The 72,089-nt window shown below is 38.2% G+C and overlaps 2 pseudogenes; both read right to left on the reverse strand.

Annotated features, from left to right (window-relative positions):
- Positions 1-9,343: 9,343 nt before the first annotated feature.
- On the reverse strand, positions 9,344-10,675 carry LOC139012865 (striatin-interacting protein 1 pseudogene; annotated as a pseudogene).
- A 20,359-nt stretch (positions 10,676-31,034) lies between these two features.
- LOC139013144 (large ribosomal subunit protein uL23 pseudogene) lies at positions 31,035-31,452 on the reverse strand (annotated as a pseudogene).
- Between the last annotated feature and the right edge of the window lie 40,637 nt (positions 31,453-72,089).

Here is a 72,089-nt window from a genome sequence, read left to right on the forward strand (position 1 = left end):
CTTTTCTGATTGCTTTTTATTTTCTTGGTAAAATAAGCAAAGTCATCACCTGAAAATTAAGAGAGCATATAAACTGTTGGAGTTTGAGACAAAGGAAGTTATAAAATGAATTGAACAAATTGTAAATATATGTATTATGTACCAGACATTATTTTAATTTCCGTGGATGCAATGGTAAGCAAAACAGACAGATCTCCTGCCCTTGTAGGATTCAAAACACTAAAATAGTGCATTAAGCTATACAAGGAAAAAGGAAAAAGGATGATTAAAATAAAAAGAAATAGAATTTCAGCCAACCCTAGAGGCCCACTTGGGGATAGTGGTTATGAATTAAAATTGAGAGCAGTCAGCAAAGTTTTGTGTCTATTCCTCCAGCTTTATTCAGCTGCTCATATGCCATTGCAGACTGCAGAAAGTCATGCATGGTCAGAGATTTGACTTAACTGGGTTAGGATTTTCACCAAGAGAGTATGGTGGAGGGAGAATGTGGCCAGGGGATGGGGAATATATATGGGGGACTTATTATAATAAACGATCTTGGAATCTTAACCAGGTAAGGAGAAATGGAGAATCTGGAAGAAGTAAAAAAATAAAAGGTTAGCCTAATGGATTAGAAATTACAGTGCATCAAAGGATTGTTGAGGTGGGAGCAAGGAATGAGATGGAAAGTTAGAAGGTGGTGGTCTAGAATGAGATCCTAGAAATTGAGATTATGGATGGTGAGAGAGTTCCAGTTGTTGGAGTGACAGGGAATAATGAATCATTTGCTGAGCTAGCATAGAGGAAAGAATCAATGAGGGTGAGATGGACAAGGAAGTAAGAGGTCAACATTTGGGAAGAGTCAGGAAGATAGTTCAGTGTCCATGGATATATAAATCATAAAAATAATTCTAAGTATAGTGTCAGCAAAATATTTAACCAGGTCTCCTGTTTTCTAGGAATTAGGTGAGAGAATCAGGACTCCTGAACATCGGTAGATGCATCCATGTGGGGTGTATTAGTTTCCAATTGCTGCTGTAAATAATTACAACTTGCAGTTCTGAAATCAAAATTCCCAAATCACTTTTTCTGGGCTAATGTCAAGGTATCAACAGGCTAGTTCCTTCTGAAGGCTCTGAATGAAGGATCAATTTCTCTATCTTTTTCAGCTTTTAGTGGCTTCCTGTATTCCTTGTCTTATGTTCCCTTTCATTTTCAAAGCATATAATTAAATTTCTGCTCTTATTGTCTTGTCATACCACCTTCTCATCTTTTTTTTTTTAAATCAAAGCTCCCTCTGCCTTTCTCTTAAAAGGCCATTTGTTATTACATTTAAGATATGTCTGACCTGCAAAATCCAGGATACTGTCCCCATATCAAGATCCTTAATCATGTCTGCAAAGTCTTTGTCATGTAAGATAACAGGACCTGGATATTTTGGGGGGCCGAATTCAGCCCATTACATGATGGTACCAGTGGTCGGCAAACTGCAGCTCGCAAGCCACATGTGGCTCTTTGGCCCCTTGAGTGTGGCTCTTCCACAAAATACCAACTTCTGCGCATGGGCCACGAAGTTTCAATCGCACTGTACATGCGCGCCTGCACGTGATATTTTGTGGAAGAGCCACACTCAAGGGGCCAAAGAGCCGCATGTGGCTCACGGGCCGCAGTTTGTCGACCACTGGTATAGACTGATGGAAGGAGATACAAAGAAGCCTGGAGGTTTAAGTAGGAGAGACATATAATGATCTGGAAGCAGCAATGAAGAGTAAGGAAGATACCCCCTCCATCATAAATGGCAAGAAGGGAAAACAGGCTCCACTTAAGAGGGATTGAGGAGCAGTGCCATTAGGGTATCATCAGATTTCCACTGGATCAAGAAGGTGGAGGGTATTTTCAGAAAAGAGGCTAAGCACAGAGATTTTTGTGAATATCATACTTTGATTTCTGGGCATAAGGGTAGTGTTTGGGGGAGAAGAAAGGGTGTAATGTTGGGTCAGATTTGGAAATATGATCCATTTTCTATGGTTATTAAAAACTTGAAAAATCCGAGGCCAATCTAACATATTTTTCCCCTCATTGGTGGCTTAGTGTTTTAATATAAATATCCCTCCCCTCCATATTGTTAAAGTCCAATAGTAGCTTTTCTAGATCTGAGTTGGTGTTAACTCCCCTGGGTCATATTTTCCAAGTGTTCAGTGTGTGTATTCAATATATAGATATTAAGGTGTCTTTTTTTTTGAAAAATTATATTGTACTTTAAAATTTTGTTCAGTTCAGTTGTTTTGTTTTCCTTTTGTAGGCATTTCAATGACATCAACCTGAGCGCTCGTATATGTCTTCTATATCTTTCACTTTCTTGAAAACCCTTTGTATCTTTATTTCTATATCCTTATAGTCACTTTTTCTCTTCTTCTATTTTCCTATTTTGCTTTATATTTATATATTTGTGTGTTTCTTCAAATTTAGTCTTCATTTCTGGTTGTTTTAATTTTTTTCTAATTTATTCATGAGTTCTGTTAGGTTTTTAAAAATTATATCCTTCTGTTGTCTAGTCATTTAATCTGAGATGTTCTAATTGTTTCTTTTCTGCTTTGGTTGTTTTTTGTCTTTTATTTCATAGATTTTCTTAAAATGTCTGGTCATTCTTGGTTGACAACTCATATTTATAATCAGAATAAAAAGTTAATTTGATGCTCTGCGTATATGGATGGGGTTTTTCATTTTGAGCTTTATTGTGAGATATTTCTTTGGGAATGCTTGATGTCTGTATCTTAGATTCTTTCTCCTGAGCTGTCCAGTGTGAGTGCCCAAATATTCTTTCCATTCACTTGCCTGAAAAGTATGTAGGTGCCAGAGTTTTGGAAGCAAAGTGAGAGAGTACAATGAAGCTTTCCACATTCAATATACAAATTTTTACTTAATTCCTTTGTATGTGTGCAATCTCCCAGGGCAGGAGACTTTTAATAATATCTCAAAGAAATATATCCTCTAAAATTTACATTTAAAAAACGCAATGAGAGACTACTTCATAGCCATGAGAATGGCTAAATGAAAAAGTTTTTTGAGAATGGGAAGTTGGAAATGTCATGCATTGCTAGTGGGGTTGTAAAATGGTGCAGCCACTTTTTAAAACAACCTGTTAATTCCTTTAAAAAATAAATATAGAATTACTACATGTCACAGAAATTCCACTCTTATGTCTATACCAAGGGAAATGAAAACATATGTCTGCACAAAAACTTGTACACAAATGTTTATAGAAGTTTTATGTGTAATATGTAAAAAGTGAAAACAACCCAATGTTTGTCAGTGGAAAAATGGGTAAGTAAAATGTGGTATATACAGGCACTGGAATACTATTAGGCAATAAAGGAATGAAGTACTGCTACATGCTACAATATGAATGAACCTTAAAAACATTCTATGTGAAGTAAGCTTCATAAAAGGGCATACAGTAGATTAATCAATTTCTATTAGGACAGAATTTTTTTATTAATCTTAGTTAATTAAATTTTAATTAATTTAAAATGTAATGAATTGTAATTCATTTAATTAATTGATTTCTTAGAGTTGAGAGAAATGGGATTGGAACATGATAGTTAATGGATATGCAGTTTCTAAAATTGATTGTGATGACAGTTGCACAACTCTCTAAATATACTATAAACCATTGAATTACTATAGTTATACACAGATTTGTGACAGTGCGAGAGGTGGGTACTCCCAACCCCTGCGTTGTTCAAGGGTTAACTATATACACTTCAAATGAGTAAATTGTGTGATATATGAATTATATCTCAGTAAAGCTGTCAAAAAATATACTTGTAGTTCTCAGCCAGTGAGTATAGGAGAGAAACAGTAACCTAGAGACTTTAGAATAGAGAAGATCTGGTCTCAGTGCTTTCTAAGCAAGTTTTTAACCAATTTGTAGGCTTATAGCGCTAATTTAACCCTTCTTCAAATATCTTACTCTGCCAGTTCTCAGGCTTTTAGGGATCTCTGTTTAAGTGAGATTGCATCTTGAACTTTTAATATAGGTTTAAGATTCAGCTTTCTCACTGTGCTAACCTAGTTACAGTTGCCATGTTTCCATTTTGCTTCCAGCTTCTAAAAGAGCTGCTCTGACTTTTTTTTCCTCTCTCATTCTGTTTGTTTTAAGGCATTTATCTCTTAGAATAATTTTCATTGAAGTTGTAATCAAGTTTTAGAAGGAAGTAAAGATAATGCATGTGTTTCTTCAGCACATGATAAAAATAGAGATCAGCACAGCAACCTTTATCTGGAAGTCAATAAGCTATATTTGTTTGCTTTTTATTATTATTACTAGAGTTCTGGTGCATGAAATTTGTGCACGGGGGTGAGGGTGGGGGTCCTTCAGCCCGGCCTGCACCCTCTCCAATCTGGGACTCCTGGGGGGATGTCCAACTGCTGATTTAGGACATTCCTCTCTCAATCTGGGACCGCTGGCTCCTAATCGCTAGCCTGCCTGCCTGCTTGATTGCCCCTAACTGCCTCTGCTTGCCGACCTGATCGCCCCTAACCCCTCTGCCTGCCTGGTTGCCCCTAACTGCTCCCCTGCTGGCCTGATCACCCCTAACTGCTCCACTGCCTGCCTGTCACCTCTAACCACCTCTGCCTCAGCCTCCACCACCATAGCTTTGTCTGGAAGGATGTCCAGAAGGTCGTTCGGTCTAATTAGCATATTATACTTTTATTAGTATAGATTATCTTTAAAATGTTTTTATTGATTTCAGAGAGGAAGGGAAAGGGAGAGAGAGATAGAAATACCAATGATGGGAGAGTCATTGATCAGCTGCCTCCTGAACACCCCACACTGGGGATTGAATCCAGGCATGTGTCGTGACCGGGAATCGAACTGTGATCTCCTGGTTCATAGGTTGATGCTCAACCACTGAGCCAGGCTTGTTTGCTTTTTAAAATTTATATTAGAAGGATGTTTGAATTCTTAAGATCCATCTGCTCTTATATCTGTAAATATTCTGATATATATTTGATTTTCATGAGTGGCATTGATAACTTACAAGAAAAGCAGTTAGGCATGATGGCTTAGTGGTATTTTTTAAGTTCCTTTCTCCCTTTTTCCTGAGACATGGCTCAAAAATTATACCAGAACTGAATTCTAATTGGATATATTTCAATAAGATGTTGTTGGGAAGTGACATAAAAATATATAAATTATTAGCTAATTAAAGCAAAAACATTTAAAATGGCTTTTTAAATTAACTTGAAAGTTTTTAGCTAGCTACATTACTACACATATTAATAAAGTCAGATGCTGAGTAATTAGCTTTTGATTTTAAGAAGTGTTCTTTTCCTCTGGTCAGCACTAAAATTCCTCTCTCTTATCTGTCTGTGTTATAATTTCTATTCTGACATACACTGTATTATATTTATATTTAAAAGACTGTAGATGCAGTTTTTAGTTTTTTGGGTTTTTTTTACTTGCTCAGGTTTAGGAGTTTTCCTGGATTCAATTTGTAAGATGCACACTGGAATGAAGAACTAAGATAAGTATCCACATTATGTTTCTATATTTTGTGCCTCTATTTAATGACTATTTTATCTCAGAATGCTTTTCCTCTGATTTATGTATACAGTCTTCTCCTTTCTTAGTATTTTTAAACATCTATTTATTGCTATCTATGTATTTTCTATCAATTCATAATTTATTTCATTTTTGGAATTACCTCATTTTATACTAAAAGATTCAACAGACCCTTTTGTAACACCTAAAATTCTAAATTTTCTTCCTCAAAATCTATTAGATAATGAGAAAAAAAAAATGTAAATAGTTAAATAAAAAATGAATTTGAGGGAAGCATAAGGTAGAAAAACTCATGCAAGCTTTGGTAGTTACTTTTCAGAAAGAATCAGAGTAGTTTTATTAAGTTTAGGAAAGATTATTATTGACATGTCTTTAAGATAAAATGATAAAGTTAAGGATATGTGATTATTTGTAGAGAAAGGTCATGGAGAGACCACAGGATTAGCCTACTAAATGGAGGGCAATGGGAGAAAGTTATCAGGTAATAGGGCAGTTGGGTCATAAGTTCAGTGAATTTAAGAAAATAAAGAGAAATAAAAACTCTTTAGAAAAACAAAGGGCATTTCTGAAAAGAGGTGAAGGGATACCATCCAGAATACTGAGATAATGGCTGTGGGTAAGAATAAGAGGAAGGAAAGTTGAGAAAACTAGGCTAGAATGTGATGAGAAAACTCAGTGAGTTACAAATGGTAAGATGTTGGTGCTCATAGGAGAAAAAATGGGAGGATAGGAGCATTAGGTAAGAAAGAATGATGATCAGATGATAGGAGATGATTATTTGTGGACTAGGACCACAATAATTGAGGGCAGAGAGGCCAGTTTCCTGAGAGACAGTGTAAAGTTTCTGTGTAGGTGCATGAGAAGTAAGATGCTTTTGGGTCCTTGGCCACACACTGGCAGTCTGTGATATCCAGGGGATAGGTGTGCTATTGAAATGGAAATAGCTTCTAAAAAACTTCTAGAAAACTTTCTCTTCACTTATGCCTGTGAAATTATGCTTAAGAATTTAATCTAATTTGCAACATAATTTTTCTCCATGAGTAAGCTCTCATGTTATGATTTTATGATTGAAAAATATGGTGTAAACTATCTTTTAAAATATATGCCTTGCCCAGCTGGCATGGCTCAGTGGTTGAATGTCAACCTATGAACCAGGAGGTCATGGTTCAATTCTTGGTCAGGGCACATGCCTGGGTTGAGGGTCAATCCCCAGTGTGGGGCATGCAGGATGCAGCCAATCAATGATTCTCTCTCATCATTGATGTTTCTATCTCCCTCTCCCTCTCCATTCTTCCCTGAAATCAATAAAAATATAATAATAATTATATATATATGCCTTATTGATTCATTCATTATAATTTGTTGCTGAAACTGAAATTCCTAAGCAGTAGCTGTGACTCTAGCCCCAACTGTAAGTTGAACCCTTTGGATGGAAATAAATAATTACTTTATTTTATTTTTTTACAGTAAAGATTTACTATGTTTGCTCATAAGAGTAGCAATTCAGGTGCAGGAGTATGGTCTACTATGATGCAGTTCTACACTCATATTAAATCTAGGTACCCCTGAAAGTGTTACGAGGTATCCTTGTCAAAAGCAGAAAGTGCATACATTTACAGCTCTGACTGTTAACATTTCACCAGAGTGCACATGTAAATGCCCCTACCTCCCCTGTCTTATATAAGTTACCTCTGCTTAGATCCATAAGTATAGTAGCTCATAATCATTAGTAACTTCATTCCCAAATCATATGTAATCTCCAAGACTATAAAACCATACAATAAAATAAACAAATGACCCCAAATTCATTTCCATTCCTCCTCCAAACTCAACAAGCCTATAGATCTAAAAGCAAAAAGAGAAAAATATGATATATGATAAAATTATAACTATATTAATGCAATTCAGTGCCTAGTAAATGTCTTTAGTAATGACATTTGCTAAGTGTCAATACTAAATGAGAAAATGTAAGAACGTTTTATGAATAGTTTAGAAAATATGGTAGTGGCCCAGTGCCCAATGAATCTATGAGAAATTATTCAGTTGCTAAGGTGAGCATTCTTATATTTATTTATCATTTTCCATGCTTTAGCAACTCTGCCAGAAAGTGATGCATATTTTGTTTTATGAGATGTTTCTACTATAAATTACTATATCAATCTTTATCTGTTCGTTAAAATAGCTAAATGTCTGTTTTAAGTCCCCAGATTTATTGCTAAATTATGACTCTATCCATGTACCTCTTACAGTTTAAAACACATTAGGTTTCTGCATATTATTTCTCTATCAATCTACCATAGAAGGCTAATTATTGTATGAAATTTTAGGATGATTATTATACCTGATTTTATAGATCCCTAGCCCCATTATTCATCACCTAGACAGGTATTTTGCCCTATGTCAATCAATAAATTCATTACACAAGTTCAACTGCTTGATAGATTTTGACTGTGAATCACATACAGAGTCTTTTATATGAATTTAGCTACGTTAATAGAATAGTTCCCACAAAGATTTTGAAGTCCAGCTCTGATTTTGTAGTAAGATAATAGGATAGAGTCGAGTCTACTAACCTGTTATGGTCTGAATTTTTGTCCTATTGCCTCCCCCATGCATATGTTGGAGGCCTAATCCCTAGAGTGATTGTATGTGGAGACAGGGCCTTTGGGAAATAATTAAGGTTAAATGGGGTTATATGTATGGCACAAGAGTGAGTCAGTCAGTTAAATGGAGTTAAGACCAAGGTAAATTTGAGATAAGATGTGTTTTTAAGAAATCAACTTCATTCTTATTCAGTTAAATGCTAAATTCCCAGTCTCACTTTATAGGCTGCATTTGTTATCTCTTAATTTTCAGGATTTTCTTTTTTGTATTACTTCTCTGCCTTTGGAATAGACTAGATGCTTTTCTAGAATTGACTTTTTAATTTAGTTAATTGTAGAGCTTTTACACAATAATGTGATTTTTTGTTTGGAGAAATTTAGCAGTTCTACAGCTCGATAACCTGCACTACTCAGGTTTGTTAGTCCTGTTGCTTAGGGGAAAGTGAGAACTGGGAGGGCCCATGGAAACTATCCTGTGGAAAGGCCACGCCTCCCTGTGCACTGATTTTATTTTTACTGGTTTTGCTTCCTTTTAATGTAAACAGAATACACAAACACATTAAGAACTCCAACATGACACAAGAGAATCCACACAGATTTATATATTTGTAGACCTCCCAAATGGTGCCTCTAGCTTCTCTTCCTACCGCAGCTCTGTCCAAACCCATCTGCTGAGGCAGTTGCCTGAGCCTCTGCAATTGCTTCTGGATGAAATTTAGCATGAGGCTGGGGCAGCATAAGAAACCTCCCAAAGCAAAACCAGGATTCTCACTTTCCGGCCCTGGCCCTAATCCTAAACCCTCTTCCTTGGCAAGCTGACCAGCCAAGGATTTTCCCGCCTCAAGAACAGTCTGTGTGACCCCTGAATTTAAGATGCAATGAGTTCCCGTCCCATCCCAGCTTTTCTGAGCCTTGGGTTGAAAGAGAAATGAGCTGCATCAGGGTCCAAGAGAGGAGAGAGGGGACGGGTGAAGGAAGGGAGGACCCCAAGCTTAGAGATGACTGCTCCCAGGAGGGAGGCTGGGATCAACCAGAGGCTAAATCCTTGCTATCAGTCCCTTGCTGGGCTGGGAGGGCACAGTGGGACTGTGCTGCCACCTGGAGGGGGCGGGGACCACTGCAGCAATGAACCAGGGTAGGCCCTGAGGCACCTTGTTGTGAACTTTCTTCCTCAGTGTCTTGCTCAGGAGCATCACTGCAGCAGCTCTTTCCAGGAAATGGGCTTGGAAAAGACCTCCCTTTCTAACCAGAGGTTGTAGTTCATCTGGACTCCCTCAGGGAGGTCTACCCACTGGCCCAGGACACTCTGCTGGCTGTTGACCAGAGGCAGGAAGTCAGGGTTGCTGTGGGCCCGGTTGTAGCATTAGATGTTGACACAGAGGGCACACTCTTCTGGCTGGAAGTCCTAAGGCTGGGCTTCGGGATTGTTGTGGTAGACCCCGTGGTCATTCAGCCAATGGCACACCTATCTGGTAGATGGCAGGTATCATCTTCATGTTGCTCGTTGGCTACTGCTGCCCAAGGTACTTGCTCTGCACCCTGAGCAGCGTCAGCACATAGAGCCGCGTCATGGCCTCCTTCACCTCCAAGGCCTGCTTCAGGATGGGGCAGACACCACCTGCATCACCGTCCTTGAATGCTTCCATTTAGTCAGTTTGTTCAAGACCCAAAGCCGATGAATACAAGAAAAGAGGTTCCTTCAGGTCATTGTCACCAGCTTCCAGATTCGCAACAGTCAGCTCTGGCAGCTTGCATACCTCGCAGTGAGGGTAATCCAGGGCAGAAAAGCTGTTCTTGGCAGTGATGTAGGACATGATATTTGACTGAAGAACTTTAGGATCAAAGAGATGCAGCTGGCAATTGCCTAGTACTGGGCTATATATTCAATCTGGTCGACATGGTTCAACATAATGTGCTTGAGCAGCAACTGTAGGACAGCAGAAATGGCCTTAACAATGACCTCTTTGTGGAGGTCCACCTCCACCCCAGCTTCGCGTGCTCTGCAACACTGTGGTGGGCATCTCCTCAGGCAGGACGTCTGCTTGGAGGTTTATTGAGTCTGTTTTGGCTTTGGGAGCTGTGACCAGCAGGATCTTCAGCAGCACCATCATGTACTGAGGCAGGCGGGGACTTGCTCAACTTCCGCTCCCGTCCCCACCCCACCCCTCCTAGAGGAGAGTGTGGTACACCTCCTTCATCTGTGCCTGGGCCCCTGCAAACAATCATTGTGTGCTTGCGCTGTTTCAGAGTGTTAATGCTTCCATAGACTGGCCTGGGCAGCCCCCACCACTGTGCTGGTGTCCCTGCCTAGAGTGTAACCTATGAGTTTGCTGCACTTAGGCTTGGGGAACATCTCGAGCCTCTCTCTGTGATCTTGGGCATCCATGGGAGCCCCTTTGGGCACTAAGCCTGTCCATCTGGGGTACTGTTTTGGGGGAGGCATCGCCTCATCCCCCTCCAGACTGTTGGCCTCATCATTTTCCTCTTCCTCTTCTCTAGAGTCATCAGCTTTGTAGGGATCCATTGCTGATTTTATATTTTTAGCGTCCAGTTTCACAAAAGTAGAATGATTATTGTGATTGTTTTCTTTCCCAAAAGAGACTTTCTCTTTCTTGCTAAGTTATACTGTTTGTCCTTTAAATTAACATACAGATTCCTTTAAAAATGCAGCATATGGGCCTTGGTTCTGGTGTTTCACTGCATGCTAGACTGGGAAATAGTGTAGCACTTTAGATAAATTTGTTACTTTCTGTGAGCTGAGAGGTCTTATTTGTAAGATGGAGTTCATAGTATCAAGGAGCTAGGGTTTCTGTAAGAGTTAAATGAGTTAATGACATATAGTAAGGGTCCTTTACATCACAGGTATTTTACAGAGATGATATAAACCATGCTACCTTCCATCCTCATCCACCATCACTTTTAACATGATATGACAGTGACAGAAAGCAGATGGCCAAGGAGTTACACATTGCACAAGCTCATAGCTCACTAAAGTTTCAAAGTAAAACCATTGATTTTTTTCCTTAGGTTAGGTGAAACCTTTTGATCCCTCCCTGCTCCCTTAGCTTTGACCAGAAGATCCCCAAATGATGAGTGTGACAGACCACAGCATGAAGAAATCCTTATTGGAATTCAATCTTTTTCCATGAGTACTTAGCACAGACCATTATTTAAGTGTTCTAGGCATTCATAATGGAATACTCTATTCTTAAAATAATTTACAGTTTAGTTCTGGGTTATTTGAAATTGCGTTACTCTGGTGGGAGTGACGATTCGGTGGGAGTTGAGGTGGAACCCTGCTCTGTCACAATTGTAAAGCCACAGTGTGAGTAGAATCAGCAGTGCTTGACTCAGATCCAGTTACTCTGATGTATTATGAGTGACTCAATTTAATTGAAAATCACCACCAGACATTGTTACTAGATAAAGCTGTAAAATGCTTTGCTGCTGCAGCAGTGACTTATAGGTCTTGTGTGCAACATAAAATGTTAATGAAATGGGCATTTAAAGATTACCATTACAGTATATCCTCTAGTCTATGATTAAAACATTTAATGGTTTTTACATAATAAACTAAGATAAATGCAAGGTCTGGGATTTTAAAATGGCAACCAAAGAAAGAAATGAATTTGAATTTTACTAACAACATATTGTAACATAAAATAAACAGATATGTCTTATAATGACTATGTATTGTGCACCACTGAAAAACTAAATTTTTGGCAAAAAAAAGCAAAAAATAAGGTAGATATTTGGAAATAGGGCATGATTATTTTCTACCATAGACTCTGAGATGCTTAAGATTTTGATATCTACAAAAGACCTCAAGAATATGTTTTGAGGCATATGAGCCAATGTGGTAGACTCCTCAACTTCCATTCCACTCCATCTGGTTAGTCTTGAACCATTGTCATCTCATTCATCTGGTTTGTTTAGTTTTGGGCACAACTTGGCTTCACTAGAATGTAAAGTACATGAGGGCTAGATTTTTTTATTGTTTTGTGCACTGATGTTTTCCTATGACTTAGAATGGTGACAGACCTATGATAGATACTTGATAAATAATTGTTCAAGAAAGAATGAGAGAGAAAAAGAAAGAAGGGGAAGAAGGACAGAAGGAAGGAAAAAAGGAAGAAAGGAAGAGAGGGAGGAGGGAGGGAGGAAGGGAGGGAGGGAGGGAAGAAGGAAGGATGAAAGAAAAGGAGGAAAGAAAAGAAAGAAGGACCAAGAGTGACATAAAAGGAGAGGATTGCTTAGGATTCCTGGAATCAGTTAGCGATCACTCTCTATCACTCTCTCCCTACCTGACTTGAGCAAGGACAACTTTGCCCTGTTGGAACTGACATCTATTTTAAGACCACAAAGACAACCAGCCATAGGATGGAACTTATCTCATTATTTTAAAGAGATGGAAAGAACCTGAGCTCTTGATGACAAAGCTGAGTATTTTAATTAATCATTCCTATCTCTGAACGTAATTATGGTGCAGCAAAATACAGTTTATCTTATTTAATCTGAGTTAAGCAGAAGTTTTCTTTTTTGCAGCTGAACACTTTCTAACAGACAAAATCTAGATTCCAGAGTTTGGGAACAGGATACTGTAGTTGAGAATCAGTCATTTTACCAATCAGAACCCAGTATGGCACCTGTAATGAAATTCTCTGTAATCTATACTAATAATAGGGTAATATGCTAATTAGACTGGATAGACTGGACGTCTCCCAGACGTTCTTCTGGACAAAGCCATGGTGGCAGGGCCGAGGCAGAGGTGGTTAGGGGCAATCAGGCTAGCAGGGGAGAGCAGTTAGAGGCTATCAGGCTGGCAGGCAGAGGCATTTAGGGGCAATCAGGCTGGCTGGGGAGAGCAGTTAGGGGTGATCAGGCTGGCAGGGGAGTGGTTAGGGGCATCAGGCAGGCAGGCAGAGGTGATCAGACAGGCAGGCAGGTGAGCGGTTAGGAGCCAGTGGTCTTGGATTGTGAGAGGGATGTCCGACTGCCGGTTTAGGGGTCCTGGATTGGAGAGGGTGCAGGCTGGGCTGAGGGACCTCACCCCCATCCCATGCACGAATTTTATGCACCGGGCCTCTAGTCAGTAATAATAGCAATTGTCTCATTCCCTGACATTATGTGTCAAGCCCTATGTAATATTTTGCATACGTTAGATCCCTTTACTAACCTTACTAGGTAAGAATTACCATTGCAGTTTGCATATGTGGAAATTAAAGCTTTAGGAAGTTAAGGTACATATTGATCAGGGGATTGATGTAAGATATTAATACATATGTTTTAGACTGTAGAGCTCAAGCCCAATACTGCACTCACACAGGCCTGACTTCTAGAGGGCTCCCTTTTTAAATTCTCATGGTCTTTCTAAAACAAAATAAAAAAATTAAGGCTCACCTTCTCCACATAATCCTTAATTTTTAAGTTTTCTTAGCAATGCAAGTATATGCTTAATTACTCAGAATTCCTACTTTTGCCATTCCCTATGAGTATTTGAATTGAACAAAATGTTGCTTCAACGTAACATAATTGATTTGGAAAATTCGGTACAGAGAAAAATTCCAGAATGATGTCAGATCCATAGGTGAAGAAAAATTTCAAACCAAACTGAATGATATGGTGATGACCTAGAAGATAATTTTTTTAAGGTACCCAATTTCTATCTGCTATTTAGAAAGTGAAAAGAATACAGAGGTTTGAAATAGTCTTCCTAAGCAAAATATGTCCACTTAGTTTTTTTTTCTTAAAATTGAATAAATTATTTTTGAATAGGGAATAGCAGTAAACGAAAAATCAGTGTTTGTGTTAACTGCTATTAGCACTTTCTCGATATTTTTATCTTGCTTTCCAATCTTTTGAGTCTCATTCCCCAGTTTACACAGATGAGAAATGTGTTACTACATGCTAATATTAATGAAGAATCTCTTCCAGGTACCTATGCTGCGAAAGTCCCCTTGAAACAATTTCTTATTCCAAAAAAGATACCGTAGATAGCTCTTGGTAAATCTTTGGGAAAAAGCTAAACTCATTCTGATGATAATCTATGGAATTTTTACATTTTCACCATTATCTTACCTGTCCTTTTATTATTTTTTTCCTACCACATCATTGATTTTATTTTTTCTTATTTTTATAGTTTAAATGTTTTTCATATTTGCTCATGTAACTATTCTTTTTTTTTACATTTCTTTATTGGTTAAGGTATTACAAATGTGCCCTCATTTCCCATTAACCCTTACCTGTCCTTTTAATACTACTACTCAATTTTCCCAGACCCTGAACTCCCTGAATTTTTAATAGCTCTAATATTTTTCTAGCTTTACTTGATAGTTTTATCAAGAATGTAGGTGGTTTTTACAGAGCTAGAACTCTATTCATATGTTCAGGTAACATTTATTGCTCATATACCAGGTAATATGAAAGGCATGGTAAGAAATAGATATATAAAACATGGTTCCAGAGAAGTTACATGGGTAGATATAGAAAATGTTAACAGTTACGATTTATAAGAGAAGAAGGTAAGAAAAGAGTGTTAGAGAAATCCAGAGAACACCTTAACCTGCCCAGAGAAACTGGTGAAATCTTACTTGAGTAGATGATTCCTAAGCTGGGCCTTCAAAAATAAACAGAAGCTTGACACGTAGGAACTAGAGTGGAAGAAATGAATGGCATCTGAGCAAGATGAAAGAGTATGTGGAAAAGCATGAGGGAGGGATGTGAGAATCTTCTGGAATGATCTATTATAATAAACTCAATCCTTATAAAGGCCCTGTCAGTTCTTGTGGTTATTCTTATATTATTGATAAAGAAACTAAGGCTTAAATTATCTGTCATTATTTGCTTGGTTTTTAGTTGCTCACTTTTCTTCAGTTCAAGTTTTCTTTGCTTATGAATTTATTATATAAAACATATCAGGGAACCAGCCCTGTCACAATTATTCAGTGTCTGTTGAATAAACACATGAGTCAAGGGAACAAAGGAATGTCATCTTCATTTATTATTTTAACAAAAATTTATGTGATTTCATATTGGTTCCCAACATGATTAGAATTCATGTCAAGTCAATTCAACTTGTGAGAAAAATTTAGAAAACAAAACCTCTGCTTGGCTGGAATGGCTAGGTGGTTGAACATCAACCTGTGAATCAGGAGATCGCAGTTCTATTTCACAGTCGGGCACATGCCCCGGTTGCAGGCTCAATCCCCAGAAAGGGGCATGCAGGAGGCAGCCAATTGATGATTCTCATCATTGATGTTTCTCCCTCTCTCTTCCTCTCTGAAGCCAATAAAAATATTTTTTTTTAAAGAAAACAAAACCTCTCACAGTATTTCAAAGAGAGGATTGGTTACAGAAGAGGTAGAAGGTCTAGAAGAACAAAAGGAAGAGGAGAGCGACCTAGTGGGGAAGAAGAGGAAGCAGGAAAAAGAGGGAAAGAAAAGGGGGAAGTGAAGGAGTCAAGAGAGGAGGAGACAGGGAAAGGAAAAGGGAGGAGGAAGATGAGAGGAGGAGAGGAGCTGGAGAAGGGAAAGAAGAAGGCTAAGGAGGAAAAGGGAAAAGAAAAGAAGGGAGGAAAAGAGAGCGAGAGGAAAGAGGAAGGGAGGAGGATGACACAAGGAAGAAGAGGAGGAGAAATACTGAGATTAGAAATTGTAAAATGAAATGCCATTTAAATAATTTGCCCATTTTTATATTGGGTTTTTGTCTTTTTGTATTGAGCTATAGAGCCACAGAGTTCTTTATATATTATTATTTGTGTGAGTTTTTTTGTAATTATGATTTGCAAATGCCTTTTCTTATTCTGTCTTTAAGCTCCTTTTTGGTGCCCTTTGATAAATAGGAGTTATGTGTTAATTGAAGTAGAATTTATCTGTTTTCCTTTATGCTTAATGCTCTTTCAGTCTTGTTTGAAAAATTATTCCCTCCCTGGAGTAATAAGAACATTATATTATATTCTAAAAGCTTTATAGGTTCGACATTCACATTTAGAAAATTAATCCACCTATAATTAATATTTGTTTTAGCTGTAGAATATTGTCTGTGTCCAGTCTGGAAAACAGAAATCACTCTGGGCACTCCACATATCAGCAATTGCTCAAATGCCATTTTAATATACACCTGAGGTTTTTGCATTTTCTAAAAAAATGAGATCTTTAGAAAAAGAAATGTATTATCAAGAAATACATTAGAAACTTTTATTTTGATTAAAGTTTGTTTTGAAGAATATAGTGTATTTCTTCAAAAGGTACTAAAACAATGCAGATTCAGTTAACTTACTATTATCATTCAGCTATCCACCGTTAGCATTAAAAACTCCTGTCAAAGCTGCACATTAGTTGTCAGATTATGATAAATCCAAAAAGTAATTTTTAAGGTAGAAATGGCTTCTTCTGACATATCTTCTCTTCAGCTTGTTATTAATCCATTCTCACGTCAGACTTGACATTGACATTGTGAGAGATGATGGACTCTCTTTATCATTTACTGAAACTTGGGAATTAAAAGTAATAACACCCTCTACATATATAGAGAGAATACATTTCGTCTAAAGATTAAGATGCATTATCAAAAGAACCATCTGAATACCTTCAATACTTCAGAGAAGGTTATCTGGCTTGAAAGATTATTTGATTAAATCATCGCATGAGAGAAAAAAATCACAAGCATACAATATTGGATACCACTACCCCACTACCCCACGACCATTAATTGTCTGTTGTGCTTTTTTTAAACTGTCAGTTCTATTGCAGAATGTAATTAACTTAATCTACTTGTCTTTAAAAGTAAAGATATTTCCTCTTGGCATTTCTGGGTCATTCCTTGATTCTGTTCAGTACTAGTAATTTATCTTCAAGACTATGTAACTATCTCCTCTCATGAGGAACATTCATTCATATAGCTTCCCAAATGGTTTCCCACTTTTCTCTAACTCTCTCCAATATGTATTTCAAATAGCATCTAAATGCTCTTTGAAAAACTAAATCAGATCTTATCACCTCCTGCTGAAAAGTCATCCATGGCTTCCCATTGTATTGAGAGCATCCATATTACATCCTGTGACGTAAGACCCTGAATAAAAGCTCCCTGCCAACCTCTCCAACATAATCTCCCTTCTCCACCTTGCTCATGGCGCACACGCTTAAATGGCGTCATTTCAGCTCATCATACATGCCATTTCCTATCTTAGGAGCAGCACAACATTGTTTTCTTTGCTGGAAATGTTCTCCCTGCAAATCCTCGCATTGATATAGCACTTCATTCTAACTTTAAATGGTACATTTTCAAAGTAGTTCTGTTCAATCTTCCTTACTAACTTGATATTCAGCTTCTTCTTAGTTTGTACTCACATAATTATTTACCCATTTAAATGCTTATTTCATCACTGCTTACATAGTGTCAAACATAGTTGCACCATCCAAAGTAGGTGATTAACAAGTATTTTTTGACTGATGAATTTAAGATGAGACAGTTAACAGTATTCGGGAGAAATAACATACATGTATGAAAGATTTCTACAGCCTTGCATAAATAATGCCTCGTTAGAATAGTTATTAAATGCCCTTTATAAGCAATGTAGTCTAAGTAACAAAATATAATCACTTGGAAAGCATAGAGAGAAATATCAAAAAGTATTTCAGACCCCATTATAGTGACCCAGTGAATTATTTCCTAGTGCCACTCTGTTCTCCTGGCTATCTGTCTTAGATTGTACATAAGCAAGGAGTACTCTGGACTGGAGTCTACCTCCTGTGACCTCTGAAAATGAGGACAAAACTGGCATGTCCAATGCTATTCTTTTCTTAACTCCCTCTTCTCTTCCCCTCTCCTTTGCCCTCTTTTCTTTTTCCTCTTTCCTTTTTCTCAAATCAGAGCTGAGTCAAAGAAATACTCCTTCTATTGTTTATAATAATAGAGCATTTTCATAAGTCAGCAACCCAAATGGAGTCTATATTTGGGTAAGTGTCTGTCTTAGGATGTTTCATTCCTTATCAAGAATGAGAACGGGATATCTATATTCTCAAGGCCTTTCTGAAATGTGCTTTAGAACAAGCAGGGAATTATTATTAGAAGAGAAGAAATGGCATAAAGAAAACACATTTCAAAGAGACTTGAAGACTCATTAGATATAAAAAAATAAAGGAGAGAGAATGGTTAGAGATTATTCTAAGTGTGCAAAGGTGAGCCCCTGGGAGAATGTCAGAGGGGCAGAAACACAGGGCTTCAGGGGCTCCGTGTTGAACACTTAGCATCTTTTTAATGTGGACTCTTTCATCTCAAGATATTTAAGTTTGCTTAAATGACACTGAATTCTCGCTCTAGTTATTACACGGAGAAAGAAAGTCAAGGACATAAATGGCAATTCCACAGACGAATTCTTAATGTAAGAAGTAAAATGAGCCTGACTGTCAGGTGGAAGGAGAATTTAGGCATGGCATCAGAATTGCATTCATGGGCATGAGGAAGAAGGGAAAGTGCCACCTCGCACATATCTTGAATAAGGCAACGGTACTGTGTGGCTTATCTTGATGAAAATTAAGTTTCACAACATGTAAGCTTCACGTTAGGGGCAAAATTTAAAAACAAAATCATTTTGATAAATTTTGAATGCCTTTCACTTAGGAGTGTTATAATCTAGTTTTGAGACTAAGCTGAATCTCAAAAGAAAACTGAAAACAGCCTACTGATGTGATAAAATTGGCAGCAGAGGCAGGGAGCTTCAGTAACGAGAAGCCAGTTCCTCTCATCAGTGCAGCTTCAGGAATTATCACTGACATATCTATTTTTCTATATTACCTCAACATCTGGCTTACAGGAAACATTATAATTTGTCTGTCTTGCCAGTAGACACAGCCCATCAGTAATTTAAAACTAGTGAAGGAGAAATTTTGAAATATCACAAGAGTTTTCCATTTTCAGTAATGCCTCTCATAACTTCTAAAACAAATTTCCATTTGTTTTACTGTATGAAATATAATGGGTTTACATGGGATATGGTTATCCTGCTATAAAAGTATATTTTTATAACATATAGCCTATGGTTGAATTCATGTGTCAAAGTTCTCTGTGTCTCAAGTGACTTGGATTACATTCTTGGAATTTATTACATTTCTCTGAGCTCAAGCCCTAACCTTGAAGCAATTGTGTGTGCTTCCTTCTTGCAAGTATTTCAAGACCAGAAGTTTTAATGCCTAAGATACATTAAACTCTATCCAAAGCCATGTCTTGCGTCCCTGAAAATGACAGCAGGTTACTTTCTGCAATCCCTTCCCCCTACCTTGGTTTTTGTTTCTGGAATCATTGGTGCGGTCTTAGATTCATTTAGAGATTCGGTTCTCAGTTTGTCTAACAAGTTTCTGTTTATACAGCTTGTCTGGCATCATGTCTAGGTAGTGCTACTTTTTTTTCCTCAAAAGTCTCCAGTGTGAATGATAAGATATAAGGTAACCACATTGTTTGCTGATTTGTTTATTCCCTTGGCAGGAGCTGAGGGCTAGAGCCACTAAAGTTGGGCTTTCTTAGGCCTGAGAGTTGATGGTTCTCAGCCAAAGCAACCAATGGGATGAGGAATGAAGACAGTAGAGCAAAAATTGTACAAAAAAGCTAAGATATAAAAAGCCAAACAAACAAACACACACAAAACCCTCTAACTAACATCAGAGTCAACAGTCCAGAATTTGGTCTCATAGATGAAAACAAATGCAAAACAGATGGAGTTTTCCGTGGTTTTTAGCAAAAACCATGATTGAGGCCTCTTTTTTAAATAGCCTTGACAATATGTGATTCAGGGTTTCAATTTTACGGAAAAGGCAGAGAATCCTTGTGTGGTGTTTGTCTTAAACACAACATCTCCCTGGTAACTCCAAATCTTCTTTAAAAGGGGTACAGACATGATCTTCTTGTAAAACTTCCTTAGTGGGTCTCATCTTCCAAAGTCTTCTATATGTTTGTTTGAGGTATAATTTAGTTTGTCACCTTTGTTATATTGTGTAGTTATTCTTGGGCGAAGAAAACAGTTGTCTGAACTAGGAATAAAAATATTCTATCTTATAGAACTTTCTCTCATTTTGATATTCATTGTAGGCCAATGGAGATGCTCATTTGTCCAAGTCTAGTGATCTGTTCCTGTCTTCAGCCCCACATGTCATATTCCTAATCCCACTCCTTTAGCTCACCTCCTTCGGTCTGGGGACTTGTACACAGAGAAGGATGTGAGGCCCTCTTCCTGATGCCAGCCCTGCCCCAGACACGCTCCTTGGCTTTCATAATTCACTATTCCCTGAAGCTTTAGATTCCTTCCTTCCTCCTCCCCCCCTCCCTTTTTTTTTTTTTTTTTAAATAATGCTCTATCTTTTATATGAGAATATAGGTAAAAACCTATTGGAAGATGATTATAAAGTGGAAAAACTCTTCAAAGCTCATCTAGAATCTGTTAGACATTTAAGCAGAGGAATATACACCATTCTAAACTGTCCCCTGGAGAGAAGGGTCTCTCTTCCAATGATTCATGCCGTTAGTGCAGTATCCCTATCCGGCCTCCTGCTGAATCTTTTGCAGGATTACAATCTAGACCAGTGATGGTGAACCTATGATACGCGTGTCAGAGGTAACACGCGAACTCATTTTTTTGGTTGATTTTTTTTGTTAAATGGCATTTAAATATAAAAATAAATATCAAAATATAAGTCTTTGTTTTACTATGGTTGCAAATATCAAAAAATTTCTATATGTGACATGGCACCAGAGTTAAGTTAGGGTTTTCCAAAATGCTGACATGCCAAGCTCAAAAGGTTCTCCATCACTGAGACTGTATTGACAAATTTTCAGAATAGTGTCCCTTTTGTCAGTTGTATACAGAGAACTGTGTTTCAGACAAATCATTCAGGAAGAACTTGATAAAAAGAAGTGGCAAGTTTAGTTTTCAGTCATACCCACTTGCTGAATACAACTATGGGAGTAATATTAACTGGTCATTAGTTTGGGTTGCTCAAGGGCTGCTCATCATTGAAATAACAAATTGTCGAGAGAAACCAAGATGGCGGCATAGGTAAACAGGGGAGTTTGCTGCCTCGAACAACCACTTCAAAAATACAACTAAAAGACGAAAGGGACATCATCCAGAACCACAGGAAAGCTGGCTGAGTGGAAGTTCTACAACTAGGAGGAAAGAGAAAAGCATACTGAGGCTCAGAGGAGGCGCAATGCTGAAGTAAAATACTAAGGTTTGGAGTGCATGAGGAACGGGCTGGAGGCTGAGGGCGCGGTTGTCGTTTTCAATCAGGAGGGAGTCTCAGGCTCTGAGCTCCAGTTCCGGGCGAGTCTCTAAGGACCCACACTCATGCGGGAGAAGCGGGACTGTCTGGCATCGCTCAGAACCCTAGGGCAGCTTTCTCTCCATTCGGCTTGCAGCGACTACTGGGACACTGAGAAGCAGAGCCTCTGAGGGCAAGACTGAGAGCAGCCATAATTGCTAACCCCACCCTGTTGATCCCGTGGGACCCACCCCGCCCAAGCCCTGCAGGGAGGCTTTTGCTGGATAGCCTCAGGCAAAGGCTAGATTAGCACCTCCCTAGAGATCCAGGAGCCAGGAAGCCCAGAGGTCAGAGTGGGACCATCCAGCTTGCAGCTCCATGGAACCATAAAAGACACACTCAGGGGGCAGACTCAGTGAGCACCAAAGCCCCATCGAAGCAAGTCTAGCCCCAGAGGGGTGTCTCCAGCACAGAAGTTCTCCCACCGCAGACACAGCTGATTCTCACAGCCAATTGGCCTGGAGGTCAATTTCTCACAGTGATAACTACAACAATCAAGGCTTAACCACAACAAGACTGTGCACAAAGTCCACAAGGGGGTGCACCAAGAGTGTCTACCTCAGGTAATTGGGACACTTAGCACAGAAAGGCACTCTATCGACACAGCGAAGCATAAAAAATGCCGAGACAAAGAAACAGGACACAAACGACAGAATTGGAGGAAAGCAAACTGTTGGATATAGAGTTCAAAACCACACCTTTAAGGTCTTTAAAGAACTGTTTAGAAGCCGCCAATAAATTGAGTAAGGCCCTCAAAAAGACTGGTGAGACCGCTGATAAATGTAGTGAGATCCTCGAAAAGACTGGTAAGACTGCCGATAAATGTAGTGAGATCCTCGAAAAGACTGGTAAGACCACCGATAAATGTAGTGAGATCCTCAAGAAATCTAATGAGACCCTCGATGTTGTGATAAAGGACCAACAAGAAATTAAGCATACACTGACTGAAATAAAGAATATTATACAGACTCCCAAAAGCAGACCAGAGGTTCGCAAGGATCAAGTCAAAGATTTGAAATACGAAGAAGCAAAAAACACCCAACCGGAAAAGCAAAATGAAAAAAGAATCCAAAAATATGAAGATAGTGTAAGGAGCCTCTGGGACAGCTTCAAGCGTACCAACATCCGAATTATAGGGATGCCAGAAGATGAGAGAGAGCAAGATATTGAAAACCTATTTGAAGAAATAATGACAGAAAACTTCCCGTACCTGGTGAAAGGAATAGACTTCCAAATCCAGGAAGCGCAGAGAACCCCAAACAAAAGGAATCCAAAGAGGACCACACCAAGACACATCATAATTAAAATGCCAAGAGCAAAAGACAAAGAGAGAATCCTAAATGCAGCAAGAGAAAGAAAATCAGTTACCTACAATGGAGTACCCATACGAATGTCAGCTGATTTCTCAACAGAAACTTTGCAGGCCAGAAGGGAGTGGCAAGAAATATTCAAAGTGATGAATACCAAGAACCTACAACCAAGACTACTTTATCCAGCAAAGCTATCATTCAGAATTGAAGGTCAGATAAAGACCTTCACAGATAAGAAAAAGCTAAAGGAGTTCATCACCACCAAACCAGTATTATATGAAATGCTGAAAGGTATCCTTTAAGAAGAGGAAGAAGAAGAAAAAGGTAAAGATACAAATTATGAACAACAAATACACATCTATCAACAAGTGAATCTAAAAATCAAGTGAATAAATAATCTGATGAACTGGTGATTGTAACAGAATCAGGGACATAGAAAGGGAATGGACTGACTATTCTGGGGGGGGGGCGAGAAAGGGGTGTGGGGGTGAGTGAAGAGATTAGACAACAATCGTGCACCTATGGATGAGGACAGTGGGTGGGGAGTGAGGGCAGAGGGTGGGGTTGGAACTGGGTGGAGGGGAGTTATGGTGGGAAAAAGAGGAACAAATGTAATAATCTGAACAATAAAGATTTAATAAAAAAAAAATCGTCGAAATTAATCCTTCCACCTCCTGCCCCCAATTCTCATAGAGTCCTTTTTAATAGAATCTGGATAGGGATGTCTTGTTATGAATACTCATTACCATATTAAGTTGTCAAATATTCATTTTATGTAGAGAGATTAGAGAGATTTTGATATTATTGTTATAATGTGGTTAGTTATAACTGAAATTAAATATAATTTTCTCAGCCTTTGGTAAAATCAGATGATTAAGTTAAAGTTCATTGACTAACTCAGCAATTAAAAAATATTATTACAAAATAGTATTAGCCTCTAAGAAAATAATTAGGTCTAAATGTATGCATAAAAAAATCTTAGTATTTATAGAGTAAAAATAGTACTTACTGAAATATAATCATTAGAACATATCAGAAATTGCTCTTTTTACATTGTGTTGAATGATAATTTACCTTCAATTTAATTTGATAATTCTTAAATATGGATCACATCCTCTCCCTTTTAACTTCTTTGCTTCGGTTCCAGGAAACATATTCTCCTTGTTTGTCCCCTACCTCTCTGGCTACTTTTTTTCATCTTCTTGATCTTAATTTTACAGTGCTTTACACATCAGTGATATGCTGGTAATGCCAGTATATTTATCTCTAATCTTGATCTTTTCCCTAAATATCAGTCAGGCTCATCTAATGCCTATTTGTCATGTCTATGTGAACATTTTTAAATGTCTCCTCAAACTTAATTTGAAAAATAATACCTCTAATTCCATCCCTTACTTCCTCTAACACACCCCAGCTCTTCCTATAGTCTTCCAACGTCACCAAATGGCAGTTTATGTCTACCAACTTCAGGTTTACCTCTTAAGAAAAGACCTGAGGTTTAAAACTATGGCATTCTTTATAACCGTAGATTTCAGAACTTTCCTTTAAAAGAAGAATATGTGACTGAAAATGAATTATTCTGATATTATAAATATGAGTACTTATCCCTTATTTTATTTCAAATGGAAATCATCACAAAGCAACTGGATTGATTAAACACTGGCTTGTAACTTGAAGGCTTCAATAGTTAAAGTATAGATTGAGCCAAGGGTGACCCAGATAGGCTAGATATATGGAATCATTGTTCATCAAGCATCTCTGGAAACTATATTGTAAGATCTCATTTAGGAACTCATTGTAATTTTTAAGCAACTGAGCTAAAACATTTTTTTTTTGTATTAACAACATTATTTGAAGGAATAAAGGACATGTTCCCATTTTAGTTTCAGTTTGTACCAAGTTCACTTTGTTTAATTGGAAGTTTTTCTTTCCTTTTAAAATATTTTATGTAAGTACTGCAAAGCTAAAATTAGTTGGATGAAGCTCTCCAGGACAATTTAGCCTATATTTCCATAGGCTATAGACTGCCCTAAGGATTTTGTTAGATTATTTGTTTAATTGAAATGTTTGAATAGGTAAATCATCCACATGGTAAAAATGTAAAAGTGTATAAAAAGATATTGAGTTAAAAGTAAGTCTCCTTCTTGATCAGGTTATCCTGAATCCCTGTGTCAAAGTAAAAATTGCATTAGACAAAGTTGAACACACAAATAAAAATTTCACGTAAGGCTATTGCATCAGGGAAAGATGCCAAACTCAGTGTGAGTTCAACTCCATAAAAAAAATAAAAAGGTAGGTGAGTTTTTAAAATCTGGGCTGGGGAATTCATCTTAGGCCACTGGTGTTTGGTAATTGGCATTTCCCAAGGGATACTTAAACTTTCTCTTATCGTCATCCACAGGAGCTAAGTTTATAAATTGGAGCAGCCACCTCCCTAGGTGTTAGGCTCCTACCTTCCCACAGAGACTGGGAGGTAGGGACAGTCTTCCTTGATGGTTACATTTCAAAGAGAAGGCTCCCAGGTCCTTTAGAAAGATAGTTCTGGGTTATTTAACTGGCAACGGGCTTTTTAAAAAGATTTACATCTTGAAGGGACAGAGAAAGAATTTACAAGAACAAGCTTTCTAAAGTGCAGGAAGAAAAAGGATGTCAGGAGTCTGGGGTAAGCAAGTAACCTGTCTGAAGTGTAGTCAGGCTGAATGGATGATAAGGCCATCTTCATCACTGTGGACCCTCCCTGGAGACAACTGCTGTCAGTCTCAGATGTCTCTTCCCAGAGATGATCTGTGCCTGATGAGTGTAGATACATTATACATTTTGAATATACACATATTCTGTAACCTTTTTCATGTTACAATATATGCTAAAGATTAATATTATAGTAAATGGTATACAGTGAATTATAAACAGTATCTGATTTTATAGATGTACCAAACTATTTAAATAATTCTCAATTAAAAGAAATTTAGGCTGTTTTTAGGCTTTTGCTTTGACCAACCGTGCTGCACATTGGAACATGCTTTGTTTTGCAGTCAAGAGGGCATTTCTACAGGATAAATTGCTAGAAATGGCATTGCTGGCTTGAAAAGATACATTTCAAGTTTTGTTAGCTGTTACCAAATTGCTTTCCCTGTGTTGTACAAATTTTGGCTCACATCAACTTTCGCAAACACAGCATGTTAAAAAAACTTTTTATTTTTATTTTTTATTTTTATTTATTTTTTTAAAAATATATTTTATTGATTTTTTACAGAGAGGAAGGGAGAGAGAGATAGAGAGTTAGAAACATCGATGAGAGAGAAACATCGACCAGCTGCCTCCTGCACATCTCCTACTGGGGGTGTGCCCACAACCCAGGTACATGCCCTTGACCGGAATTGAACCTGGGACCTTTCAGTCCGAAGGCCGACGCTCTATCCACTGAGCCAAACCGGTTTCGGCTAAAAAAACTTTTTGATTTTTGCCCACGTTACAAGTGAAGAGTAGTCACTTTTTAACTTTTAATTTGCATTTTAGATTATGAACACCAACACTGTCAGCTCACAGACATTCAAATTGTGCAATGAATGAATCAGTTGTCAATTGCCAGGTAGAAATAGTTTGCTGTGAGTAACTATCCATTACTGATAAGATGTCCAAATTATGCTAGGAAAAATGTCAAAAATTATAAAGTGGTTAAAGGACATTTTCCTTTTACAAAACCTTCAAGAGACAGATGGTAAGGGACAACCTTGGATAAGGGAAATTTTCATGCTTTTTTTTTCTAGTCTCTAAGTTTCCCACTACCATGTTTCAGATTCAAGCTATTCTTCCTTACTGTCTTTTCTGATTCTTGCCTATACTATAGATAGTCACGAGCTTAGAAAATTAAAAGAAAAAGGAAATTTTGCAAAAAAAAAAATATTGGAAAGTCTACCCATTATTTCCCCTGAATCGCCTTTAAGGAATAAAAAAAAGAAGCTGGGTAAGGAGCAGTATTGTTTGTTATGCAGGGTCCTGTTGAGTTTCTCTCCTTATATCGATGTTATTTCATTTAGTCTCCAAGACAACTTTCCAGTGAGTGGTGCCATTTGCATATTACTTGTGTGCAACCTGAGGTTAGAGGAGTGAAGCAGTGGGGGCAAGGTTACTTCCAGCTAGGAAACAAAGCTGGAACTGGATCCTTTTCCATGTCATTGCAAAGCCCTTTTTTTCTACCACATGGCCCATTGTCTCTGCCCATGCCCGGTTGTATAGAAGGGTTTGCCAGTTCATTATGGCTGGCTTCCTGTTCTAACTCGGAAAGGCGTTTCTGTATTTCCTGGCTTGTACTACAGTGAAATATACATAGACATTCTGGAAATTCAGTGGTTGGTACATATGAAAAAGTGAATAATGTTAGTTTGATGGATTATTTTGAATAGGCCAATAAATTAGAGTATATACGAGTGACTCACTGACAGAGAAATGATTGTGTTGATGTTTAAGTTGCAATTGCTTTTTGCCGATCTTCCCAAGAGGAATTTCAGCCTATGTGTATTGTGATTCTGTGTTGACAAAGCAGCCTTTTTGTTAATTTAACTATTTTTTTCTATAAGACATTTTAACATTACATGGAGAAGAATGCCCCAGTTTGAATTCTGTAGGACATGATTTCCTTTAAATGTTATAAAGGTTGTATGAGAAAACAAAAAAGTATAATATGTAAATTTTGGAAATGGGGTGGTAAAAAAAGAAAGTAGGCAGATTGACTTTGACAAAAACTGCGAACTTTGGGGGGTGGGGAGGGCAGTGGGGATTTTGGAATGGTGAGTTTCCCAGTCACATTTGACCTAGAACTTCCTCTTATTGAGTATCCTATAGACTAATGGGTAGGAGGAGTGTGCTGTGAAATGTTGGTGTAGAAACTGCTGTCAGTGAGCAAGAAATGCAAATACCAAGATGAGAATCAAGATATCACTCAATTTACACTATGGTCTTTATGGTCTGAAATGTAGAGAGCCTGCAATTTTTCAGATACTTCTGGCCTTACATTTCCTGTCTTTCACTCGCCATGCTCAGCCATCTATCTATCATCTATCTATCTATCTATCTATCTATCTATCTATCTATCTATCTATCTAAAATATGTTTATATTGACTTCAGAGAGAGGAAGAGAGAGGGAGAGAGAGATAGAAACACCAATGATGAGAGAGAGTCATTAATTGCTGCCTCTTGCATGCACACTACTTGAGGTTGAGCTAGCAACCCAGGCATGTGCCCTGACTGGGAATCAAATCATCACCTCCTGGCTCATGAGTCCATGCTCAACCTCTGGGCAACACTGGCCAGCCCATGCTCCACCTTTTTACTGCCTTTATATGGTCAGAGCTGTCTGCTCTACTTAATGCTGAAGGATAGCCAGGCTTCTGACCATTAATTGTTATATTTGCAAGTTAATCCATGAAACACTGACAGTGTGTGATATAGGTAAAGGAACAAATTTATTTCATGGGATTGTTATATTTCCACCTCATAAATGTCTGAAATGTCACTATACATAGCTTTTTAAAAAACTTCTATTAAATTTTGTATCTCAAAGCACAAAAAGTCAGTGATGATTGATTAACAGTAGTAGTAAAATTTTAAGGATGTAGCACTCATTCTCCAAACTGCCAGGTGTGTTGGCCTCCAGTAGCTCACAGTGAGTGCCTGCTCAGCAATTGTCCTCAACAAGAGGGAGCAGCCTGCCCGAGGGAGCAACCCACATCCAATGTGGCTGGCATGCAAAGGCCAGGCCCTAACTCAATTCTGGACAACTCTACAGAGCCAGTGTGGCTGCAAACCTCCCTGTGAATTCTGCTGAGGCCTTTATTGCAAGTTCATCATGTTTTAACCTCTCCTTCTTCTCAGTCTGTCTTCCTGCATTCTTCTCACAGGTGTTGGTCCCAACAGCCCTGCACAATAAACTCCCTGCACCCACATCTGTATTTCAGGCTGTTTCCTGACGGATCTTACTTAGGTAATGGTATCTTCTACAGGAACCCAGGTCTTCAGGGTGTCCACAAGCATGGAAAAGAAGGCCGAGTTTGTATCTACTTGAGTTGATTGAAGCAAATATGGGTTGTCTAAACGTCTAAAAGTAATACCCATCTAAAGTGCATTAACCAAAATGCTTTTGTAGAGGGAATTTACTCTTTAATGAAAACGAAAAGTTCCTACTTTTCTCAGTGTAGGGGAAGCTGGAGAAAATAAAATTATATATATAGTCATCATGGCCTTTCCTAGGGAACCAGACTTGTTTCATGTTGTCAGTCATTTTCAATCATTACACCCCAAGTACTGGGCCTAAATCAGATGTAGGGAGGACATGAAGCCAGCTTTACTCTCCTAATATGACCTGCATTTCTAAATAAAAACATTTGCACATGGGAGAATCACCAAATTTTAACTATTAGGCTAAGTCAAGAGGCTGTAAATCTAGGGAGCCTCTACTAGTTGTGAGAAACACTGTAATTACCTAGAGAAGGGCTAAGCTTGAGAAAATGAGGTAAATTCAGTGACAGAGGCATGAATGGTGGAGAGTTGAGGGAGGGAATGGGATCATTTGGCTTCTGACAGCAAATGCTACATTAAAATAATCATCTCCTTTCTCTCCTCCTCCACTTACATTTATTGAACATAATTTTATGTCAGACTATGGGTATATTTTTTATCTAGTGTTATGAGGTAGGTATTTTATCCCCGTTTAAAGATGAACAAACTAATGCTCACAAAAATCAAGTAAACCGCACAAAGCTACCATCTAGCTCCAAAGCCACATTCTTTCCATTGTACATTTATAATGGAAAGTATGTTTTGTGCTCTTTTATAGCAAGAGGATTAACTACTATCTATATTCAAAAAGTTTCAATTATTTAATCCAGCAGAATTATAAATTACTCTCAATATACCAGTTAGGGTGAATTTTGCCTAATAAATTGATATTGAGGAGTAGATAATTTCATGCTTGGCGCTATAACTAAGAATAATGGTAAAAGTAAAAAAATTTCCAAGTGAATTCAGATACTAATTAGGCCTTTGTTTTGTAGATAACTAAGCATCTTGGAAAGAAAAATGCAAATGTTCACTGAATACATTGACTTGTGTCATAATTATACCATTAAATATACTGAAAATACCAGTTACCAAGTTGATTATGAAAATAGGTCAATTAAGTTGGTTACCATAGTTGCTGAGTTTATTATTGGTTGTTCTCTTTAAAGTTTAAAAGAAGTTCAGAAAACCTCAGAATTACTGTGAGAACTCTCCTATTTCTCAGGGGTCAGAATATAACTATCTATGGGAATAGAAGGAAACTCTATTATTATCTTGTCTATATATCATTTCTAGGACTACCTCAGGAGAGAAAGAGTGACTTGTATCTTAGGAGAATGGGGAAAGAAGAAATATAAGGAATTTAACTTCTGCTCTCTTGGTATCAGCTATGAAACCAATCAGGATTTAAGAAAAAGTTTTAAAAGTAACTCAGATTTACACACACCCAGTCTAGGATGAATCCAGGACTGTAAATTAGGTTTCTTTATTTCAGGCTGAAGTATTTCATAGAAGTAGTTATGTTAAATATTTAATGTTAATGCAATTGCTGAGTTATATAGTAAAATTAGCAGAATGGAATATATTGATTATGGAATCACCAATTTTTAAATGTGAGGTATATATTACACAGGCTTACATCAAATTTACAGTGATGAGAAATATAGACAGATATAATTATTCAGCAGGATTATTAGTATTGTTTATGGTAGCCATTTGTAATATGCTGAATTAAGAGGCATTTTGAAGGTATAACAGAACTTGAACAAGGATGTATTGAGATAAATAAGCAAAAAAATGTTTCAGTGAAACATATTCTCAATTTCACATTTTAATATGGCTGTACAGAAAAAATAGAATACTGATAAATTCATGTTAGAAATAGATGTTTCTAGAAGTATTAGTCAAAATTTTGTTTATTATATTTTAAAAGTACTAATGGAGAGGCTAGTGAAAGGAAAGCAATAGTCATCCCTCAGTAAAACAAGACATTCATTTAAGATGTAAAAATTACTTTCTGAATTGATCAAATTCATGTTTATTTTTTAAAATATAAATTAACTTCAATTGAAGCATATTGTTTTATTATGCTAATTTTTTTTTTTTTTTTACAGTGTAAAATTTTTATATTTAGAATTAGGCAGCTGGACTCAGTGTAGGTGATTACAGTTTTGTTGGCAAATCCAAAGCATCATAGTCAGGAGCCAGTCAAACATATGCCTTCTTCTCGCCATCAGGCCTGATCGGGGTGTTGACCTCGGCCCCGTCAATGTCATAGAGCTTCTTCACTGCCGGTTTGATCTGGTGCTTGTTGGCCTTGACATCCACAGTGAACACTAGTGTATTATTGTCTTCCATCTTCTTCATGGCTGACTCGGTAGTCAGGGGGAATTTGATGATGGCATAGTGGTCACGCTTGTTTCTCCTGGGCGCGCTCTTCCGAGGGTATTTAGGCTGCCTCCGGAGCCTTAGTGTCTTTGGCCGTCGGAAGGTGGGTGACGTGCGGATCTTCTTTTTTTGTGTGGCTGTGGACGCTTTTCAACACTGCTTTCTTTGCCTTCAAAGCCTTTGCTTTGGCTTTGGCTTTGGGAGGGGCAGAGGCTTCCTTCTTAGCTTTCGGCTCCATCTTCGTAAAAAGATATTATGCTAATTTCTTGATCATTAATGTGTGCACAGGTGAGTCAACACTAATTTGTTATTTTGCACATTAATGTTGCAATGGCACTATTAGATATTTACATTCAAACATATAATAGGTATTTTTCCTCTGGGAAAATTTTATTTTTCTTGTTTACTAAATGACATTCTCTGAAACATGCTTATTTCAATCACTGTTTGGGCAGTTATACTTTGTGAATGCAGTTTTTTGCCAATAGGACTAATTATTTGTTGATTAATGGTTCTAAAATTTTAATGCTTTTTTTTAGTGTCTCTCAATCAGTTTAAAACTACTAAAGTCATAATTACTTAATAGGTTACTCTCAGATATAAGTGTTAACTGCAAGGGCAAGACAGAAAATTCTATTGCATGAGAACTTAATGAAAAGCTAAACTGAACTGTAAATACAATGAATTTGGTATATTTTCATTTCCTTATTCTTTAACAGTAAAAACAATCTATGTCACATTTAAATACTAAATGTTTTTAATATTATACTACATTTAAATTTTTTATTAACTTTATTTTGTTACTAATCCATTTGGATTAGGAACTTATCAGTACTGGCATCTTATTTTATTCAAAAAAAAAAAAAAAGACAGTGACCCTAGAGCAGTGGTTCTCAACCTTCCTAATGCCACGACCCTTTAATATAGTTCCTCATGTTGTGGTGACCCCCAACCATAAAATTGTTTTCGTTGCTACTTCATAACTGTAATTTTGCTACTGTTCTGAATCGTAATGTAAATATCTGATATGCAGGATGTATTTTCATTGTTACAAATTGAACATAATTAAAGCATAGTGATTAATCACAAAAACAATATGTAATTGTGTCTATGTGTTTTCCGATGGTCTTAGGTGACCCCTGCGAAAGGGTCGTTCAACCTCCAAAGGGGTCGCGGCCCACAGGTTGAGAACCGCTGCCGTAGAGCATAGTATTGGTCACACATGTAAATACTTAAACAAGACACAATTTTTTCTCAAGCCGCTTTATTTATTTATTTTGCCATTTTATTTTTTTAAAAAATCTTTATTGTTGAAAGTTTTACATAGATCCCTCCCCCCCTACATTAACCTCTTCCAGCTTGCTCTATCCCCTCCCCTCCCAGACCTTCACCACCCCATTGTCTGTGTCCATGGTTATGCATATATGCATTCAAGTTCATTGGTTGATCTCTTCCTACCCCTGCCTTCCCTCCCTCTGAGTTTCAGACTCAAGCCACTTTATTTCAAAGAGATAATATGTAGGTCATGTCTTTTTAAGGAAGTGGCTAATAAAAATCTACGTCCATAGTGCACTGCAAAAGCAGGCCATGAGTACTGACTGCAGAAGTGGATGTGGTGGCAGGCATGGACTCTCCTTTCTCGACACCTTCCTCCAAGTGAAGCACAGAGCCCTGGGAGAAATGGGCTCCTACAGAGTGAAGCATGTGAAGACTCCGGGCATGCAGAGAATTCTGACTTCTCCAAACAATTTTTCTCTCTGAAATGTCACATTGTTTCCAGAAAAACTGAGATTGTGAGATGGTTAGGGCAGCTTCTTTTACACCTATTTTACATATTTCTCTTCCATCTCTAATAATCATGCCATGGTTACAGGCATCACCTTGGCTTAGGGACGGCATTCCTTAGCATACTGACTATGGGAATGCATTCCTTTCCAGGCCCTGCCTCTGATCTCTCTTCACTGCCAACTGCTATCAGACCACTGAGTGTGGCATTTTTTTTCTTCAAAACATTTGCTAATCTCACTGCCATCTGTATTTTTTTTAGAGTTCTTTAGGTGTTTGATATGCATTTGATTTGTTAGGTGGTTTAAAATGTTCAAAATTTAACAAATCTACTCAGTTGTCTGTGCAAATGAGGCCAAGAAGAGAAACATAGACAAATAGCAGGGTATTTACTAATATACCATTTGCAACAGCATGGGTGGACCTGGAGAGCATTATGCTAAGCGAAATAAGCCAGTCAGAGAAATATAAATATCACATGATCTCATTCATTTGTGGAATATAATGAACAGCATAAAATGATGAACAAAAATAAATCCAGAGACATAGAAGCATCAAATATACCATCCAACCTCAGAGGAAAGGAAGGGAAGGGGGTTGGAGATAAGAGATCAATCAAAGGACTTGTATGCATGCATATAAGCATAACCCATGGACACAGATATTAGGGGGGTGAGGGCATGTGCTGGGGGGTGGGAACGGCTGGGGAGCGGTCAATGGGGGAAAAAGGAGACATATGTAATACTTTAAACAATAAAGAATTTAAATTAAAAAATAAACAAAATATAATACAATATTTAAAGAAAAAAGCCCAAATCATTACAAGAACATTTTATATTTAATGAAAGACTTGTCAGTACACTTCTATTTAGGGAAACTTAGCAATAAAATGATCAATAATGAAAAGGTTGTAGCCTTCAAGAATGTTGACCAATAGGTTTTGACCTGCTAATAAAATTGGCATAACATTTTAATGAATTAAAATTAGAATAATGAGATATAGATTTAAACTAAATAGAACAGATTAAATGGGAGGTAGAGTTAGATTTCTGGTAAAAGATAGCTGATGACAAAGTAATTACAAATAATTATGTAGCAAATTATATTTTTTATCTCTGCTGGTGGGAAAACTCTGTTTGCTGATTAACTTTAATCTTTGTTAAATAAACTTTCAGTAAAATTAATCAGCCTGTTTTAAAAAAAACAATTTTCAAAAAATGTAGGTCAATATGATATGATGTATTAGAAGAATGAGGTTGAATTTATTAAGTATGCTGATTCTACTTTCAAAGTTTCAACCTCTACCAAGTTACTTTGGTACTGACCTGATTTTGAATTTGAATGCATAAGGATATTGATCTATCAATACTATAGCCCAGAATTTTACATTTGCAAGGCTTGAAGACCATATTCTCTCTCTTTCTCTCTCTCTCTCCCTCTCTCTCTCTCTCTCTCCCCCCCCTCTCTCTGTCACACGCATACATACACACTTATCTTGTACATTACATAAATTTTTACAAAATTTTAAATCAGGGAAGACTGAACCTGACCATGTCTACTGCTAGGATCAGTGGCTTCAGTGATATGCATATTCACCAGGATCCTTGCTCATATTCCTCCTTATTTCTCAAACTGTAGGCACCCTTCATACATCCATCACTTGATCAATCCAATTACTTATATTCTTTGATTCTGTTCCCAGGTTGAACAAATCTCCATGCTAAGCCAATAAGTTTCACGAGTACATTATGCTTTCTAGCTCCAAGGGACTCCCCTTCCGCACATTTAGGCTTCTTTATGGTTTCTTCACCTGTAGCTAATCATGTTCTCTGCAGCAGACTCTAGTACCCTTTCTAAAACTTTGTTCCTCTTCTCAGTGGCATACTTCACCCTCCCAGTGCTGCCAAGAAGATAATGTGGTCATCGGACAGGACCAGTGCCTCTGTAATTATATATGACATCACCCATTCTGGCCTCCTTCTCTCTTGTTGAAAGAAGAGGATTGCCTGGTCCCAATTTGATCATTCAACCCTTACCCAGTGTGGTAGACAGAATAATGATTCCTCTAAAAAGTCAACATCTTAATCTCCAGCACTTGTGAATGTTTTATCTTACATGACAAAAGAGACTTTGCAGATGCGATTAAATTAAGGATGTTGAGATAAATTGTCCAGGATTATCTAGGTTGACCCAATTTACTCACAAGATCTTTATAAGGAAGGGGTCAGAGTCAGAGCAAATATGAAGATATGGCAATGAAAGCAGAAAGTGAGGAGAAAGGGAGAGAGGGAGAGATTGATTTGAATATGAGATGAGCCAGCTTTGAAGATGGATGATGAGGCCACAAACCAAGAACTGCTGGTAGGCTCTAGAATCTTGAAAAGGCAAGCAAAGGGTTTCTCCCCTATAACCTTTAGAAACCCTACTGACATCTTGATTTTTATCCCTATAAAATGTATTTTAGACTTCTGACCTCCAGAGCTGTAAGACAATAAATTTTTGTAGTTATAAGCTAACAAGCTATAGCATCAGTAAGAAACTAATATACCAATATCTCAGTTCCCATCACTTTTACAGAGATTTTATCCCATTGTCTTCTCTATTTCTTTCCCATTAATTTTATGTATTCTTTTAGCTCCTTCTTTCCAGGTGGCAAAAAAGAAGCCTACCATTAATCTTCACTAAAACTATGGCCTTACATCTCTCCTTTCCTTCAGCATCATTCTTATTTAAAAAATACTTATGTCTTCCATACCTGCACCTAAAACTTGGGAAATCTGGTCTCTGACTCTTGTCCAGCTCTGAGTGGCTTTCTAACCTCTATGGCAGTTTCTTTTTATTTAACAAATTTAACTGAACTCTTCTTCTCTCACCTGAGGCATTTTCAGCTTTTGATACTGGCCTGTTCTCTCATGGCTTCTATTTTGATAATTCTTTGATAATTCTTTCTGGGATTCTTCAGAGGCCTCCATTAATTCCCCTCCCCTCCACGTCCCGTCCCCCCCGCCGCGCCCCCCCCCCCCCCCCCGCCCCCGGCCACTGCTTATAGGTTAGTAAATGAGTCAAGGTCTACTATTTTATCTTTTTCATTATTACTTTCCATATAAACTTTGGGTGATTCAATCTACTTTCATGGTTTTAATTACCAGTTACAAGTAGACAACTTCTAGTCAGCCAATTCTAACCTTACTCTTAAATTCCAGGTATATTTATTTACTAGTCATATTTGCCTACATGTTATCAAGGCTCCTCAAATATTATTTAAACCTAGAGAGGTCCTTCTAATTTTCAGTGTCTCACAGAAGAAACAGGAAATCACCCTTTCATCCTACTGATTCCTCTTTCACTGTGCTCAGTTGAGTCTATGTCACTAGTATCAACCAAATTAATCTTTGCATGCCACAATACCTCCACATTTGAAAGGTCATCCCATCTTTCCTCGAGAAGATTTTAAAACCTCTTAACTTTCCTCACCTCCAAGTCCATTCTCTCTGCAATCAGTATGATGTTCCTAAAGCTAAATCTCATTATGTCACTGCCTTACTTAAAGATTTCTTACATATTCATGCTGCCTCAGATGTAGTATACGTTCTTAACATTGCTTCTAAGGTATGTTCTATTTCTCTGGCTAACTTCGCAACCTCCCCCTTCTCCTCATCAGACCACCTATGCTCCAAACACAGAGAGCAGCTCCTTATTCATTAGCTCTGCCTGATCCTTTCTTGGCTATGTGTTTTGCACATATTTTTCTTAAAATCTGCTTTTTGTCTTGTTCTCCTGGAAGAAAAATCTGCCAGTTTGTTAAGCTCATACATCCCCTTTTCTTTGAATCTTTTCTCAAGTAGCCAGAATCAGTTCCTAAATATATATTTCCAGATCACTCTTTTCCTGCTTATATCATAGCACTTATTGCATTGCAATTATTAGTGTTGTATTTTGTCTGCCTGGTCTTGAATTTTTTAAGGGAAAACTATGCCTCTTCATGTTTTTTTTTTTAAAGTATTTATTGATTTCAGAAAGAGGAAGGGAGAAGGAGAGAGAGATAGAAACATCAGTGATGAGAGAGAATCATCCTGCATGGCCCCTACTGGGAATCTAACCATGACCACCTGTTTCATGGGTCATTGTTCAGCCACTGAGCCACAATGGCCAGGCATCTTCATGTTTTTATACCTAGTACCTAGCACCATAGTTGACACATGGGAAACATTAAGTATTGTAGCATGGATCAATGAACATCATAAGTAGGCTTGAACAACAGATCATGTAATGATTTTCTAAAAACAACACTCAAGAGATGTTTGAGTCAAAGTAGGGGAAGCTGTAAAAGAATTGATTATGGAAGGAAACATATTATAGTTGATGTGGCAGTGAGAATAACAGTTAAAAGATTCCACATTTCTTTTGAGGAAGTCCCTGCACCTTCCTTTAGGTGGCACACACGGATGAATAGGGTGCCATATGTTTCCAAGAGATTATAATCTACTAGAGTCCCAGTGCATGAATTCGTGCACAGGTGGGGTCCCTCAGCCTGGCTGGCAATTGGGGACATCTCGCCCAGTCCTGATAGGGGCCAATTGGGGCCTGCTGGCCGATGGGAGGGACTGCAGGAAGTTGGCTGGCTGCAGGAAGTTGGCTATGAGAGCCACTGACCACCAGGGGGCAGCTCCTGCATTAGGTGGTCAGTGCGCGTCATAGTGACTAGTCGACCGGTTGTATGGTCTACCGGTCGTAACGGTCGCTTAGGCTTTTATATATATAGATAAGGAAAAGCAGTCATGTGCACAGTTTGGTAGAACAAGGGACTACACAGCTATGAAAGATGTGTGTCCTCAATATTAACATCATACAAAGAGAGTGATGAGTTCTTTAAGGGGTTATATAAGGCTTCCTAGAAGAAGTAATTAAATCAAATAAAAATGTGACATTTTTAATGGGAAAAGGCAAATATTAATACTAGGAATTGTAAAATATAAAATGGATAATCCATTAAGTGAAATGTTGGTTTTGTGTTCCTCTTATAAGCCAGTTGAACATGTGTCATACTCATGTGCATTTATATATAGGGTGTCCTAGAAAAATGTATACACACTTGAACAGCTGATAGCATAATTTTGAAAATGAAATGTATTTTAATATACATTGCCTTTATTATTATTCAAAGTGTGTGTATATATTTTTGGGACACCCTATATATTTAAAAGCTGTATTCTGATTGAAAATTTTGCTTATTACAAATTGGTATGTCTCACAGGATTTTATTAGGCAGCCTTACTGAACTTTGGCCAGAGGAGAAGTTGAAATATTTCATTACAAGCTCTGATCCAGTTATGGTGGGAAGAGATCAAAGCATGGAGTCAGGTGAAATGGTAGAACTCCCATTTGGCCTGGCATCCTTTCATAGAAAGTTTAGGCTTTGTTCTTACTCCCACTTTCTCTAGGAATGTGATCAAAGATATTTAGATCTCTCAGGCCACACAATTTGAAACTGGCAGTCACCTCAGAGAACAGATTCTGAAAAGTCTACGGGGACATTATCAGAATACCATCAGTCAATTATTACTACAAATTAAACAAATATCTCTGATAACAATCATTAAAATTCATATTGATAATTCAATAATTTTACTCTGTAGTTATTTAGTCCCATTGAGGGACACTTAATTTATATGCTAAAATATTATTTTAATAGTTATTTGATATAATTTTGATACACAGTGAGGCTAAGATGTCCACATGCATTTGATGTTAAATCCCCCCCCCCCCAGGGGGGATACATCTGCTTAAAGAAAAAAGTAATCATTATACATAATAAAAGTTAGATGGCTTTGAACTTCACTGTATCTGGATAGGAGATATCCCAAAACTTATTAGTCTTCTTTGCTAGGTGTGTCTTACCTGTTCTTAGGTTTTAAAACATTTATACTAATTTTATTATCAGCTGTCAGAGTGTCTTTGAAACTGTGTAAGATTTTTATTGAAATTGCAATTAATCTAAAGATTAAAGAAAGTTGAGGAAAAGAGAACATATCTCTATTTTCCCCCTATTTTGTCTCAACAAGGTTTTAGACTTGTCTACAGAAAGGGCTTATAAAATCTTTGTTAAATTTATCCATTGGTATCTATTTTTATAATTGTTATTGTTGTTACTCTAAGTGGTGTCTTGACCTACTTCACTTCCACCCTAGAAAAGCCTTTCCAAGAGTTTTCTCAGCATCATTACTTTTAATGCAAAAATGATTGGAACTAAGTATTTATTGGCCATAGAAAGTATAAATAAATTGTGCTCTATCTACCCAGTGGAATATTGAGCATAGATAAAATTAAGTAAAAAAAGTATATGCAGCAATACAAGTGAATCTTAAAAACACAATGTTGTTGGAAAAAAATTTCAGAGGGATACATGCAATATATAATTTATAAGAAAATTGACTTTATTATTATACTTCATTAGTTACATATATCTAACATATTTTATATGCATAAAGCATTAGATGCTTTTGTAAATAAGAGGAATAGCTCAATAACTTTTAAAATGGTTAAGAATTCACAAATAAGTAAAGATCACTAAGAATTATTGTAAATCCTTTTACTACTAACTTGTAATCCTCTTATGCAAGGCGTATGAGCAACAAATCCTTGGAAAGGCTTTTATGAGCTTTGTGTGCAATCTTAGACATAACAAGAAATATGTTTTCTTAGTAAATTGAATTGATTCTGTGATTTAAAATATAATACACTTTTAAATAAAATATAGCAGTATATTATTAGAATATTGGTATTATAATATTACTTTCTTCAGTTCTTTATACATGTTTTCAATGAGGACTACTCTATCTTATTTATTACTACAAACTGCTCTCTCACTATCCCCTAACCCTGATCTTCTTTTCTTTATTCTTATTTATAGCATTTAACATATTTGACCATATCATTGTTTAATATCTATTTCCTTTCATTAGAAGGCAATATGGGGGTTAGCTCCCAGTGTGGCCCCTATGCTCTACTTCTCCCAGTATTTGTGTCTTGGTCAGTACTCACCCACTTTGAATCATGGATGCCTGAATGCCAAACAGCATAGAGTAGAAGTGGTTTTGTGTGACTCCTAAGAATCTCTCCAGGATAATTTAGCCTGTATTTCCATAAATATTTCAGCTTCTACCTTGCCTCCTGTCCTCTCTTGGATCATTTACTCTGTTGAAAGCCATCTGTCATATCATGAAAACACTCAAACAGCCTTGTGGAAAGGGATGCATGGGGATGAACTGAGACTTCCTGCCAACACCAAAAACTACTTGCCAGCCATGTGAGTGATCCTTGCAAGTAGATTTGCCAACCCTCACCATGCCTTCAAATGCATCCCTAGTCCCCATTTTCACCACAACCTCACATGAGACACTTAACCAGAATCACTCAGTTAAAGCACCTGTGAATATTTGACCCAAAGAAACTATGAGAGATATGAAATGCTTATTTTTTAAGCCAGGACATTATGATTTTAAAATACAGACATAAATGTGATTGTAAAATCCTTTGTTAAAACCTCAGAAAGATATAAGGTGGTAATTCAGCTAAATAGCAGAGCTTTGCTCTCATAGTCTCAGCTTAACTCAAAAGTAGAAAATGTTATCTTGAAGATGCTTATGTGTATGTCTTTTATCTAATGAAATGAATCCAAATATGAATCATAAGGGACCAAAAACATTTTAAGAGAATTATACAGGCAGAAACACTGTCAGCTTGATATGAAAGGGACAGAGACAGTACAGAATAAAAATTTTGGTTCCCCAAGCATTTTATCTACAGGAAGCAAACTGATAAAATTACTCAGCTGCAAACACAGGCTGCATTTTCTGACAAAACACACACACAAAGCAACAAAAAACTGGAAGGGCAGAATTAAGGACCCACAGTACAGAAAGCAAAGAAATATGGAGAATCATGGCAGGCCCTTAGTCCTAATGAAGGAACTGCTAACATGTGCCTGGTGGGAATTCAGTCACTGTTGACCAGTTACTCCTATATGCTTCCTATTGTCATTTTTTTTTTTCTTCAGTGGGGAATTTATAAAGGTTATCCTTTATCTATCCTAAACATTGTATGTTGGGAGTGTGGTGCACAAATAATTTGTCTGTTTAATTCACAGGTCTTCATACTGAGAGCTCAGAACTGGATCCAAGGAGACTCATTTGCACATGGACTTTATTTAGATAGTAAGATTTGGGACTTTGATGCTGTAATGCAATGAGATTTTTGAAGGCATTGGGAGGAAGTGACTATTTTGCATATGGGAGGAATGTGAATCATTGTAGTCCAGTGGGGCAAACTAAAATAGCCAGCCTCCAAATTTATCCCCAATATTCCTCATGTTCTGGTTGTCATGCCTTGTAGAATTTCTACCCACAATGAATATAGCTGGCCTGTGTAACCAATGGCTTGTAACTTCTAATGTAAGCAAGTAATTTTGTTTGGTTTGCCAATTTTCTCTCTCTCTCTCTCTCTCTCTCTCTCTCTCTCTCTTTCTCTCTCTCTCTCGCAGATGTACCACAGTTTTTTAATCCACTCATCTGCTGATGGGCACTTAGGCTGTTTCCAGATCTTAGCTATGGTGAATTGTGCTGCTATGAACATATGGGTGCATATATCCTTTCTGATTGGTGTTTCTGGTTTCTTGGGATATATTCCTAGAAGTGGGATCACTGGGTCAAATGGGAGTTCCATTTTTAGTTTTTTGAGGAAATGGTTTGCCAATTTTAATCTCAGGTGTTTGGAAGAGTTCCTGATAACTGGACATTCAATAGATATTGAAAATAAAGAATAAATCATTTTGATTTATATATTTGATTCATTATAAATTATTTTGAAATATTTTGATTTTGTTGTTCAGTTTATGCTCTCTGTGAATTTTAGCCATTACCTTTGACGTTGATGGCGGTAAGGGAGCTATAAAGTACTTTTACATTCAGTGAGGAGATAACAGTCTATCTTGGGGAGGTAACAATCTATGTCCATGTCACCAGCACAACTTACTTCCTAATATATGATCATCTTTTCTGTTTTCAGCTACCACTCTGTGTATCAAATTCCTATCACTTACTGCAACACTGAAGGCTTCTTTCTTGAATTACCTTACTTCATTATGTGGTGCTGAGATACAGATTTTTTAATATATGGGTGCATTGTAGTACAGCTACTACTTCTGTCAGCTGTTGAGCATTTGTCATGTGCCATATATTATCACATTTAATCCCTGCAGTCCTGTGAGCCAGTACTATTAACTCCATACTAAGAAGCGGAAGAACATGAGGAGAATGGGACATAAAGAAATTTAAGAGGTTGTACTAGCTATTATCAGAGACAGACTCTGAACTAAGGCAATTAGACTCCAGAAACTATGTTCAGTGAATCTCAATTCACTGTGCTACCCTTCCTTGGATTTCAAATCTGACACCCTGATTTTAGATGGATGGCCTTTAAATGCAATGAAACCAGGAAGGATTTCTAAGGCACACATGCTGACTTATGTTCTCAAGATGTAATTGGCTGTCACATTCTTTGGTATGTTCTGAAGAGGAAAATTTGACTTTTAAATAGAACACCTGCTAATATTTTACCAAAAAAGTGTATTTGTTTCTATTACATACAGTTAATGACAAAAAGTAACCACGAGTAAATTTCTCTCTCTCTCTCTCTCTCTCTCTCTCTCTCTCTCTCTCTCTATATATATATATATATATATATATATATATATATATGTCAGAAGAGTTTAGCTTCTATGTATACACCGAATTTTGGGGTAGTAATTTTAATAATGTTGCCATGATCAAACTCAAGGGCCAAACCAAGCCTTTGCTACAATACTCTGGGGCACAGGAATAGAATTGATAAAATCCTTTACCGGCAAAAGCTTTTTACTAATCCCAGCCAACAAAAATGTGATTTAATATGCAAACAAATCTTGATTTTCAGATGGTTAGTTGTTGAATATTATGAGCACCTTGGTTAGTTTCACTTATAGCTCTGAATTTGGGAGGCAGTGTGATTTTTTTTTGAGAAAAAAATGATTGAGGCAGAATCATCATTTTCATCCACTAACTTTCTATGAAAACATAGATATATTTATTAAGTTAAGGTTTAATGACTGCTGAAGCAGAAACAAATAAAATTTCAGTGACTTACACAAAAGAGGTTTAATTCCTCTCACACGTTTCTTTTCCCACATAGGCCTATGGGGTTGTGGGGAGTTGTGCTTGACAGAATCACTTAGTGACTGAGGTTGATGGAGTCTACCATTTTGTGAGTCTGCCATTTGAACCACATGGTTCTGAAGCTATCAGAGAAGTGAAGAGGGGTTCAGGAGTCATACTAGTGTTTACCTGCTTGGCCTGATTAGAAACACATGCCCCTAGTTAAATGCACAGGAAATATAGAGACACACATGTATATTTTCTACTGATTATCTGAATTCACTAATCCTGTCTTCTGCTGGTTATATCTAATCTTTTTGTTAAACTCATCAAGTGAAGTTTGAATTTTAGGTCTGTTATTTTTCTTTTGCCATTTCAGTTTGATGGGTTTTTTAAAATAAATTTTTACTTGCTACTTAAATTTTCCATATTTTAATTTATTTTGTCCCTTTCTGTTATATTCTTGAGCATATCAATCATAATTTAAAAATCTTAAGAGAAAGTGCCGCTATCTGGATCAGCAGTGAGTGTGCATCCTTGTTCATTTTCTCTCCTCTTCTTTTGTCTTTCTAAGTGATTTTTAAACTTATTGCTAGACAGTAAACAAAAGGTACTTCTCTGTCTCTGTTGTATAGAGAGATTGGTAGCTGATCATCTCACTGTATGCAGTCACAGCTGCATTGCAACACTGAAAAAATGTAGTCTAATATATGCTCACACCTGATTTTACAGGGTTTTCCAATAGGAATCTGTTGCATTCTATGTGGAGTAGGAACGAAACTTTAACTTTTGCTTCAGGACTTATTTGCTCTTCAGATGATTTTTCTTTCAGGTTTTTAGCCTGCTGGCCCAGGATGTCCCAGTTTTGGCCATGCTAGCCATGTACTTGAGGCTTCCTAAAGCTCTGCTTACACCACAGCAGCCATCCACGAGTTTTCACTGAATTCTCTACCACCTGTCAGTGCAAAGAATCATTAAAAGATTCCAAATAAAAGTAGCTGAAGAAGCTAGCTCACTGTTTCAATATTATTTTGTCTCTGGAGTCTTAGCCCTTCTATTTTTCTCGCCTCAGAAATTTCTTGCTACTGTCAGGCCAATGAATGATATATTTTATTTTGCTTTTCAAGTTGCTCTTGGTAGGAACACTAGTCTGCCGCTCAGCTATTCCATCACATCCCAAAATAGAATTTTTAGGGAAATGTATGGAATATTTTATATGCATTCGCTGTTTCTGACAGTCCAGTAAATTTCCCTTTTCTCACACATAAGAAACAGTTCCTCTTCAAGTGAGAACCCAGTGTTCCAAGTTACTGAACCAAATTCAAATCAGTAATCTCCAACAGACTACAGTTGTATTATGAATCATCTTGAGCTGGAGATGTATGAACTAAAAGACAAGTTACCTACTCATTGTCTGCATCAGTGTGCAAAAAATGGAACAGGAGGAGGATAAGTGTAATAAACGATCCCGCAGGGGAAAGGACGACCAGGGGACACACCACAGTCACCATCTGTAAGCAATTCTGAAATTCCATTGGACAAACATTTTAGGACCTTCTGCACTGAGGTGTCAGAGTCCTTGATTAAGTTTCTTATTCTCTGGAACACTTCTGGTATCCACTGTTCTACCTACTCATTGGCTTTGCCTTTTGGATGCTCCATCTTTTCTACTATTCTTGACTCATTTGAAATAGGAATTGGAAACTATGGCCAATGAAAAGCTTTCTGAATTAAAATTTTTACATAATTTTTGAGGGTCCACAGTATTTTCTTAGTTGTTTGTTTAAGTCTGGGACAATCCAAACACCTTGGACTGAGCAAGCCTTTGGAAATGTGGCAAGCTCTGCTTTATTTGCTTCTAGTCAGTTTCATGAATCATGATTCTAGAGCAGGGGTGGGCAAACTTTTTGACTCGAGGGCCACAATGGGTTCTTAAACTGGACCGGAGGGCCGGAACAAAAGCATGGATGGAGTGTTTGTGTGAACTAATATAAATTCAAAGTAAACATCATTACATAAAAGGGTATGGTCTTTTTTTTTTAAAATTTTATTCATTTCAAACGGGCCGGATCCGGTCCGCGGGCCGTAGTTTGCCCACGGCTGTTCTAGAGTCTGCTTTACTATTTTGTGTTCTTGTTCTATCTCTCTCTCTCCACATATTGGAAGCTATCTTGAGGTCCTCTGGAACATATGTATCAGGGAGACCTATAATTTATCTTTTCCAAATTTCATTTTATCCAGTAGAAAATGTATACTGGCCTTTGTCTCTCAAAACCAGCTTTAATCAATTCTCTGTCAGAATCTGAAAGCTATACGTTTTTCCAATCATGGAAGGCCCAGATTTCTGCTTGAAAACTGGCTAATTATTCCTATGCCAATAACTTTCTTGTAATATAATGTCAAACACAGCCAATAGCAAATACTATACATTCTTTTCCTGGAACTGCTGTTGGTTTGCAAATTGGCCCTCATATACAAACTGCAAGGAGAGATTGAGGAATAAGGTGGACCACTCCAGATGGGAGGCTAGAGGATTTAATAAGTAAGAGACATTCCTTATGAGACTTGTCTTGGGTGGGTGCAGTACAAGCAGACTTCTGCACTTGCCTGCCAGAATCTTAAAGTTTATAGAGGCCTTAAAACATTCAGTCACATGTACTGTCCAGATGCTCTCAACACCACATTCTTCTCTCCAGGTTGCAGCCTTGAATGCGGCTCCCACTGTGGGAATGGTGGGCAGAACCTATGTTCCAAGTATAAGAGAGTGTGTTAAGAGCCTCCAGTTGGTCATGTCCAGTTCACAGGTCAACCAGCAGTGATAGCCTCCCGATGACCCCCTCAGTGTATTGGCATAGGAATAATTAGCCAATACAACTACAAGTGCACAGTCCATCATCTTTCTCTCACTTGACCAGAGTTAATGAATATGTAGCCTTTGCATAATTTTGTTTCCATCTTTCCAGCTCCTGACAGCATGTTACACCAGAAGCATTTTTCATGCTATATGTGTTAGGCAACGTTAACGGCTGCAGCAGACAAATCCCAGAGCCTCAGTGGTTCAACAGAACAGCATTTATATTTTTACATTTATTTTCCAATGCAAGTTGGCAGGAGAAGTCACTCTACAAGTCAGGTTGCATGAGGAGCCACAGTTTGGTAGGTTGCTACAGGAGGAGAGAGAAATGGAGCAGGTACCCTGATCTTCAGAGATCAGCTGAGAAGTAATGTACCACTTTCACTCATGGCCCATTGACTAGCACTAGTCACTAGGCTGCAAGCTATGTGCAAAGGAGTCATTGAAAAAGCACATCCTATCTAATAATAGACAAAGATTCAAATTGACTACACCTTCGGTACGCCCACCATTGGCTAATCAGAGTGATATGCAAATTAACTGCCAACAAAGGTGGCGGTTAATTTGCATACGTAGGCACGAAGTGGCAGAGTGAAGACTGAAGGCAGCTCTGGCCGGAGCAGCGAAGGCTTGAAGGCGGCTCCGGCCGGAGCGAAGGCCTGGGTCCCGGGTGCCGGAAGAAAACCGGTGCTGGCAGCCAGGGGAAGGGAAGGCCTATTGCACGAATCTTTTCATGCAACAGGCCTCTAGTCTATATTATAAAAACTCAGTGGCCCTAATGCCGTAAGGGCCAAAGACCAGCTCGGGTGGGCGGGGCTGTGCCCACAGGTGGGCCCGGCCATGCAATTTCGCACACTGGGCTTCTAGTAAAATAATAAGCATGTAGATGAGATAATCCTTTAGGTCTTCCTAGTTCCAATTTTTAAAAAATCTGTGTTTAACAATAATCTATCTTTTAACCGCTGGTACATCTACAGGATGGAATACTATGCTGCTGTTAAAAAGAAGGAACTCCTACCATTTGCAACAGCATGGATGGAACTGGAGAGCATTATGCTAAGTGAAACAAGCCAGTCAATGAAGGAAAAATACCACATGATCTCACTCATTCATGGATAATAAAGACCATTACAAACTTTTGAACAATAATAGATACAGAGGCAGAGCTGCCTCAAACTGATTGTCAAACTGCAGTGGGAAGGCCAGGGAGGGTTGGGGGGGAGGAGAGGGGGGATTAAGAGATCAACCGAAGGACTTGTATGCACCCATATAACCATAACTAATGGACATAAGACACTGGGGGGTAAGGGAGGGCAGGGGCTTGTCAAGGGCGGGGGGGAAAAAAGGACACTTATGTAATACCCTTTGTAATACTTTAAGCGAAAAAAAAAAATCTATCTTTTAAGTTTCCCTATATAAATATCTTCAGAATATCTCAGAATGTACTGTGATTGTTTTGAAATGTTAGCCTTGGTTATTACTTGGTCTCTTTATGTTATTCAACATGGAAAACCTCTAACAGGCAGTCAGACAAGACATCCAGGGCAGCCTTAAGTTCTGTTGGTCCTCAGGGTTAGTGTTTCTCCCAGCTGCATGGTAATACTGTCTGCATATAAATTGATGCCAGCTTGTGAGAGAAATTCTTGAGTTGCTTTTGCCTTATCATATCAGAAGTTTTTAAATATGAGTGAAATAACTCCCAAGACATCCCGAGGACAACCTGTCATTAGAAATGCGCAAGGTACACCCTAGCTGGTGTGGATCAATGGTTGAGCGTCAAACCATGAACCAGGAGGTCAAGGTTCGATTCCTGGCCAGGGCACATGCCCGGGTTGTGGGTTCAATCCCTGGTGGGGGGCGTTCAGGAGGCAGCCAATGGATGATTCTCTTTCATCATTGATGTTCCTATCCCTCTCTCTCTCTCACCTTTCCTCTCTCTGAAATCAAATGCTAGTATATATATGTATGTTGTACTTGCCCCTTGTTCCTCACCTTAACACTCTTCTCCTCCCCGCTCAGACACAGACATCTTATCTCTTACTATCCCTGTCACCTAAAAATTCCATATCTTGAAAGACATGGAATGCAAGGCATCCCAAGGGTGTTTCATTAAAATACAAGCAAAAGCCATACGTAGTGGCTACTCTGCACCAGAATGTTAGGTGTTCAAGCCTTACAGTACCCCACAACAATATTTTTCAATCACCTTACAAGCTCTTGAGACACTTTCATATCCAGGTCCTCCATTGTCAAACCAAATTGTCTTTTTCTCTCCTGTCCAGGAAAATATTTAGCTTTCATGTAGTATTTCCTCTAGATATTAGTGGAGGCTGGAAAATCCACTGGCTAAGGACTACTCTTTCCCCTTAGGAGAGCAAACCTTTATACAAATATGCCAGGCCTAGTTCCTCCTCTTAGAAGTCATTCTAATTGTTTATAGTTAGCTGCCTCTAAAAACCAGAGGCTTACCTGGGAGACCCAGGCCTATACCTGTTATTGAAACTTTGATCCACTATGGTCAGCAAGGGTGTGTAATAATGTTATTTCAAAGCATTGCCTGGTGAACAGTTTCGTGCAAGAAGCGGGGCTGCAGGAGCAGGTATGGGTTGAGTTGTGGCCTAATCAGAAAAGTTCTTTGTTTCTCTTATAAATAGGCTTTGGTGTTGCTGTCACTGGGAAGGTCAGAAAGGACACACAGAGACAGCCAACACAGTATCTTGCTGCATGAAGAGATAGAAATTGTGCACAATTAATAAACAGTTGTGGATGTTGGAGGAGAGATTGGAATTTTAATAGAAAACTTCTGTCAGTAGCAGAGGCAGACTGCTTTGCAAACGGTCACAAATGCCTTGAATAAAAGGAGTAGCCATTTCAAGAGGACAGCTGCTGGCAAGAAATGGTTGGGGTGTAGGAATATCAGTTGCGTAGGAGAACCTAGCCCTGGCTGGATAAAGCAGGCTAACAACCTGGACTTCTACCAAATCCTGCCAGAGATGTGCTTTGTTTGGCTGGTACAGGTTTTAAAAAACTGTAATGCGTATGCTGTTATGTGGCAGTAATGCTCCCGGTTTATTGTCACTTTCTATTGTCATATATTCATCCCATGCATACATTTATGTTACCTGCATGGCCCCTGTGTGCATTTTTAACTTGTGATACAAAAGGTATTTTTACATGTTCCTAGAGAGGAGGAACAGAATGCTGATAACAAAGCACCACTGATATGCTTTGTAGTTTGTTCTTTGTAATCATGCTTAGATCATCATATAAAGAGTCAACAGTGTATAGTTCTTATTACACAGGCATTTGAAATCCTTGCTTCTGCTGCAGACAATGATGCCTATGGTTCTTTTTTTCTCCTTTTCTTCCCCCATTCTTTTTGGAGTCCAGCTTCTGCCCTGAGCGGCCACCACTACATTTTCTGTTTATCATCACAACTGAAGCCATTTCTCCCAACCCTAATTGACTGTCCTATCCCTCTCAACAGAGTGAGCATTTGTTCCCCAAAGAATGATTTGTTTAGGACTCACAAGTTATTCCAATTTTGTTCACTAATTATGTCATGAATCACTGAACATTTCTTTGTGAAATGCCTCCTAAGAGTTCATATACATATATTTATACCCACAAATATATATGTAAATATGTGTATACGTGAATCTATGCACATAAATACACACACGTGTGTGTGTGTTGTGTGTTTATATTTTCCCCTCCAGAAGCACCCATTAGAGAAAGGTAATTGATAAAAACCCATGTTCCAGGTGTTTTATCTAGTTAACTCTCACCACAATTCTATCTGTTAGGTATTATTCAAAAAATAACTATAATTGAAGAACCTGAGATTGAAACAGGCTCAGGGCTTCTCCAGGTCACCCAGGCAGTGAATAGCCGGGGCAGGACAGGACGTGAATGTCTAAGTCAGTGATGGCGAACCTATGACACGCGTGTCAGAGGTGACATGTGAACTCATTATTTTTGGTTGATTTTTCTTTGTTAAATGGCATTTAAGTATATAAAATAAATATCAAAAAATATAAGTCTTTGTTTTACTATGGTTGCAAATATAAAAAAATTTCTATATGTGACATGGCACCAGAGTTAAGTTAGGGTTTTTCAAAATGCTGACACGCCGAGCTCAAAAGGTTCGCCATCACTGGTCTAAATCGATCACATCTCCATTTCACCAGGCCATTTCGGGTTGATCTCCGCAACGCTGGTTACGATGGTTCAGATTTTACTTTCCTGTAAAAACAGAAAAGCATCTATTTGATTATATGTTTATATTTTTTATTATCTAAACAAAAATTCTTCTAACTTTTTATTGTTGTCATTAATGAAAACAGAAGAGTGTTAAGATGCTTTGGATGATTTTTTTCTTAGTTTTAATAGGCAGTGAAATCAGAATCCACACCTGCTGAAGAAAAATGATCTTACATGAAGGTGTGCACCGAAAGTCATTCAGAGTAGCAAATCCTTGTCATTCCTCTTGTCAATCACTAGCTGTCAAGAGTGCTCATTCCATCAGTTTTATTGAAGGTAACGAAGTTTGTTTGATGGAAACACTTTTTTTTCTCTTGAGGAAAAATAATGTGGAGTTGTGTTCTTTGTCCCTATAAACAAGTGAAAAATACTTGTCATCTTTTATCTTGGCAAAGTATTGAAATATCTTAATTGAAATAATGAAGAAAAATTTGTAATGATTTTGAATTTTGCATTAAGAAGAAAATCCCCATGGAGTAATTCTGCTAATTTCTTTTTGGAAACTAGATTTCTTTTTTGTTTTAATCTAAAACAGAAGTAAAATTATTGTAAATTTACATTAGTTTGCTTTGCTTATTTTTAGAATTGAATGTTTAAAATTCACAATATATGTGTCCTAGTTCTGTTGATTGATATACATGTAATATATGAATATTATGTAATAGTTTGTTATAAGATAATTTAATTTTAAATATTTTGTTTTTTTATCCTCTGTGCCAAGAGATGAAAGTGAAGAGCAGAGGACAGTCAGGTGCAGGAACCTAATCTTTTCTGTTTTACATTGAGAAAGAATAGGCTTCCATGAAGTCATGCTAATTATTTATTTTCACTTCATAATAATAGTATACCTAATATTAATGAAAGTTATTAATACTACTAATAATATATTAATAGTGAATAATAAGTATAGTATTTATCTTCACTTAATAATAAGGATGAAATAAATATATTTTCCTAAAAATGTGAAGAAAATTTGTTTCTACTAGATTTTTGATGAAAGAACTCTATTAAAGGTTGTACTTTTGTAAAAACAGAAATAAATCCAAAAGGCAGCACTGAGAACAAGAAGGGAGTGATGAACAATAAAAAAAGTTGTAAATGTGGTTATTTCTAAATAAACATTTTTGTACAAAAATAAGAAGGCTGTAAAATTTGGGAACTAAAAACTAGAGAGATCTAAATTGCCTGAACAGGCAAATTTGGAATTAAAGCCTTTGTGTTGCCAAGAAGAAACTTGAGATTTTCATTAACTTTGGACTTTTAATGAACTTTATACATATCAAAAGTCAGGAAATTACTAAAAAAAGAGGTAACATCTAGCATTTTTATTATAGAAGTAAATAAAGGGGGTGATAAAAGAATTAAATAATCCCAAATCAACTAAGCATAGAAAGAGGAGCATATATAGAAAAGTTGTGATAGAGGCAATTAGTAATTACAATAAATGCAAATGGATTAAATATTCCATCTAGAAAAAAAATCTTAGATTGGATATTTTTAAATCCAGCTACATGCTTTTTCAAGAAGACAAATATAAAACATAAAATGTTAAGGCCAGAGAAAGGCAGAATGTATAACAGTGGAACAAATATACTTGGGAAACATTAGCAAAAATAAATGTTTCAGATTAATATCAGACAAAATATACTTTAATTAAAAAACTATTTTTAAGACTAAAAGATTCGATTCAACAGGAATATAAATCACTTATAAGCCCAGCTGTACTTCATATAGACTCAAAATACAGAAAGCAAAAATTGGAACTACTGTGGAGAGCTGATAAAACACATTTATCAGTCATTGATAGAGTAATAAGGTAGTGATACATAAGGATATTATATATTTAAGTTTCTTTGGCTTTTTTTTTTTTAGATATCTTACCCTGAACTTCCTTTAGTCTCTACCCAGTTGTACCTCCTCAAAAGTGTTATCCATCATATTGAAATAGTCTTCTTTCCCTATTTCCATCATTCTTTATTCTCTAATTGGCTTAATTTGTTTTATATCCTTTTTATTAAATGAACATATGCCAAATACGTATGCTTATGTGGCATTTCTGCTTTACTCCTTACATGCCAAACGCCTAGAACACAGCCTGGTCCGTTGTAGGTGTTTAATAAATATTTGTTGAATTAACAAATAAACCCAGGGTGTTGGTAATGCTATTCTCTTTGTGGGTAAGCTCTCCCCGTCTTCCTCTCTTCTCCTAGCTGACTCCCACTTGGCTTCTTAGCATTTGGGTTTCAGATTCCTCAAGAAATTTTTTCTTGTTCCCACAGCCATCTCACACTTCTGCAGAGCCTTGTAAGGCCTTTTTGTAAATGCACTCAATCATTCACTCAAGTATTAACTGAGTGCCTCGTCTATTCTGACTCTTGTTCTAGGCCCTGGGGATGCAGTAGTGAACACAACAGAGTAATTTAAACTGTTGTGAAGTTTATACTCTGTGGGGTGGCGGTGGAGGGCAGACAAGAAGCAAGTAAACAAACACAGTACTTCCTACAGTTGTAAGTCGCTGAGGAAACACGGAGCAGGGTTAGGGAGATGAGAGAGCCAAGAAAATAGTAGGAGCGATTCTTTTACATCGAGGCCCAGGGAAAGCCTTACGCAGTAGGTGTTTTGAAGGAGAATCTGTAAGTCAGTGAGGGACTGGCCCTGATAACTGGGGAAAATGTCGCAGACAGAGGAAACTGCAAGCGTTAAGCGCCTTGAGGCAATAATGCTCCAAAAGTGCTGCAGAAACATCTTCGAACCCAGAGTGCTGGCGCAGAGTAAATAAAGTAGTAAAAGATGAGGCCAAAGAGAGACTTTTTCTTTGGTTAGTGATGCCATTTTTGTTTTTACAGCTACCCCTGGGATGGGCAGGACAAAAGGGAAAGAGGCAGCCTGTGATGTTCTGGCCTGATGGTCCTACTAGGAACGCCAGGTCCTGAGGTGCCGTCTCAGGAACAGCCACGAGGTGGCGCCAGGCTGCACAGGCCGCTCCAGGAAGTGCAGTTCAGCGCTGGCAGCTCCGGGTCCTAGTGATGCCAGGCTCTCCGCGACTAGCCCTCCACGGGGTTGCTGGGCACAGCATCCGCCTTCCTGAAACCTCAGAAGGGTTTTGCTCCAGTGCGGGGATCCCAGCCTCAGGGTGCCTGGCCTGGCATCGCTGGTACTCCTCTGTTCCAGGTGCAGTTCGGAGGGCCCAGCCTGGAGACTGGGTGGGGCCTGCCAGCTCAGCTGAGGGTCAGCACCCAGCAACTTCTCGTGCTGCTGGGGCGGTCGGGCCAGGGAGGGCCCCAAGGCAGGCCACCACACAGAAGCTCTGGGGACCCGGCCACCCGAAGTTGTGCTGCTGCTGCTGAGGGTCACCGGGGTCGCCTCCTGGAAGATGGACGTGTTTGTAGAGCCGAGCGCAGCCTGCCAGGTAGGCCACTGAGCCATGGACTGGATGCGGTGGAGGCTTGCTATCCAAAAAACCTTGCCCTTTACTCTAAGATGCTAAAGCCACAGGAAGGATTTTAGTTTGAACAGACCCTCTCTGCTATGTTGATTATAGAGAGTCGAGGGCAAACAGGCAGATTAGTTAGAAAGTAGTTAAAATAATTCAGATAAGAGATGATGGTGCTTGGTATTCAAGACATAGCAGGAAAGGTAGTGAATTGTGGTAGAATTCTGGAGACACTCTTGGGAAGTCTTAGCCAGCGGGAATGCATGAAAGATTGATTACAGAGAGAAACAAAGCAGAAGATGATGAATTGGGTATCTGGCCTGAGTATGTGAAAAGGTGAAACCACTTTACTGAGATTGGGAAGATTATGAGGAGCATAGGGGAAGGGGCTAGTCTCGGAGGGATATACCTTTTGGACATGTTGAGATATCTTAGAGTAGTGGTTCTCAACCTTGGCTGCACATTAGAATCACCTGGGAATCTTTTTAAAATCCTGATTTCTGGGCCTCATCCTCCGGAAATTCTGTCTCTTTGTTATGGGGTGGGGCCACACCATTAGTAACAAAGACACAGCCAAGGTTGAGAACCACTGTCTTAGAGACTCAGATGAAGAGTTTCAGTAGGCAGCTGTATATAAAATTCTAGAACTCAAGGAAGAGTCCAAAATGGGGATATATTAAGGGAGTTAACATGTAGATGACATTTAAGGCCATCTGGAGGATGAAACACATCTGATGACTCAGCTCTGAGTCATCCCAATATTTAAAGGCTGAGAAGAGGTAGAAGCGCCAGCCAGGGAAGAAAACCAGAAAAGGAGTAGTGACCAGAAGCCAAGTAGTGAGTGTTTGAAGAAGATGGGAGGGGTTGGCTGTGTGAAATGCTAATAGGCGAGGGAACATGTCTGGGAACTGTCCATTGCAACTAGCAGTGTGGAGGTCATTGGTGGCCCTAACACTGTAGAGATAGCAGGTGTAGGCTTCATTGGAGTAGATTCAACATGGGATCGGCACAGATACTATAGGGGGAGTATGAACAACTTTTCAAAAACTTTTGCTTTCCAAGGGCGCAGAGCAATAGTATAGTAGGGAGATAGATTACTCCCCTGATTGAAATGCCTGTGTCTGTAAGAATGGTAAGAACTACCCTTTGTGGTAACAACTCTTTCCATCTTGTTGGCTGCTTTTTGCCTAGTACAGTGCTTAACCCAAAGCAGATGCACAATTAAATATTTTTGAACAATAAGTACCATTTCAGTTAAAACTATAACCCTCTTATGAGCTAGACCTTGAAATCACTCTCCATGTTCCCTAAACAGAATCTTTCCAGTGCATCATGAATGTCACCTTCAGTAGGTGATGATTTCCATGTGGATAAAGACTGTTTCTTATTCTGTTTTGTTTTGTATTCACCATTGCACCTTCCTTAGAACTCTTCAAAGAGTGTTTGCCCTTCCGAAATAGAAATTGATTGATGAAATAGCATTGACCGCCTTTATCACAGGGAATTTTGAATTTTCTTCAGTTACCAGTACTTACCAAGAGTTTTAAAGCAAGGTGAAAACAGTAGAACGACATTGTGCAACACTTACTTATGGCAGAAGTTGGAGTGTTATCACTAGTGGGTAAGGAAAAGAAAGGGCATGCTTAATAAATGTCAGGGATACAGAGCTACATTTTATGTCTGTTTCTCACATCTGTGGGGTTTATCTCCTCTTTTGAATCAGCAAAGACAGGTTTGAGATGTACTAATATAGGAGTGAGTCAGAGATACAAAAGTCAGAATTAAACTACCGAGGAGGAAACTAGCCACAGTGTGAATGGGAGGACAAGGCCACGTAGACTCCGAAGTGGCCCAGAGGCTGCGTTGCCAGTGCAGAGGGGAAGGACCAGAGCTGCCAGTTGTGTGGCATCTCCACAAGGGAAACAGCCCTCACACAGTCCAGACCAGACCCAGGGGCAGGCTCCTAAAGTATGCTTTCTGCAGTGACTAAAAGGACTCGTTTATTATTGAAGAAAACGTGCCTTTCCAAATAGCCACAGTGTGATGAAAAAACCTGAGGCACAGAAAAGAAGGTTTGAAAGATAAATTACTGTCTCTTCGGTGACCGACCAAAATGTTCTTTAAGTGACAGTGATGGAGATTACGAGGCTGTGGAGCCAGGGCACAAACAAGGTCAAGAACCAAATCACCCTGTGGATGGTTTACCACATGATAGAGTGGAATCTCTCTGCAGATGTGTTCTCAGCCCCCACTGTGGGAGTGGTATTTAGCAATTTCACTCATTCAGAAACAAGTATTATTAAAATGGAGAATATAAAAAAGAGATCATTAAGTGTATGTTGAAGAAATGATTCATATTCTTGCATTATACACTCACTGCTGGTGCTGCCGCTAATGGCTGCATATACATGTGGATAACTGGAAAATGTGTAACCAATATTTCTTGAAAGACAATACACAAACTGCATACTGTGAATGAATATATAATATTGTAAAATGCTCAGCATCTGCCCTAGCCTTCTGTGAGTGATTCCACACACTACTGGCATAGTAATTGGGATTTCTTATAGATTTGATTAAAAATGTAGGGATTTCAGGCTGGAAAAATATTCTTGTTGTATAGAATATGTCATAATGGTATATTCTGAAGTGGGATTTGACTGTATGATGAGAAATAGCTACTATAATTCAAACACTAGGGAAGAGAATATAATTTTTCCCATATTGAGTAAGGGCAGTCATTCATTTTACTTCACTTTCCACTGTGAAGGGCTCAAATCTTAACTGAGTAAAAACTTCCATAGAGAACTGTCTGATAGGGACTCAGGTTCTCTTCTGCCACATTAAATGTCTGGTTCCTGAGGGAGATATCTATCTTCTTGGCTTCAGAAGTCATCAGACACCTGTAAGTGGGTCCAGACCTGCTGGCTGGTTCTCTCTCTCTCTCTCTCTCTCTCTCTCTCTCTCTCTCTTAAATATATTTTTATTGATTTCAGAGAGGAAGGGAAAGGGAGATAGAAACATCAATGATGAGAGAGAATCATTGATCGGCTGCCTCCTGCATGCCCTCCAATGGGGATCAAGCCCACAACCCAAACATGTGCCCCCGACTGGAATTGAACCCTGGACCCTTCAGTCCAAAGGCCAATGCTTTATCCACTGAACCAAACCAGCCAAGGCATGCTGGCTGGTTCTCAAAGCTCTCACTCTTCACTTAGGAAATGTAATGCTAATGTAATTTCAGGCTACTTGAAACAAGTATAATATAGAGTATAGAAGTGTAGTGTGTGTCCTACTGGTGTTCCTACTTAGTGCTGTTTCTTTGCTCTAACTCTAGCCTCATCCCCTACTGCTACCCAACAGAGTACAGTGCTGGGAACTGAAGTATTCATCAGTCCACATTGACACTGTAGAACTATGTAGCTCTGTGTGGTGAAAAACTACTGTAGGAAGAATTTCTCTTAGTTATATGGTCAGGAACTTGAGTTTCGGAATAGTGAAGAGACTTACCTATTGTAGAAATTTTGGAAAATATATTTTAATGAGGAAAATCAGATTTTTTAAAATTGGGAAACCACCTCTTTTACTGAACAGGAATCTGCTTTTGAATTGAGCTCTAGTGAACATTTCTTGTTCTTCACAAGCGTAGGTTCCATGCTTCATAGTGCTCCTTTGTATAAGTGTACAGTAAGTTCCAAACTAGTCACATTTGTTGTGACTTTAGCTTTTCCCACTTTCCCCACTGTGTGCTAAGTGTCTTTTTACATAAATTGTTTTAAATGTGTCTGAATAAATCTTCTTAGGGTTTCCTTAGGATGGGTTTTTGAAGTTGGAGGATTAGATTTAATAGTGCAGAACATTTCTAGATATCACTGGTACACATTTTGAAATGCTACTGACTTGAACATCTTTACTATATTATTTTTCCGTTTATTGTTTTTTTCAACAGATGTGCATGAAGTCTTTTGGTGTACAAGATACCGTGTTCAACTCTAGGAGTATATCTGTGATATAATACTGTCTCTTCCATAAAGGGGTTTACATCCTACCTGGAGAGACACACAAATAAACAGTTACAATTCAGAGAAATAATGACAATGTTAGGTTACCATTATCCATGAGAGCTAATGTGTAAGTATAAATAGTTAGGCCCAGGGTTACAAAATCACGAGAAAGAAACAGCCTTCATGCGAAGGAAAGTAAGCTCCTTAGGGAAAAGGCAGGATAGAATTAAAGAGATTAAGAAAATAAGATTTTTCTGCCCTGACTGGTGGAAGCATCATCCCATGAACCAAAAGGTTGTGGGTTCGATTCCCTGTCCACGGGCCTTTGGAAGGCAACTGATTGATGTTTCTCTCTCATGTTACTCTCTTCCTCTATTTTTCTCCCCCACCCCCCTTTCTGCTCTCTATACATATCTTCAGTTGATGATTTTAAAAAATGAAAGAAAAAACATTTTTCTGATAATAGACTATGAATTTCATTGGGCACAATGAAATAGTTTCAGGATTTGAGGAAAAAGTGGAGAGGGCAGAGATGGTGCAGCCCTTTTGTGTGCAGAGGAAAAGTAAGGGTGACTTGAGAGTTTGCACATTTTTTGTAACGACATAAACAGGGTCAGAGGGACCAATGAGATTAGTCGCAGTGGTGAGCAGACTGTTGGGTAGAGGGAAGGGCTCTCTTCCTCTGAGGGGGGAGGTAATTTTCTCTAAAGCACTGGAAATGTCAGAAAAACAAGAATATTTTATGAAAACTTGAAAGTATTATTTTCTTTTAGCATTCTCTCACCAACATGACCTCCCTCTTGTGGTATATGACCTGGTTGTGCTGGATTCAGAGGCAGCTTGTTGCTCTGGATTTAAAAGAGAAGGAGTTACTTTTCCAAAGAGAGGAGAACCCTATGCTTCACTTACACTCTGGGACCCTTGCCCCCTAGAATTGTATGCTACAATGGTGACCTTCTGCGATGAAGCTCGGAGCTCCCAATTCCCCACTCTGTCTGTCACAAGCACAAACACTGGGGAGCCATACCAGAGGCCCCCAGAAGGGTTCAGCGGTAGTCTGCAACCGAGGGAAGGGGCAGAGTTTGGTTTATAAAAATATTCAGGAAGTGAGCAAATCCACACTGATGTAACTGCATTATCAACTAAAAAATAATTTTGCAGTTGTCACTATATCATCAAAATTAGGGAAGAAATCTCTGATAAATTACCTCGGTGTCAATCATATTCTTTCCCGATGCCATTGTAAGAGCAGCCCCGCCTTATCCTCATGAATGGGGCCATTTTTCTCTGCCACGGGGTTGCCATTCCTCGTATATTGCTCTCTTATCTGCTAGGCTCTTGCTGTGTCTATGGTAGAAATGTTCTCTCTGGTGAATCAGGACTGTCACACCTGCAGAGCATAGAGTAGGGATGGGAATCAAAAGTCTCCAAGTAGGCCACTGAGAGTGAGGCTGAGCAGGACCTCTCAAATTTCCTCCTTTTGGATCCTGGACCTTTGTATTCTACATAATGATAAAAAACAAAGACACCCAAAAGGAACTATCATTGATTTAGGACATATGCTTCATCTTGCAGGATACTGCCCTATCTTTGCATGGTCTATCTTCAAGTTGGTCCCTCAGCTCTGCCTTTAAAAGACCATCCCATTGCTCTACCAGGTGGTGTGGTATATTTTAGGACTGGTAGGTTCCAGCTATTCACCTTCTGTTCTTTAAAGTGGGTTACTTGGTCCAGTGCAATGTTAGGGGGATGCCATGTCAGAGAAGTAAACGCTCCCCAAGCCCTGAGATAGAGGGGCTGGACCAGTCTTTGTGGACAGAAGAGAATGTGTGCTAAATAACTGCTCCTCCCCAAATGGAAAGAGTTCAATGTAATCAACCGGACATGGAGGGGCTATTGGCCTGCTGGGTGGTTGGTGGATGGCCTATGAGATGGGAAGTCTGTGGTGGTCTCTCCAGATGGCAGGTTGGACATCTAGTAGTGGCAGCAGCTAGATAAGCCTTGATAGTGGAAGCTCATGTTTTGGGTCCAAGAGTAAGTTTTCCATCCCTGCCCTCATGATTATTGATGTTTCCATTGGGTAAGCACTGAAGTGGATGGTGACAGAAGTTGGCTAATATCAAATGGTTGAATAATTATGTCTACTTGGTTGTTTAGTGCTTTTTCTGGTGACTGCTCTCTGGAAGGGAATTACATATGACACAAATATCTTTCTACTTTCCCTACTCCTGTAGATTAGCCACATGCATCTTGTCCCCAGTTGTTCAATTTTTCCTTCCAGGCCCCTGATCAAGAAGACAAGCTGTTCTCTATTGTCCATAAATCCATATATATTCTTGCTTCAGGCCAATTCTCTATACATGACCAGGTGCATTGTCCAAAGCACTTTGGGAGAAGTGCCCGTTACTGCTGTCTTTCAGGGACACCACTGAGTAGGACCACAATGCAGTGCTTGATTTTGGCTTTTAGCCACATCAGAACTGAATCATCTGTGAGCCAACCTAGCCCTTCTTCCACCTCCATCAGCTGTGAACTGAGGGAGGAAAGTCAGTGATATAGTGGATGACGTAGATGTCTATGCAGCTTACTTGTATTCTCTGGTCCTGTGATGCCCAATTTTGAATTTAACATTTCCATTTTAGGATGGATTACTACAGGCCTGCACAACCATATGAATTGATGGGCCTGAAAATAAATTCCAACTAGTACAGTTCTGGCTGCACATTCACTTAATTTCTATCTACCAGGAACCCAACAGTATAATATAATGGTTTATTCAGTGATGTATAATTTCTGCTGAAGATGGCATGGTCTTGCTCCAGAACCCTAGGGACCTTCATTGTGATTTTCCTATTGGGACTTGCCATAAATTCTACGCAGCAAAACTTTCCATCACCAGTGCCTCTAAATCATAGGGTCTTTTGATTCATATGGCTCATCTAAAATCATCTTAAAGGGTTGCTTGGTAAATGCATTGGAGCCATATTCCCAAATATGGATTATTTTGCCTATAGTATATGGAGAGGCCTACCAGGTCTCCTGGAGGTGGAAGATGTCAAATGTGATCGTTAGACTTTTGCTTTGAGAGGGGGAGGTTCTGCTATGCTCCTGATCAAGGAACCATTACATACTCATTGATGTGATAGGTATCTGAGTCTTCGTAGAGTTTATCTCCTACCCTGTGGAGTGAGTTATTTTTACCAAGCCCTCCAAGATACTTCTCATTTATTATTATTTTTCTGATTAAATGATGTCATTTCTATTAAGTGAACCAGTGTGATATTCTGCAGAAGGTCTGGATAGATGATCCAAGTAACTTTGGACTGTTTTTGAGAGAACAGGAGTGTTAACATAGCTTTTGGACAATGTATACCATTGTTTCTTCCATTGGATGTGAACTCTGGTTTTCTTTCCTGGTAATTTTGAAAAATAAACACACACACACACACACACACACACACACACACGCCTCACATTAGCTTCCTAAGGCTATGTTAATTTGCTCTAACATAAACACCACATCCACACAACAGTTGAAGTTACAAGTTATTTGAATTTGCAGTAGTGAACTGTCACCCTCCAGGGTCCATCTGCTATCATGGAGGCAAAGACTGGTAAATTAAATGGAATTGTTCTTCTTAGATGTTTAAGATGTTTAATTTCTATAATTTCTTCTAAGACACAGTATTATTTTTATTTAGCATCTTGGCCAGCCGTGGGCAAACTACGGCCCACGAACCGGATCCGGCCCGTTTGAAATGAATAAAACTAAAAAAAAAAAAAGACCGTACCCTTTTATGTAATGATGTTTACTTTGAATTTATATTAGTTCACACAAACACTCCATCCATGCTTTTGTTCCGGCCCTCCGGTCCAGTTTAAGAACCCATTGTGGCCCTCGAGTCAAAAAGTTTGCCTACCCCTGACTTGGCCAAGTGGTGGAATTTCAGAGTTTTCTATTTGACTTCCTTACTATAATAATTCTTACTTTTCAGAGTAAGAACCCAATATGGAGATGTTAAGTATTTCCATTTCAAACACGAATTTGGAGACCACAAACATAACCACCAAGTAGGTCTGCAGACCTGATGAACCTACTGTGAGCTGGATAAGTGCCAGGACTTCCCATGGTTCCCGTATCAATCCTTTGCCTCCCGTCCCTCACTACTCAAACAGGAGGACCATGATGGTATTTCAGACCTTAGGTCAACTTGGACCATATCTCTGATAGTCTTTGAAATGTCTGGATATTTTCCATTCTACGGTGTACAGCAGTCCCCCCCGCCCCCCATTCACTGCTTCACTTGCCATAGTTTTTAGTTACCCACTGTCACCAAGGTTCAAAAATATTAACTGAAAATTCTAGAAATAATCAATTCATAAGTTTTAAATTGTGGGCCATTCTGAGTAGTGTGATGAGATCTCATGCCATCCCACTCTGTCCCACCCAGGATGTGAATTATCCCTTTGTCAAGTGTATCCACATTGTATACAGTACCTGCCTTTTAGTCACTTAGTAGCCATCTTTGTTTTCTTTTTTAATGATTTCTTATTGTTAATAGTATACAGACATCTCTCATTCCCCCCACCCTTTATCCCCATCCTCTCAATCCCTACCTCCCCCCCAGAACATAGTATTCCATTGTGTAAATGTCCCACAGCTTTTTTATCCACTCATCTACTGATGGGCACTTGGGCCTTCTTTGTTTTCAGATGGATTGTCGTGGTATCTCAGTACTTACCTTTAAGGAATCCTTATTTTACTTAATAATGACTCCAAAGCCACTCACATAACTTTTATTACAGTATATTGTTCTAACTGTCCTCTTTTATTATTGGGCAAGGATTGTAATATCTTATTGGAGCAGCTACTCTCAACTCCCAGTTGTTTATTCTTCATTTTCGGTCATTGTCTAAATTAAGAATGCATTAATCTGTTGGTAAAATTAAGAGTTGGATTTTTATCTATTTTACCTTGGAACAAACACTGTGCTCTTTGCACTGTCATCATAGCTGCCAGTGGGCGTGGCATCCCGGCTGAGCCCCAGTCTTGCTGCTTATTATGATAACTGAGTCTTCACTTGTGATGCCTAAACACTGCCAACAAACCTCTAATATTTAGTGATCAGTGCACCTATTTTGGAATGTGTTTGAATCATTAGGTGTTTTTGGTTCAGTTTGTTACAGTAGGTAACCGTACTCTAAATAATATAAATTGCAAGCTAAAAAAATTTTATAGGTCTCTAATAAGAGTTGTTTTTTTGTCAGTTTCTTCCCTGGGCTGTATGTGTATGATACATATTTTAAATATAAATAACCTTATTAGTGTCAGTCCATTTCCTCTTACATTTAACATTTATTTACCACTTGTCATGGAGATTTCATATTCTGTCCTTTCATATGTTAGTTTTTTAATTCAGCTTTGGGTAATGTATATAGTAGGTCAATCTGCCTATGCTTTTCTCCAGTTTCATTGATGTAACTGTTGAACAGGAAAGGGCCAAGGTCAGCATCCTGCACTTTACCTTCTCCACAGTGATAAAGGCCCATTAATCGATACCACTTTCGGGCTGCAATAGCTCAACCAGCATGATCCACATAGTTGTTCTGTCATCCAGCTCACGTGTCATTTTGTCCACAGGGGAATCATAAGAGAGTTCGTCAGATGCATTGCTGAAACAGAGCTATTATATCTACAATTTCTTTGTTTTATGAAAACAATCATAATAGTAGCCCTTTGATAAGGAGCTTGCTGAGCCCTTTACTTAAATCATCTTATTTAATTGTCATCACATAATTAGAAATTAGGTACTATTATTAAATTCATTTTATAGATAAGAAAACTGGATAAAAGAGGTTAGGTGATATGTCTATATTAGTTCAGCTGCTGGATTCCTTCGACTCCAAAAAATGTTGCCAGAATAGCAATTGTATTAAAAAAATGAATAGATAAATGAAAATCAAAGTCATCATTTTGTGTAATTTAAAGTTACCATTGTCATCGTGCTGTGCCTTTTCTCTAATTCCTTTTCTAAATTTCAGACTTAGTTTCTATTCTTTTATATCCTTTAAATATTTTCAGGAAAATTTTTTTTAAATAGAAGTTCCATTTAGTTGGTGCCAGTATTTTAAATTAACTATTTAGAAAGACACCACTGGGGGAAGATATTCTAAAGAGATTCCTGAGATTAGGAATTCCAGTTAAAGTGAAATAGACCGTGACAAATATTGCAGTACTAACAACACTTCTCTGGATATGGCTACTGCTAAGAGACTGATGGCATTTCAGTGACTTTATAATAAAAGTTAATATAAAGTGACTTCATTTCAGTGACTTCGTGTACATTAAAAATTAAACATTTGTCATCTGCTATGCCATTTTTTATTAGACATTTAAGAGCAATTTTATAATGATTTCCATATAAATTATTGCTTTGTTTAATTCATTGAACAATCACAGTGTGGACTGGAGCATTCCTTCCATTTATTTTTATGGAGTTGTTAAATCCTTTATTCCTATTTAATAATATATGTGTAGTCAGCATCTCTCAAATAGACATAGGATGTGGAGAACAGGAAACATAAGTTTTAAATGTTTTTGTAGCTCTCATATCTTAGTGTACAATGCTTTGGCATAATAGCAGTCAATAAATAATTGTATTGATTATGTTTGGGACCTCATCTATCCTTCTGTCTTATAAAAGATTATATTAACTTACTAGTTAGGGTACTTTTTGACAATATAACAGCACATAAACTTGTTTCTATTTTAAAAATTGAATTAAATTATTCTTCCCAAATTCAATATGCAAAGGGGGCTCTATAGCATTTAAACATTTTTAAAATTTAATATTGAGTAGTAAAAAAAATCTATTTTCTATAGTGTCATACTTAATTTCTAGGGTATTGTAAGTATACTTCATAAAATTGAAAAAAGATATGTATGTAATTACAGTGTTGGATATTTTAAAAGGAGAATACAGCTAAATAAGGCTGGGGATTCTGAATTAAAATTTGGCAAACCAACTTTTAAAAACCTACAAAATTTACATATTAGATGAAATACACTTATAAGTGAATTTTTTAATAAGTTTAGATATGAAGGAAATACAAGTAAGATGTGGACAGAATATCTGCTATAGCATTTTCCATAGGCGTTTTCATGAAATTTGGGAGAGTTTTTTTTCATACCTGAAGTATGCTAGAAAAGGACTTAATGGATTCTTTTATATGCTAACTAGAGGCCCAGTGCACAAAACTTGTGCACTGGGAGGGAGGGTCCCCCCAGCCTGCCTGTGCCCTCTCACAGTGCGGGAGCCCTGCAATCAATCGCCCCAAAGGGTAGGCCCTGCCCACCCATTCAAGATTCCTCGATAGATTGCCCCAAAGAGGTAGGCCAGAACCGGGGTCCTGCCTCCATGGCACGCATGGAGCCACAGGAACCACGGCAGAAGCTGTGTGGAGTGGCCACCAGGCCCCGCCTCCACTGTGCACCCATCTTGTGACGGCATGAGGGCATCACAGTGTGACAGCATGAGTACCACCTAAACTTTAATTAGTAAGATATGCAGGATAAGTGTTAAAAGAATTATATAGTACACAGTAATCCTCATATTTATTAGACATTGAAAACCTTATTATCAGTTCATTTTTACAGACCAGTGTTTGACTTTGGGAAATACTGTCGTAGTATGACTATACAAGAATGGTGTTAGGATGGTCACAGCATATACATATGTATCAGTATAACTCATTTTAAGAGCTTTACATAGAGCAGAAATAATAATATGGGGAGGATAGGCATGGAATGTTAATAAATGACAGCAATAGTCATATGTTATTAACTCTGTGAGTAAGGGGTGATCTTCAAAATAGCCCAAGTAGGACATACATTAAAAAGGAATGGAAAGCTCAAGGAAAGAAAAATTTTAGAGACCATAGAATATGTTTAAGTCCTGGGATTTTAAAAGAATTTTGAGATACAATCTTGGTGATAGTATCAGTTATATTTTGAAAAATCATGGAGAACATAAAAGGTGAGAAACAGGTCAATGTTTACCAGATATTTGAAAACAATAAAAAAGTGAATTTGAGAAAATGACATTTTAAAGTCACTTAACCTCTTTTGGCATTCACTACAAGTGAAGTGATTACGATATGGTTTCTAGAATTTCTCCCATGGCTGACAGTCTATGTTTTTGTGTTTCTAAAGTTTATGTAAATTCCTGGCAAGAATTATGATGAATTTTTAAACAGATGGAGCTGTGTTTGCGTGAGTGTGTTTGCACTTAGAAAGGCGTGTGGGTGGGTGATGGGGAATGTCTGGGTTAGTGTGGTACCAGACAGACAAGCACATTCCTCCAAATTTCCTCTCAAATACCCATAGAAGCACATAAAAGAGAGAAAAGAGCAGCACAGCAAGAGAACTTGAAACTGCATGAAATGAATAATGAATCTCATACTCAAAATTCAAGAGGTAGTCCACTGACTGAATTACATGTCGACGGATTTCAAAGCACAGTTTTGGACTCCACACAGCATATAACAGTCTCTTAACCAAAGCAGGATAAATGGCTTGAGAAAACGTTAAGGAAAATATGAGTCTGCCTCCACCTGACCATATCGCTCAGAGACACAGGCATTATACTAAGCAGTTACTTAGCCATCCTCTGAATCTTCTGAAATTACCCTTTGAACCAGCCAGAACCAGAGTCATGCCACCATCACATGCTTCCCTTTGTCTTTGTCTCTTCAGACTCCCACAATAGAAGACTGGATGCTGGATGACATTGCAGAGTTGGGACCGGCCTGGTGTACACCAATCAGAAGGATGATCACACACAGACACTAAAGCCACATGACACATTCAGTGTATGTTGATGCAAACAGGCAAGAAGGGGAAATATAAAGCTATTGCTAAGATAAAAATAGAATAAGGTAATGTTATCAATGTATCGATTCATATCAATGTGAGGGACAAGTGCTTCTTGTCATCTGATATGATTTTCCAGTATTAACGGTAACTGCATAAAGGATTTTGAACTATAAGTCTGGTTATGTGACAAAACAAAAGTAGGAACCTGGGTGAATCAATTAAGCTCTGCTGCCTCAGTTTCCTTAATTGCAAACTGAAAGAGATTGAATATGCTCCACTAGAAGGAAAATAACATTTCCCATAATCCAGTCAGTATGGGAAATTATAGAGAATATGTAACGTTAAGATTTTTTTAGTAAAAAAATGCCTTAAGTATTTCCCCCAAAACATATTTACTTATTTAGCAACTCTCTTTACTTCTTTATCTGCTTCTTTCTTTTTTTCTCTTTTCTCTTTTCTTTTCTTTCCTTCCTTCTTTTCTTTTCTTTCCTTTTCTTTTCTTTTCTTTCTTTTCTTTTCTTTTCTTTTCTTTTCTTTTCTTTTCTTTTCTTTTCTTTTCTTTTCTTTTCTTTTCTTTTCTCTTTCCCTCCCTCCCTCCCTCCCTCCTTCCCTCCCTCCCTCCCTTCCTTCCTTCCTTCCTCCTACTCTTCCTCTCCTCTTCCTCCTCTTTCTCTTCTTATTCTTTTTCTTCACACTCCTCCTTATATTTTTAGAAACTTATCAACATCCTATTTTGTCTGAAAAACTCTGTGGTATTGACATTATGCAATATATTTTCCAAATCTCTGAAACAAAGCTCTTATGAGCTGGCTTACTGCTGCTGTGAAATTTGGGACTTGAAGAATTTAAACATACTAGCATTGATGAAGCAAGTCTAGAAAGAAATTCCCATTAGGAATATGGGTATATATTGAAACACAGTAAACACATTTATCCGTTCTTCTTTCTGCTGCAGAAATGATCTGGGATTAGTTCTCTAATCATGATCTGTGCACATTGGAGACAAATTTTGTTTATTCAGTCAAGTAATGTAATAGCTATATTACTTGATTGGTTACTTTGCACTAGCCTCTGCTGTCTGTCAGTACTCAGAGGGAACATATACGGTGGTTTATTGTTTCCTGTCTTGTATTACTTTCATTTGTGCTTTCACATTATTTTACCCCAGCCCCTAAAAATTGAAAGTGATCTCTATATCCTGCTCGTTGTCTAGCATCCCATAGTGCTCACAAAACACCTCCTTGTCGGTGGTGGCTGAAGAAGTGTTGAATGGATGGGTTGGTTTTCCTGCCATGTAGCGATGCTCTCTGTTTTAGGGATGTACAGTTGTCATTCTCAGGTACATTCCACTGTGTGCAGTGTGGTCAGTATTTACTTTTTAAGTTTGTTTTATTAACTGCAAGGCAATTTAATTATAATGTGTATTATTTAGTTTCTGATAAATGCTATAAGTTTGCTTGCTACCAGTTAATTATATGTAGAAGAAAGAAGAGAGCCGGTATAATAGGTCAACAGATGGTGAAGAATAGTCAGAGGAGGGGGTTGGAGCATAGATTCTACTGTGTGAGATGAGGAAAAAGGCAAGGAAAGATCCCCACTATTACCAGAGCCTTGGTAGTCACTCAGAAAGCCTCTTGAAACTCATGCTCCTATTTTAAGCTTGAGATTTAGTGGTCAGAGGCTGGAGAAGAACTGAGACCCAGAGAGAGGAGGTTGCTCAGGCAAAGTGAGATACATGCTTTCCAGCCAGCAGACCTTGATAGTAAATGCTATAGATTTATAAACATGTTTTTTTTGTGTGTGTGTTTTTTAATATTTTATTGTTTTTTTACAGAGAGGAAGGGAGAGGGATAGAGAGTTAGAAACATCGATGAGAGAAAAACATCGATCAGCTGCCTCCTGCACTCCCCCTACTGGGGATGTGCCTACAACCAAGGTACATGCCCTTGACCGGAATCGAACCTGGGACCCTTCTGTCCACAGGCCGACGCTCTATTCACTGAGCCAAACCAGTCAGGGCTATAAACATGTTTTGATAAATTAACTAGTAAAATGTGTTGGTTTACAACCAGTTTTCTATAAATAATGTCCATGGTTTACATTATGAACAGCATTAATATTCCGTCAAGCTTCCTGATCCTTACCGAGTCCCTCTGGGGCCTCTTAGAGCTCTCTAGTAGTTCAGAGGATCAAAGTTTGGATCTTGCACAGCCTCTCAGCACTGACTCTCAACGCTGGCAATGGAAGGAGGGGCCTGAGTTAGGAAACAGCAAGAAGTCCTACGCAAGGATGCACCACAACTGGTAGAAGGCGACTGCAGAACACATGCAAACTAGCTGTCTCTCTACTGTGTCTCTCTAACCACAGACATCAGTCGGATGGGCAGGAAATGTGGGTAAGAGCCTGGGGTTGGGCTCAGAGAGTTTGAGTTCAAAGCCTGACTCTGTCAATGACCTTTGATAATTATCTTAATATCTTTATGTCTTAGTTTTCGCATTTCTAAAAAACAGCGATAATATTAGCACATAGCTCTAGAGATATTATAAATATTACTAGAAGCCCGTTGCATGGAGATTCGCGCAATAGGCCTTCCTTCCCCTGGCTGCTGGCACTGGTTTTCCTGCGGCACCCGGGACCCAGGCCTTTGGTCCGGCCGCAGCAGAGAAGCCAAGCCTCTTCAGTCTTCAGTCTTCAGTCTTCAGTTTTCAGTCTTCAGTCTTTAGTCTTCAGTCTTCACTCTTCACTCTTCACTCCGGCCGGAGTCTTCAGCCTTCGCTCTGCACCTACATATGCAAATTAACCGCTATATTTGTTGGGTTAATTTGCATAGCCACTCTGATTGGCTGGTGGGCATAGCGGAGTGACACCAATTTGCATGTTTCTCTTTTATTAGTGTAGATATTAGAGAAAGCATGTAAAATGCCTATCATGTACTCAATAAACACTTCCTGTGGTTATGAACTTTATTCATTTAATGCTACTACTTGGTGTCCCAGAGAAGTTTTCTTACATAAAAAGGAGGGCAACTCAAAGTAAGGGATATACAAGATAGGAATTAATATACTGATTTGTATATCTATTCTTTGTACTTGTTCTTGTTATTTGCCAGATCTTATAAGAATGACATATTATTGTTCCTTAGTATCATTTCTTGATTGCAAGAAAAATATTATGCTGGTCTGAGAGTAAAAAGGACTATTTTGAAATAAGAAATAAAGGGCTGCTTAAAAATGACACTATAGGTTTGTTTTGTTTGTTGCTTTTTGTTTTATATTCCACATATGAGTGAAATCATATGGTCTTTTTCCCTTTCTGTCTGACTTGTTTCACTTAGCATGATAGTTCAAGATCCATAACAAACAAGCAAACAAACAAACAAACCAGCAAACTCATAGATACAGAAAACAGAATAATGATTACCAGAGGGGAAAGGGAATGGGAGGAGGATGAAGAAAGTATAGCGGGTCAAATACATGGTGATGGAAGGAGACTAGGCTTCCATGGTGAGCACACAATGGAGTATACAGACATTGTATTATCAGGTTGTACACCTGAAATTTATATAATGGCATCAATCAATGTTACTCCAATTAATGTAATAAAAATAATGAGTAAAATTACCAAAAATATGACACTGCATGGAAAAACAAGAATTTTTAAAAGTTAAGAAAAAGAACATTGTCTTTTCATTGTGCTCTTTCATGTGTAGAATTCTCTCCAGTTAGGAAGTTACAAATTTTTTATGCAGTGACTCTCAGAATCCTGAGGTTTAAACACACACACACACACACACACACACACACACACACACACACACACACACACTGGGTTAGTCTGGGGAGTAAAGGAGGTGCAGAAAAATTTGAGTTAATTAATGTTGTCAAATTGTTCATGCTCTATATGCAGTAGTAATTGGTGCATTTCTATAAATCTAGCAAAATGTTTCCGGGAAGTAAACATTCTTCCTTTTGAAGATTAAAGGTTAGCTTCTCAGCAAATTCACTTACTGGAACCAAGAGGATTAGAGATCAACTACTATGCAATGATGTTACTCACAAAGGCTCACGTGGACACCGGGGCCACCACTCGTGGGTCCCTGCTGGTTAAATCTTATTAGAGCAAATCCCATTGCAGTAAAAACATCTGAATAACCACAAGTCATTGGAGCCAGGTGATGGCATTCTTATTCTAACAGCATTGCTGCAAAGGAACTTTTACTCCAACCACAGCAATAAGGGAATAGTGTCTATGTTGGAATTTGTGATAATGGGATTGAGCTACGTCTAGCTGCATAATTTATAAAGAAACGGTGGAATAGCAACAGTGAAATAGTCAAATGAGAGATGGAGGCTGTCATTTCCTTGGCAGCAAGAGAGAAAGTGGCTGCCTTCATTTAGAATATCTCAATGGCCCAGCTGCTTAATCAGTGTCATTCAGGTACACATTCTGCAAATATGAGTTAAAGGTTCTGATAACATGACATGGTAAATCACTGAAGTCAAAATGCGTTAGAAGTGTACACTGTTGGCTGTCCTCCAACAATTTCAGAAGTCAGTCTTGAGAAAGCATTTTTCAAGGCCTGTATAACATAGCTTTAGGGCAACACAATTCTAAATTCAAGTATATTCATCAAGAGAATAAAAAATAGATTCAAATGGGAGACAAGGGAGCAAGTGAGCAACATAAAAACATTATGCAGTCTACTTGAAAAATTGCTACGGTCAACCTCCAGTGGTGGCAATTGTGAAGACAGGCAAGGAAAAGAAAGTCCAACTGAGAGGGCAAAATTGAATATAATTGCTGTGATAATAGAAAGCATCTTTCAATAACCATTAGGAAGTATATTCACATCATTAAGTCTAGCACTGCCTTATGTTGTTTGTCACTGCTTGGCGTCTTTCCTGTCACTTTTCCATTCTTGGCTGGTGGCCCAAACAGGTAGTGAGGAGGGGAGAGAAAGTCACTCAACAGAAGCCCTTGAAAATATTGCCTCTCACTGCCATGTTGATTAAAATTGCCCAAATAAGTTCAGTGTGTTAAGCAAAAATGCTGCTTTTTTTGGCTGGAGCTATTTTCCTAAAATGCTAGGTCTACATTTTTGGTAAAAAGATCCTTCATCGATTCTTGGTGTACATTTTTTGGTTTGGTTAGCACAGACTATTCATAATAGTGTATCTTTATCAATAAGCTTTCATGAGATAACCATTCTGAGTAAGAGTTAAAATATATAATGAACTCTAAACCTTTGCTATTCAAAGTATCTGCAGATAAGTATGTTAGCATCACCTGCGGGCATACAAGAAATACAGAATCTTGGACCAACCTCAGACCTCTTGAATCAGCATTTTACAAGATTCCCCTTGTGTTGATGCCTGTACATGAGAAACGCTGCTTTAACATGAATAAGGCTTTTCTCTTAATTAGTTTATGTATGAATTGTCTGCATCTTATCCGTTTAATTGTTTAAGATGTTT

This window comes from Myotis yumanensis, unplaced genomic scaffold (assembly GCF_028538775.1).
Source record: "Myotis yumanensis isolate MYYU_CA2020_CCGP unplaced genomic scaffold, mMyoYum1.0.hap1 SCAF_6, whole genome shotgun sequence".
In the NCBI taxonomy this organism is placed as follows: domain Eukaryota; kingdom Metazoa; phylum Chordata; class Mammalia; order Chiroptera; family Vespertilionidae; genus Myotis; species Myotis yumanensis.